Raw genomic sequence first — 60,948 nt, forward strand, 5'->3', positions numbered from 1 at the left:
ATAATAACTACATACAGTAACCCTATAATAACTATATACAGCCTCTTATTATAACTATATACAGCCCTCTATAATAACTATATACAGCTTTCCTATAATAACTATATACAGATCCCCTATAATAACTATATACAGCCCCATAAAATAACTATATACAGCTCCCCTATAATAACTATATACAACCCCCTATAATAACTATATACAACCTCTCAATAATAACTAAATACAGCTCCCCTAAAATAACTATATACAGCTACCCTATAATAAGTATATATAGACCCCCTAAACTATATACAACCATCCTATAATAACTACATAAAGTCCACCTATAATAACTATATACAGGCCACCTTTAATAACTATATACAGCCTTCCCATAATAACTATGTCATGGGTGCGCCTTCGATTCATGTCATGGTTCACGGACATACCCCTGCCCCTCTCCGTGGTGCTTCCCTGGCTACGAACTTACCTCTCCATGCTCCCGCTACCATCCTGCCTAGGCCCTGTGCACGTTCCCGCTCCCGAGGGTGCGTACGCACTGGCAATCGGAGATTTAAAGAGCCAGTGCACAGGTGATTAGCGCTAGCCACTTCCAGGTCTGCTATATAATCTGAAGGCTTCCATCATTCCCCGCCGGATCATCAAGCCATTCCCAGTGAATTGAAGGCCTTCCTGCGTTCCAGTGTTCCTGTGCCCCTGAGTGTTCCCGTGTTCCAGTTCCTGCTCCTGTGTTCCCGCTCCTGTGTGCCACTGATCCTGCTCCAGTATTCCTGTTCCCATGTTCCAGTCTGTTCCTGTGTTCCTGTTCCATGTGCCTGCTCCTGTGTTCCTTATGTGGGTTCCAGTGTTCCTTCCAGCGCTGTTCTCTCACTGTCACCCCGGGCTCAGACTGTTTCCTGCATTACTACCTTGGCTGCCTACGCAGGATAGTCGCACCTGTGGAACGACCGGGTCGCATCCCGCCGCAGCAGGACCATCCCACTTTGAGGCAGGCTCTGGTGAAGACTCCGGTCCCAGGTGTCGGCTAGTACCTTCTCCTGCGGTGGTCCAGCGGGTCCACAGTCCCAGAACCCTTACAAACTATTTACAGTCTTCCTATAATAACTGCATACAGTCCCCCTATAATAACTATATATAGCTTTCATCTCTGTTTAATAAATTGCCCTTTGCTAATAATTTAAATAATAATAATAATATAATATAATAATTTAATAACTAAATACAGCTCCCTCCTGAAACCTCCTGAATACAGCTCCCTGTAAAATAACTATATACAGCTCCCCTATAATAAGTATATATAGACCCACCAAAACTATATACAACCATTCTAAAATAACTAAATACAGTTCACCTATAATAACTATATTCAGGCCACCTATGATAACTATATACAGCCTCTCAGTAATAACTATTTACAATCTCCCTATAATAAGTACATACAGTTCCATTATAGTAACTATATACAACCTCCCATCATACTATATATTCAGCCTCTATAATAAATATATATAGCCTCCCTAAAATAACTATATAGAGCTCCCCTATAATACCTAGGAAGAGGAAGAGATTGGGAAAAAGTGCTCATAGAGTAATATTGAAACATGACTGATGTACACGTGAAAATAAATACTGTAGTCAGCTCTCCTGGTGTAGTTGTGCACAATTTTAGGCACAACTCTAGTATGCGTTTAAATCAAGGGGTTTCATAGGGTGCAGCCTACATCTTGGACTTCGAGTCTAAAGTGCCAGGCCAGCTTGAGTAGAATGGGCAGATTAGAGGGATAGTCAGGCGCACAACAATGAATAGGATTCCATATGGTAGATATAAAGTATTAGCCAAGGGCAATTTATTAAACATAGGTGAAGGGACCACAACACTGGCTCCTGCTTTTGTCCTGCGTGTCTCAGGACAAAAGCAGGAGCCAGAGAAATTACACTTGATAAAGGGGTATTGTCCAATCCCCGAAACGCGTTGTGGTCCCTTCATCTATGTTTAATAAATTGCCCTTGACTAATAATTTATACCTACCATACAGAATATTATTCATTGGTATGCGCCCGACCATACCTCCAATCTGCCTAGAATAACTATATACAGCCCCCTATAATAACTATGTACAGCCCCCCATAATAACTATATAATAACTATATACAGTTCCCCTATAACTATATACAGCCTCCTGATAATAACTATATACAACCTCCCTTAAACTATATACAGCCTCCCTATAAAAACTATATACAGCCCCCATTATAATAACAATATACAGACCCCCTATAATAACTATATACAGACTCCCTATTATAACTTTATAGAGCCTCCCTATAATAACTATGTACAGCCCCCATAATAACTGTATAAAGCTCCCCTATAATAACTATATACAACCCCCCCTATGAAAATTATATACAGCCTCACGATGACTATATACAGCCTCCAAATAATAACTATATACAACCTCTCAAAAACTACATGCAGCCTCCCAATAACTATATGCAGTACACCTATAATAACTATATACAGCCCCCTATAACTACATACAGTCCCCCTATAATTACTATACACAGCCTCCTATGATAACTATATACAGCCCCCTATAATTACTATATGCAGCATCCAATCATAACTATATACAGTCCCCTATAATAACTATATACAGCCTCCCTATATCTGTATACAGACCTCCAATAATAACTATTTACAGCCCACTATAATAACTACATACAGCTCCCCTATGATAACTATACACAGCTCCCCTATAATAACGATATACAGCCCCCTTTAATAACTATATACAGCCCACTAAAATAACTTTATACAGCTCTCCGTGATAACTATATACAGCCTTATTATAATAACTATATACAGCTCTCTATAATAACTATATACACTCACCGGCCACTTTATTAGGTACACCTGTCCAACTGCTCGTTAACACTTAATTTCTAATCAGCCAATCACATGGCGGCAACTCAGTGCATTTAGGCATGTAGACATGGTCAAGACAATCTCTTGCAGTTCAAACCGAGTATCAGTATGGGGAAGAAAGGTGATTTGAGTGCCTTTGAACGTGGCATGGTAGTTGGTGCCAGAAGGGCTGATCTACTAGGATTTTCACGCACAACCATCTCTAGGGTTTACAGAGAATGGTCCAAAAAAGAAAAAACATCCATTGAGCGGCAGTTCTGTGGGCGGAAATGCCTCGTTGATGCCAGAGGTCAGAGGAGAATGGGCAGACTGGTTCGAGCTGATGGAAAGGCAACAGTGACTGAAATCGCCACCCGTTACAACCAAGGTAGGCAGAAGAGCATCTCTGAACGCACAGTACGTTGAACTTTGAGGCAGATGGGCTACAGCAGCAGAAGACCACACCGGGCGCCACTCCTTTCAGCTAAGAACAGGAAACTGAGGCTATAATTTTCACAAGCTCATCGAAATTGGACAGTAGAAGATTGGAAAAACGTTGCTTGGTCTGATGAGTCTCGATTTCTGCTGCGACATTCGGATGGTAGGGACAGAATTCGGCGTCAACAACATGAAAGCATGGATCCATCCTGCCTTGTATCAACGGTTCAGGCTGGTGGTGTCATGGTGTGGGGAATATTTTCTTGGCATTCTTTGGGCCTCTTGGTACCAATTGAGCATCGTTGCAACACCACAGCCTACCTGAGTATTGTTGCTGACCATGTCCATCCCTTTATGACCACAATGTACCCAACATCTGATGGCTACTTTCAGCAGGATAATGCGCCATGTCATAAAGCTGGAATCATCTCAGAATGGTTTCTTGAACATGTCAATGAGTTCACTGTACTCAAATGGCCTCCACAGTCACCAGATCTCAATCCAATAGAGCATCTTTGGGATGTGGTGGAACGGGAGATTCGCATCGTGGATGTGCAGCCAACAAATCTGCGGCAACTGTGTGATGCCATCATGTCAATATGGACCAAAATCTCTGAGGAATGCTTCCAGCACCTTGTTGAATCTATGCCACGAAGAATTGAGGCAGTTCTGAAGGCAAAAGGGGGGGGTCCAACCCGTTACTAGCATGGTGTACCTAATAAAGTGGCCGGTGAGTGTACATCCTCCCTATAAAACTATATACAGACTCCCTATAATAACTACTGTATATACAGTTCCCCAACAATAACTTTATACAGTCCCCTATTATAACTATACACAGCCGCCCTATAATAACTATATACAAACCCCCTAAAATAACTATATACAGCTCCCCTATAATAATGTTAAACTGTCCCCTATAATAGCTTTATACAACATGCTATATCTATATAGAGCCCCAATTATAACTATATACAGCCCTACTATAATAACTATATGAAGCCTCCCTATAAAACCTATATACAGCCTCTCTATAATAACTATATAAAGCTCTCCTATAATAACTATATACAGCCTACTATTATATTAATTTATCCCGCCATAATAACTATATACAGTGCCCCTATATTAACTATAAGCACCCCCATAATAACTATCTATAGTGTCTCTATAATAATTATATATACCGACCAAAATAACTATATGAAGTGCCCCTATAATAACTATATATACACCCCTTATAATAACTTTATACAGTGCCCCTATAGCAACCATATACAGCACTAGGTAAAATAATAAAATTGTACTCACCTTCCTCCATTCCCCCGATGGTACATGTATCGTACATCTCCAATCCTCTATGACAGAGCAGGGAACTTATTGTTCCCTCCCTCTGCCTTAAACTGAAGTCAGGGTAAGAAGTAGCACTTCTATTAGGTACCGCCCTGGGAGCCGGACCCAAATATGCTGTGGGTGATATGGGCGTTCATGCCACCCCCTGAATCACCCACATTTGGTAGGGGGTCCTTTTAGGGCAAAGTGGTGGGGGCTCCGGGGCACGCGCTCCAGACGCCCCCCCCCCCCCTATAATCCATCCCTGGCCATATCTGTGTCACAACTTCATAAAGCCAAGTGCCCCAAGATAAAAAAGGTGCAACTGTTTCACATCCTGAAAAAGACCAGATTATCTAAGAGCGTGCAACACTATTAAATAATGTACCGCAAAGTGCACAGTACTGAGGCAGATTGCACCAGTTTTCATTTATCAGGGCAAATATGTCTAGGATAGAATTATATATTGTGAAGGGTTATGTGGTTAAGCCAGATTTCTCCATGGGAGATTTAGGGATGAGTTTAAAGGAAATCTACCATCAGAAAACTACTTTTTCAAGTAGTTTCCGATTAAGATTTAACATGGGTGTAGCATCCCATTTTTACCCACTCCTGTGATGCAGCTGCTGCCAAAATTAACTTTAATCCATCTTTATGCAAATTATTTTCAAATGCTACTGGGAGCGTGTAGTAGCCTAAGCGAGCTCTGGGGGTGTAGGTGACTCCACGCCCCTAAAAGCCACTTGATACCCAACTCCCATCTCTTCATATTCCTACTGTGCATGTTCATCAGTGAGCGAGTTCTGTGGAAGCGCAGTAGCTCCAGTTCCGGAAATGTGCATGACTCTCCTGAGCTCTGTGCATAGCTTGCTTGATGCCAGTGCACTGCTGGCAGACGAATATGACCTACTGCGCATAGGCAGAGCTCAGGAGAGTCAGGCGCATCTCCGGCAATGGTGCTTGCGCAGAACTTGTTTACTGCTGGAGATGCTCAATAATAATATGAAGGGAGGTGGGAATGGAGGGGCTACTTGGGGACGTTGAGTAGCCTTAACCACCAGAGCTCCTATAGGCTACTAGATGCCTCCAGTTGCCTTGTCGATGTTTGCGTCTGCCATATTTCTTATAGGACAGTGCTGGCGGACCTATGGCATGGGTGCCAGAGGTGGCACTCAGAGCCCTTTCTGTGGGCTCCCAGGCCATCACCTCAGCACACCAGACAAGACTCAAAGAATCATCCTGCAGTTCCAAGCAACTCTAAAGATGAAGCTTTCAGTCATATTTTGATACTTACTTTGCTACTAGGGACTGTACGAAGAGGGAGAATTAGACAGGGTCGAAATATTTTTGGAGGACCTCCTGCTGGCCCCAGAGGGAAACAGGAAAGAAGCTAAAAGGATGAAAATTTTCCATCTTTCTACTGTGATGCTGTCATCAGGAGGCCAATATGATTGAAAGTTGTTGAACAGGAGGCAGTAAGATACTGCTTTAATTTTTGGTTGGCACCAAGCGATAAATAACCAAGGATTTTGGGTTGCAGTTTGGGCACTCAGCCTCTAAAAGGTTTGCCATCACTGTTATAGGAGAAACTATTTGTATGCCAAGATATGGGATAGATGAATTGCCCATGGTACTGCCATTTTCTGATGACCATATTACTTCTGTTCATAGACCTGTGACAAGCGCTCGTTTGTTTCATGTCAAACTATCATATCTGTTGGTACAAACAATGACATCATGGCGCGAGATTGAGAAGAGGATAACTATATTGTCGTTCTAAGCAAAGTCTGTCATATCTGTAGTACTCAAACTAATACTTTCTGCTCAAAAGGTAAACTGATGGGGTGTGTTTTTTTATCAATAAAAACATTATAAACATTTAACTTTTTATTAATAACAAAAATAATCTTTTTTTCAAGAATAACTTTTTATAATATTTTTCTAAACCTATCCTTATTTCTAAACACCAGTATTTTGGTGTACAAAAAGCATGAAAAAAAAAAAGTCTTACAAAAATGAAGAAAAGTCAAGCCTGCTATACGTGATCACTTGACTGTCAAGAAGATTGTACACTTTCTTCATAAAGCATTTGTATTTCTATTTAAGTATATGGCACAACTTCTGTGGGGACCACTAAGGTGCATTATACCTTCTAGGAGCTTGTATTATACTATGTGGGACATTAATACAGGCACTATATAGTAGGAGGCCAAAAGAAGGTATTATATTGTGTGCAACCCAGCCTTGGAGCATTATACTTTGTAGGGACTACTAAGCATGTATTTTACTATGAGGGGCATCCTATTGTCCAACCTCTATAGGGGGGGGGCATAACTAGATCTCTAAACAATAAAAATTCTAAACATACCCTTTATAAAAGTACCCAAACAAGACTCTGCAAACAAGTTCAGGCACTGTACCAAATCTCATAACGCAATACAGCCCTTAGAACACATGCTATATATACTGTACACATAGGCCATATAAAAATAAATACAATACACTACATTTTCACATTGTTTGAAAATGTTTGAAATTGCTATTCCTTTTACACCTGGGATCAATCAGAGCATCTTGCAGAGGCCCCCAGAACTGAAGAAATGATAAGAGATACGGGTAATGATTAAGCCAATGACTGTATTGTGTGTGGGGGTGTATTTAACAGGAAATATCTCCAAGTTTCTTGAGGCAGTTTTAAGGGCCAGTTTTAACAAATCATATGTATACCGGGCATCTTCTATAAAAAGAATCCCTCTTCTTATATAATCTAACAAGAGGACTTGGCTCTCCAAGATAGTGAATCAAGGAACTGAAACATCTTATTTAGGTGAATAGAAGGATCCACTGCCTTGATTTACAATTTTGGAGTGATCTTGTTATTTTTACTACTTTTTCCTTATTTATTTTAATTCATAGTAATTAATGCACAAAACCATAAAGTGATGAAGCAGTTTTATTAAGAACTGGTTACGACATGTTAACAACCAGTAATACAGTTATGGCTCTTAGGCCCAGTTTATCTGTACTTGGACACCAGGACGGAGGACACAGCAGCGAGGAACTTGTCCCAGGCAGCCTGAGCCACAGCATTGAATTCCTTGGGGAAGTGGACGGCCAGAGTCACCTGGATGGAGTGGGACAGCAGCTACAAGAGAAATACATTGTTATTAGTAATCAAGGTGACATCCAATCAATATAAATGTTATACATTTACTTCTTAATTATACCGTAGTAAATATGGGCCTATTCTCTACTATTATACTAAATATTAACTCTGTAAATTACACAATTGTCAGAATCAGACACAACATACTTTTTATTCACTTTGGATGTAGGGGCACATTTAAAAAAAATAGACTAGATAAGTGGAGAAGGTGGTCATATCAACCAAGCCAATTGCAACTTTTAGTCAACTTCTGGAAAAAAGACAGCAGAAACTTCATTCATAGCTATGTGTCACAATGTTTTATATTCTACCTAATTCTGATAAATTGTTCTATATTTTAAATGAATCACTTACTCTAAAGTTTCCAGGGTCAACCCTGAGTTTGTGGGCATGCAGGTCGCTGAGGGCGGACAGGGCATGATCAAGGTCACCCAAGTGATGGGCAGCGTTACCAATAGCATTCACAATCTTTCCACCATGGTTATGGAGATCCTTGGAGTCATGGCTCAGGTCAAAGTGGCTGAAGTAGGTTTTGGTCTGAGGGAAGCTCAGGAACAGCCTGCAGGAAAAACAAATCTATGATGAATTTCTATTATTAGTAAACAGCATATATGGATTGATGGAGGATGCTCGCAGTATAAAGTGTACCTTTCATAACATATAGGGCATTGTAAGTTAATATGGAGGTGCTATACAATGATACAATCATTATAAGTATATAAACAAAGGAAGTAGAAGTTGATGTTACCTTTCCAGAGCCTCTGCTCCAATGTCATCAGCATGGCCAGCAATCTTGGCCGCGATGGAGGTGATGGCAGCCTTCTCAGCTTCGGAGAAAGTCATGGTTGGCTCAGGTTAGTGCAGATGAACTGGACAGTCCCTGCAGCAGAGATTTTGTGGTGCCCTTTTAAAGGGAAATGGGACTTTGGAAACAATAACTAAACCTATTGCCATTGGCTAACTCTGTACTACACCCTTACTCTTATCTGTATGACAAAATACAACAAAAAACAAAAGGTCATGGATCCATACTGACTGATATAGTGACCTATCTCTTTATCTCCCCATACACTAACCACAGTATGCACAATACAACACGTAGCTAGCTATGATGTAGTCTAGTAATACTATATTATACCATATGGTTGGTTCTCTGGATAGAAGGAAATAACCCCCAATTTGCACCATTTTTTTGAGGGGCTTGGCTTTTAAGGCTCTCATTGTGCACTACAAATGAGTCCTTCCATTTAATCTTTTGGTCCCGGGAAAAGCAAATGTATATAGGTTTTACTATGTTTTAATAGATTTTTACATTTTTTTAACCTTTTCTACAAAAAAGTATCTTATTTTTACCAAATTCTGCTGCTTAAACTTTTTCATACTATGGTATATGAACTGACAATTTCATTACTACCTTTTAGGGACTGTAAAAGCTATTGATAATAATAGTAAGCGGTTATATATCTTGATAGATTGGGACTTTTGGGATGTGGTGATACCTAATATTTTCAGGATTATATTTGTTTATGTATTCAGTTCTAGGGAAAGGGAGTGATTTCAACTTAAATTTTTTATTTTCACTTTTTTCACCTTATTTTTTTACTGTTTTTCAGGTCTTTCATCGTATGAGGTCAGATTGCTCGTGCCTTATACTGAAGTATATGGAAGGTTATATCAGTCTGTTGTAGACAACCCATTACAAACAAGCTGTCATAGCAATGGATTATCACTGCCAGAAGATGCCATGGGGGTGGGGGGGGAGCAATTCTTCCTAAGAGGAGCTGGCGGCTCCCCTTGGCAACATGCACAGTGGTGATACTGATAATTTTTTTTACACTTTACTATATGCATTATACTGTGTACCTATTGCCAGTGTATTCAGATTGGTCTTGACCTGGGCCCTAACGTGGGAGGGTTCTCAGCCATCTATATTTTCTGGTGGTTTGGATTTGTATGCATGCATAGTATATGAAGTTGTGCTTTTTAGTATTTTTAATAGATACCAATATTTTTGTATGTATTTTATATTGAGTATTTGGTCATTGGTCTGCTTTATAACACCAGATCTTTTCAGTTTTCTGCTGCTGGTGTTAGGCCTCATGTATGGGTTTATGCTATTATCCTTGCCAAGATAGCACACATACATTTAACAGAACATATACATGCAAGTACCGATCTCAGATGCTATATACAGAAAACATATGGTATGGAGAGGGCTCAGTCCAGGAATCCTCTCCATACTCCATACATTAAGTTTTTAAGGAATTAAAGGGGTTAAATGCTTACATATATTTAACATAATCACAATTCTTTTACTTACCATAAATGCAATATACATAAAGTATTTTGGAAAACTAATGCCCCTCATTGAAATTTAATATTATTGTATTTTGTCAAACTGAATACTTATGCTGAACTTGCATATTTCTATTGCCTTGTAAGGAATGAACTTCATGGTAAATCCATAGCATTAAATGACATAAGGCGGACTAAAATTTGTATTGCCAGTCAATTTTCAGTAAAGATTTTTTGTAGCAAAATGCATTGAAGGTGGAAGGAAAAACAACAGCATATTTGTCTTGTATGGACCCATAATGTGATATTCATATAACATTTTGTTCAATATTTTGCATCAATCGTCCATCCTTTGACTGATTTCACACACAGTTTTATTGCAGTGTGAAAGCATTCTGGAACTTCCTTTTATTGCGAGAGAGCCACAAATGTATCATTTGTTGTTAATATTACATAAAATGGTAAGATAATAGGGTGTCCTCATAGTTTTGTTCAGCTTTAATTCTAAATTTTCAAGCCCAGTCCGAAGTTCTGGTTGAGTAAACTAAAAAACATTCTGTTGAACAGTGGGGTATTGTCAGGGTCGGCTCCAGGTTTCAGTAGGCTCCTGGGTGACACTCAGTAGACCCCTTTGCAGTGAACTCACGTGGCAGCATTAAAAATTCCATTTATACCAAACAGCCTCATCATGGTTATTTTTTATAAGCCCCCCTCACACCCTAGGGATTCATTAGATACAGCCCCCCCATCACCTACATGGATTCATTGTGTACAGCTTTATGTGGGCCAACCAGCAGCTCGGGGCCTCTGCATTTTCCATAATCACACACCTTCTAATGTCCACCAAAGTAGTAACTACTAGACACTGAAAAGAAAAAGAATCCCCTCATATCAATGAAGTTATTAACCAAATGAACACGACTTGTGCGTACGAGAAAACACTGGCTTACCAAAATACAACTTTTGCCAAATTCTCAACAAGTTCATTGGATTAATAGAACATACTTCCACTTATAACCAAAAAGCTAATTCTCTGACAAAGGCTGATCTGCAAGCACCCACAGCTTGCCAACCCTTGCCCCCTTATCCCTGAATGTGAACCCATACCCGTCTGGGTCTTCTGTTTTTACTACTCAATAAGTAACCAGAAACAAAAAAGCAACTAAAACGCTGTTGTACTATTGTATGTATTTAATGCTTTGACAAAATTCAAAAATTGCTTATGTCAGCACAACTTACACTTGTATCAAATGTGATGGACTCTTGGGATATATCTATAACATACGTATTAGTAGTAGACCAAAACTACCTCAACACACAGGATGGAACTTTTACCAACTAGATCCTCTTCATCAGCAATATCTCCCAAGAATGTAGTGAAAAACTCATGTATCAGTGTCAGTAATACTAATAATGGGCTGTCATTGATATTTCTTTGTTAAACTTAATTTTAAAAATGTTAACGTAAGCAAGGCTGCATCACATATATACAAAGCATTGATGGTGAAGAAATCTAAATCTGAATTTTAGGGATAAAGCGTTATATAATTCATCTATCTCAATGTCACTTAGAAAGGTAAATAGATAAAATGATATTAATATGATAAACATTTGGAAATAAAGTGTTTGATAATTCATTCAATTCACTACAGTGTCGCACAGAGAAGTAAATAAGGAGATATAATTCTTTGTAGTAAACAAGTTATACTTTTCAGGGCTAAATCAAATGGGTTTATTTAATGATTCTTGAATTAATAGATGTGAGGAAAAGAGACAAGATTTTGAACATTCTTGGTTGACCCTTGGACAAATTAGACAGATTTGAGTAGTATCTTTGATTGAATTTGTGATAACTGGGAGGATTTTAGTGTCAAGGTTTTGCAAGGAAACTGTAAAAATCCCACTTTACTGAAATCCTGTAATAACAGTGCTGCAAGACCATAACAAACATATAGACACATTGTATACAAGACTATGGTTCACATCATTCTATTTATAGTGAGGAAGATTTAAATGCACCGAAATATGCATCAAATCAATATGCATCATATCATCAGCCATATTGTTATGGTTGTTGATATGATAATTAATAATCTTTAGAAAGAAATTGAAAAGGAATAGAAAGTCTGACATATTTATAATAAATATATAATAAAGTAAATGAACGTAAGGGCAATGCAGAGGAGGCATAAAGAAAAGCCTTCCACCACAACATTCTCCTAGGAATCCTCATGGCAAAAACCATTCCAAATGAATGGTGAATGCAGCAGGTTACCCGAAGCCCTCTGCGCCAGAAATAGTAAGGTAAATATTTTAAATGCCGTGAAAGTTAGAAGACGGTCATGTAATGGATGATATATCAGCCCTATTATATGGAGAAAGTAAGCTGTCATGCTAAAAAAGTTAGAGGAAATGCAGCATTGTACTTTATCAAATACACATTTTTTACACCCATCTTTCTCCTTTCAATTCAAAACAACATTTAGGATATATTCAGTTTAACATAATGCTATGCATAGTCTTGTTATACTTTATTTAAAGGAGTATTCCGGGAATATGAAATAAATTAATATAACAAAACTCAATGTCATTAGTTACAAAATGGTTTAATTTTATGATTCACAAATTTTTATGGCCTCTCTAAAGTAGGTGAAGTTATAACTAAGATGGCCGCCACTGGAAAATACAAGTCCCATTATCCTTTAGTTCAGATGTAACAGACTGTCCTGCTCTGTTACCATAGTAATGATGTGTAACTGCCATCATCTATACAAAGACAAAAGGACCTTATGTGTCGGCAGGGATGCGAAACTCAGTAATATTTACAAATTTGCCACTGGCAAACTAGATTTCCCATATCCAGACAGATTGTGTGTTTAAAATGTAACTTTTATTTTTGTATTTAGTAATAAAGCCAAAATTAATGGCAAATTTAAGGGCTTGGTACTCAAACTACTGTGGTGATTAAAAACACAGTGTCACAGTTGCACACATTCACACATATAACCCTATATAATAGGATCAATAGTTTTAGCTCTGGCTAACTAGAGAGTGGTGCACTGCTAGTTAAAATTGGGGTCTGGGCTCATTATTAGCCCAGACCCCTGATGAAGCCAGTATACCTGGCGAAACATGTCGGGGGGCTAATGTAGCAATTTTAACTAGCAGCGCACCACTCTCCAGTTAGCCAGAACTAAAACAATCGATCCTATTAGGGTTATATGTGTGAATGTGTGCTACTGTGTCAAATGATAATGTGAGCTGTGAGAGTCTGAAAAGTGTGCTAAATCTGAGACTTGGGAGTAGACAGCGCTACTCTGATCTGCCTATTCTAGCACCATCGTGCGAATGATGTGATATTTCGAAAGAGTCTGCAGCTGTGATTCTTAGCACGATAGTAGCACAGCATCATGAGTAGCCCCCAGTGTATACACAATCTATACAATCTGAAACAGAAAACTGAGCCAGCGCAGAGGTCACTTGTTGCAACAAGCCCTACAGTTGCAATATCTCCCACATATGTGTCAGTGAGGCCACCACTTACTATAACCAGATAATAATTTTAGCCACATCAGAAATGTTGGGACTGTGATATTAAATTGGTACCTACACTGACACAGGAGTGAGTGACAATAACCATAAAGGGACACCCTGCATTGACTCATCCAGCACAGCCACAAATATAATAACCATTGACAGCACTCTAACAGACACATTAGTAGTCTATTCAGCCTGGCCATACCTAAGAGTTTGTGTGACACTGTGTTTTTAATCACCACAGTAGCTTGAGTACCAAGCACCTTAATTTGCCATTAATTTTGGCTTTATTAATAAATACAAAAATAAAAGTTACATTTTAAACACACAATAGTGTGTCTGGATATGGGTAATCTAGTTTGCCAGTGGCAAATTTGTAAATATAACTGCCATCATGGCACATCACCAAAACACTGGCCATACTGGATGCCCTGCAACCAACCGACTACAGCCAAACATAGTGAAGATCACATGACCTGCCCAGGCAGGTGCAGGCCATGTGATGTGGACATGTGACAAGCGGCCATCTTTTGTCCTGTGTCTTCTCCAAGTGGAGGAAATTAATGGACTGATTAAAGGGCCAGTAGCATTTTAATTTTTCATTACTGTGTATATAAACAGCATTTTTCTGCTAAGGGTAGCAAAATTTTAAATAGCAACTAATTACATATTAGTTATATATTTTACTGGCTCATTTGTATATGAATTATGCTGATTCCTGGAATACCCCTTTATTTTCAACTTTCAAGTTTGGAAATACAAAGGTTAGCTTAAAAGGGTTTTCCAATCTAAAAAAAAGTATATATTTATTGATTGATATATCAATAAAATAGGTGCACAATATAAGATTGGCAGAGAAAAACACATTAAAATGACCCCAGAAGCTTTTCTATATAGTATAATCACCCAGAGCTATGGCCTCTATACGCAAAGTAATTAACCCCAAAGTCCCGCCACATACTAAAATGTCAAAATAGTATACCCCCCATGGACTCCATACAAGGTATATTGCCAACCCAGTGCCCTAACCACATAGAGTAATCACCAACTCTGGTGGTCAGGCCATTGTCTTTTTGACCCCTTCAATAACGGTGACCTCCTGTGTAAAGTTATGAAGCGTCTTTTGTACCCAAGCAATATTATAATGCCCTATTAATGTGCCCGTAAAATATAGTGACCAATTATTTTATGCTCTAAAAAAATAATGTCACTTATTGTCCCCCCCCCCCCCCCATCCCCACATTGTGTAGTCATACAAGAGGACTTGGCACTTCAAAATAGTGAATCAAGGAACGGAAACATTGCTTTTGGGTGAATAAAAGGATCCACTGCCTTGATTTACAATTTTGAAGAGATCTTATTATTTGTTTTTTTTAATACTTTTCCTTATTTTTATTTATTTTAATTCAAAGCAATCAACACAGAAAACCATAAACTGAGGAAGCAATTTTATTAAGAACTGGTTACAACATGTTTACAACCAGTAATTCAATTATTGCTCTTAGGCCCAGTTTATCTGTACTTGGACACCAGGACGGAGGACACAGCAGCGAGGAACTTGTCCCAGGCAGCCTGAGCCACAGCATTGAATTCCTTAGGGAAGTGGACGGCCAGAGTCACCTGGATGGAGTGGGACAGCAGCTACAAGAGAAATACATTGTAATTAGTAATCAAGTGACATCAAATCATTATAAATTATATACATACTCCTTAATTATAATGAAAACTGGCAAATTTATTACTCTGTACAACTAATATATACATCAGAATTGCCAGAAATAGATACTTGTAGCATTATTAATTATCTATAGTTTCATGATTTTTATGTTTTTATAGTATTAATAATTTTCCTATTATGCTTAATGTTTATTTTGGATTCATGTCTAGAAAATATTATACTTATTTTATTTTTGAAAATAGGGAAACATTAAAAGAAAACTTGAGAAGTTGTCCATATCAACCAAGCCAATTGCAAATTTTATGGAAAAACAGCAGATACTTCATTGATTGCTATGGACAATCACTCAGATTTTTCTCAGGTTTGATACCTTATTCTGTAATTGCATCACTTACTCTAAAGTTTCCAGGGTCAACCCTGAGTTTGTGGGCATGCAGGTCGCTGAGGGCAGACAGGGCATGATCAAGGTCACCCAAGTGATGGGCAGCGTTACCAATGGCTTTTACAATCTTTCCACCATGGTTATGGAGATCCTTGGAGTCATGGCTCAGGTCAAAGTGGCTGAAGTAGGTTTTGGTCTGAGGGAAGCTTAGGAACAGCCTGCAGGAAAAAAAAAGGTATAATCAATATATATTACACTATAAAATATAACTACATACTTTTAGGCATTGTAAGTTAATATGGAGGTGCTATACTATGATGCCTTCGTTATAAGTATATAAATAAAGGAAGTAGAAGTTAACGTTACCTTTCCAGAGCCTCTGCTCCAATGTCATCAGCATGGCCAGCAATTTTGGCCGCGATGGAGGTGATGGCAGCCTTCTCAGCTTCGGAGAAAGTCATGGTTGGCTCAGGTTAGTGCAGATGAACTGGACAGTCCCTGCAGCAGAGATTTTGTGCTGCACTTTTAAAGGGAAATGGAAATTCGGAAACAATAACTAAACCTATTGCCATTGGCTAACTCTGTGCTACACCCTTAGTCTTATCTCTGAAACAAAAAAACAACAAAAAACAAGAGGTCATGGATCCATACTGACTGATATAGTGACCTATCTCTTTATCTCCCCATACACTAACCACAGGATGCACAATACAGCACGTAGCTAGCTATGATGTAGTCTACTAATATTTTACTTTTGCTTCTTTGGATAGAAGGAAATTATATCCTCACTCATATTTAACTTGATCACAATACTTTTACTTAAATATTTACAAACAAATTGGCACTTGGGTACCATATATCCAGAATTATGTATATTTGTACTGAACGTGCATCTAAAATATCTTCTGCATTGCAAGGAATGATTTTTATGGTATTAATCTTAACACACACATAGAGTGGACTGCAGATTTTATATGTTTAGTATACAAAAGACATCGATAGAGGAAAGACTATCATCAGCATATCTGCCTTGCATGGACACACACTTAGCTATCAATTGCTCTAACCATCAGACTGAGTTCCCACACAGTTTTATTGCAGTGTGAAATCATCCGGAGGCTTCCTTTTATTCAGAAAAAGCCACAAATTCATTATGTTTAATAAATATGGCATTAAATGGTAACATGTGCAAGGCTGGGGCACAGATATACAAAGCTTTTACTGTGAAATTGATATTTTCTATGGATTTTATTGAAATGTGCACAAAAGAAATATAAATATAAATTTGGGGATAAAGAGTTGGATAGTTTATTTATCTCACTTGAACATCACAATTCTTTGTACTATACAAATTATATTTTGCAGCCAATGGGCTATACCAAAGGGGTTTACAGGATGATCCTGGAATAATAACAATGTGAGAAAATAGAAGAAGGTTTGGGACATTCTTTGTAGACCCATTGGAGATTAATATCTTTGATTATATAATGAAGAGAAGAAAGACATACTGTAACGTCCGTGCCTGAACGTCGCTCTATCTGCAGTTGGCGGAATAGAGGCGTTATTTGTGTGTGAACTGTGGCTTAATTCTTGTGTTTGGATTAACTGAGCCACACCCTGCTCCTTGCATTTCTGTCCTGCCCAGCAAGGGTTACTATCCTGATGGACAGTTCCCCGAGTGTGCTGCTGGAGGCGTGTCCGGGAACGGCTTTATATACCTGCCCATTCCCATCTTACCTTGCTGGTTATTTTTAGTCTGACCTGTGTATATCTTGCTTGATCTTGACCTGACCTGACCTGACCTGTGTATATCCCGCTTGTACCTGTATCCATCAGTCGTGCTGGTTTATTTGAGTCTTGTCTTACCTGTGTATCTAGTTCAGATTTACCTGTTTCTGTTTGTCTGCCTGTATCTGTACCTGATCTGTATATTACCCGCTTGACCTTGATCTTGACCTTACCTGTGTATAGCCTGTCTGTATCTGTATCTGACCTGTGATTATCTGCCTGAAGACCTGCATATATCTGTCCCTGTCTCAGTCCTCTGTTTGTATTCTGTGCACCAGTGTGAACACTGGTCTATTCCTGTATTCCGGTTTCCTGTTCAGTCCTGCGTTTGTATTCTTTGTACCAGTGTGAACACTGGTCTATTCCTGCATTCCGGTTACCTGTTCAGTCTTGTGTTGGTTTCTGTGCGCCAGTGTGAACACTGGTCTATACCTGTATTTCCGTTACCTGTCCGCTCCACCATCCAGCAGCTGCCAGGGACACTCAGGGACCGTCAGTTAGGTTCCTGATAGTGGGTTCGCCCTTATCAGGGCAGTTTATCTGCTTTAGGCAGGGCCTTAGCCCCCAGGGACGTTGCAGGGTGAGTTCACCACCACTTACGTAGTCTGACCGCTAGCGCCAAACCTGGTTGTGGTTGCGCGTTTGCTGGACGGGTGCTAACACAGGCACTTCCTGATGCAAATAAACGTGGGAGAATAGGTGTTCTCGATAGGTACAATAATGTGCTCACCTTCGATGGTTGTGCATGCAGACACAATGCTGTAAGATGCATATAGGGTGCTGCCAAGTCCTCGCCGGCAGTGAAATCTCCGGTAATTTGAAATGCAGGTTACCCAAGAGGAAGAAGATGGACTCCGTTCTTTCCGGGCAGTAAAAAAGAAAAAGTGGACTTTGCTCTGGCGCAACCCCGTTTAGAGTAAAGGCATTAAAAATTAAATTTTATTACATGTCCTATCTTTCAACGGAATATAGCACCGGGCCCTTTGTTACTCTGTGGAGAGGGGCGGGGGTGAGCAGCGCTCATCCCTTGCTCCTCTCCCCGGGGCCGATGTATGCCCGCCGTACTACGGTACGGCGAGCATACATTGTGGGAATGTAGCCCTAAACGGTGGAAACACTCAGCTTAGCTCAAAGCTGTTTTCCAGGCTAAAAACATTTATAGAAAAGGTCTACAATATCAGACTGGCAGATGCCAACACAATTCCCCCAAGAATCTTCCCTACATGATATAATTACCAAAGGTATTACACCCACACACCCACCCCTTTCCTGTATCAAAACAGTATAAACCCTCCCCTACCATAGATTCCTCACAAGGTATATTGCCACCCCAGTGGCCTACCCAATCTCTTCTAACTGTGCCCTGCTCTGTATAGTGATGAAGTCTCCTTTGTGACCCCAAAGAGTATAATGCCCTGCTTACCCACATAGTGTAATGACCTCTTAGTTTCCCCTATAAAGAATAATGTCCTTTACTGTTCCTCCTTCGCTGTGCCATACTGATATGGTATAATGATCCTAATGCGGCCCACTACATTACATAATGATCCCTGAAGCTTCCCCCATTATATAAACCCCATCCCCTGGCCTTCACATGTGACAAAATGGTCTGTCCAGCCCTGTGGCCTCCCAGGTAGAGTAAAGCCTCCCCTCATGGGCTATGCACATGGTATAATGCAACCCTCAGTGGTCTTCCCACGTTGTATATTGAACTGTCCCCTTCATTGCCTTCCCATAGTATAACATCATATGCCCCCTTACCCAAATGATCTCCTCCATATTATAATGACCCGCTACCCACTTCCTTGTAGCGTCCTCACACAATGTAATATTCAGTATCTGGATACTTCCCACACCATAAAAGTTCATATAGTGTAATGTCCCATCCCCAACAACGCTGTTGAAGACCCACATAGTATAATGTCCCCCCATAGTCTCCTTCTATACAATAGAATAATGTAATGAAGAGAACTGAAGGAAGGATAAGTGTTTAATTAGAAGAAAGAGATATGACAGATCCTCTCTGACTTTGAGAATGTTGGCATGTGCGATTTATTTTAGGTTTTAAAGTTCCTGATTATAACAAATGAAGTATCCAACATAAGCACTTATGGTTTTATAAATTTTATTAAACAACTGGTTATGTCATATGAAGTCCAGTTTATCTGTACTTGGACACCAGGACGGAGGACACAGCAGCCAGGAACTTGTCCCAGGCAGCCTGAGCCACAGCGGTGAAGTCATTAGGGAAGTGGACGGCCAGAGTCACCTGGATGGAGTGGGACAGCAGCTACAAGAGAAATACATTTGTTTAGTATTAATACATATAATATCACATCTCACATCTTACATCCATTTTATTTCTTCACTGAATTGATCATATATGTTTTCAACTTTGAATAAATGTTTTTATTTACGATGAAAATGCCCATTCATATTGCAATTTTTTGATAACTTTAATAATTAAAACAGTTCAAACCTCACCAGTTGCAATAGACAACTACCCTACAACTACCCTACTTTTCCATAATTTTGATCTTGTCCCAGCATAATTGGAATGCATCACTTACTCTGAAGTTTCCAGGGTCAACCCTGAGCTTCTGGGCATGCAGGTCACTGAGGCTAGACAGAGCATGATCAAGGTCATCCACGTGCTGGGCAGCGTTACCAATAGCATTCACAATCTTTCCACCATGGTTATGGAGATCCTTGGAGTTATGGCTGAGGTCGAAGTGGCTGAAGTAGGTTTTGGTCTGAGGGAAGCTCACGAAGAGCCTGCAGGAAAAACAAATCTACAATCAATATATATTGTTAATAAACAGACTAGATGGATAGTGGTTATAGTATGTAAGTTCATTAATCTTTAGACGTTGTTGCAGTTTTCTACTGCTCCCTCGGTAGTCGTGGGGGCAGGACCCGGTCTCCCGGTGTCAGAGACACCGGAGACCCTAGGGCAGTGATGGCGAACCTATGGCACTGGTGCCAGAGGTGGCACCCAGAGCCCTTTCTGTGGGCACACAGGCCATCAGCCCAGGACTGAGTTCACCAAACAGGAACAAATCCATTAAATCTTCCTGCAGTCCTAGGCAACTTATGAGATGCTGCGCACAGCACTATTTTACAGCCACACTTCATTGACTGTTTGGAACTGCTTGAAAAGTGAGAAGGTGTTGAAAGAAGTGCATTATCTTTGGAGATCATCCTGTTGGACCCACCAATCTTCCTAAACAGAGAGACCCTGGAGAGAAGCTACAATGATAATCTGAATTTGCCCACCTTTATTCAATTGTATTGGTGGCTGATACAATTAAAGTGGAAGAACTGAAAGAAATAAGTTACTGTTTAAAATGGCACATTGGCACATCAGGGTAAATAAGTGGATTTTGGTTGTAGTTTGGGCACTCGGTCTCTAAAAGGTTCGCCATCACTGCCCTAGGGAGAAGACAGATGCGGTTTATTACCGCTTCTCCATTCCTCACAGCCCACATACTCTAAAAAATTAATAAATATTCATAAAAACTCATTCATATTTCCCCATATAATAAAAAAAAATCCACGGTTACACTACAAAAGACATCGCCATAGTCGCCCCATTTGCCCAAGACTATACATAATATATAGCAAAATGACCGAAACAAAATAATGAATTCATTAATAATGTTCATTTTGAGTTCATTTGAAAATTATGTACTATAAATTACAAAAAAAAAATTCCCACTTTTAACCCCAAATAAGAATAAAAATGAATTTTTTTTTTAAACTTTTACTACGTTTTAAGTAGCTCTACGTGTCCTGAAAAAAAAAGTTATAGCCCTAAAACTGCCGCTTACGATAATTTGCCAAAAATGCCCGGTCACTAGAGCCTTTTCACGTCACTAAGGGGTTAAAAGTTAATAGTAGATAGAGTCATTCTAAGTATATAAACAAATGTCGAGGTTGCTGTTACCTTTCCAGAGCCTCTGCTCCAATGTCATGAGAATGGCCAGCAATCTTGGCCGCGATGGAGGTGATGGCAGCCTTCTCAGCTTCAGAGAAAGTCATGGTTGGTTCAGGTCAGTGCAGATTATCTACAGTTCCTGAAGCAGAGCTTCTGCCATACATTTTTAAAGAGAAGTTCAGCTGGGCAACAACAGTCCTTGCATCGCCATTGGCCAGCGATGTGATACACCCTTACTCTTATCTATTAAAGAAAAATGAAATGCATCCATGGTCCATACTGATTGATAAAATGACCTCTCTCTATCTCCCCATACAGTAACCACAATATGCATAAAACAGCACATATCATGCTGTGTCATTACTCCATACAGTATGTGTTGGCTTATTTGGACACAAGATTCAGTCTGATAAGGCATTTATTTCCCTATTACATACATGTATTTATATGTTGTGTATATATCTGTATAATTGCACATTCAAAATAGAATTTAGCAATTATTCAAATAACAGATAAGAAGAAAATCTTACATATATAAACAAAGACCTAAACATTCAAATCCACAGTACACATGTTTCTAAAGTAGTTCTTACTCCAATGGTAAGTGAGAACATTGCATTCAGGGGACAAAACATAGGAGCAGATTTTCCAACACTGACCAAGGAGCCTAAAATCTGCTCCAAAAAATCTCTCAAATCTGCCTCTCATTGTTTTTAGTCCAAGTTAATGACCAAAGCTACTTTTATTTTAAGTTTAATGACCAAGTGGTTAAATATCAGCTGATATTTGTAAAAAAGCTAATAATTGTGAAAACTCATAGCTGAAACCTAAGGCTCAGCCTCAGCAGATATTCTGACAGAAACACAATGGGGGTAATTTATCATACGCCAATGCTCGTGTAGCGGCGGCCTCTTGATGTACCCGGCTGCGCAGCGTTTATTTCTATTCTAAGTCTTACCTGGTGTAGACATATTCTGCAGCATGCAAACTTTCACTCCGCCGTCGGGCTTGTCCCCCATCACTCTCCCTTAGCTTTTTTCTGGCGTAGAAGCCCTGATAAATGCCCCCTCAATTGCTCTAATGTATCAGTTATGTAAGCACTAACTTTTTGGTGTACAAGTCATGGAAAAGTTACTGGTGCATGCCATGAAATGGAACTTTCTCACCATTCTGCATCATGGGCATCAATTTTAAAATGAGTTGGCATGGTGGGTATCCTGCACTATACACATAGTGCAGTTTGCACTGTGAATGTACCATATTGGGGCTTATTTTCGTCGGACTTCCCAACGTTTTCGGGATTTGTGCCGCTGGGACAGGTACTTGGCATGGGATTGTGTCGCACGCGATCAGATTTTGGCGCATCTGCACAGACTTTCATGCAACATAAAAAGAGGGGCGGGCAATCGGATGATCCGATTTAACATTCAAATTGTGTCGCAACATCAAGCACTTACATGCAACAGGAAGAAGAAGGTGAACTCTGTTGGACCTGAGCGGGGAAGCGACACATGCAGACTATCGGACGCACAATCTTAGTGAATAGCGGCAGAGTGCTTTTCAGACAATGCACTTCGGGTGAACTCCGTTGCTCGGGTAAGCAAATGTGCCCCACTATGTCCAACAGAGCTCCCCTTTAAAAAAAAAATGTCCAGCAGAGCCCCAGTTTAAAATAAAATGTCCAGCCAAGTCCTGCTTTCAAAAGAAATGTCCAGCAGAACTCCCCTTTAAAGAAATGTCCCACAGAGACCCCTTTTATAAAATCAAATGTTCAGCAGTGTTCCCCTTTACCGAACTGTCCAGCAGTTATTTCTCCATTATCATCTGGCAATTATTCAGTCCACTTCTACACCAGGATAGAAAAGACAATGCAAAATATTTGTCATTTTTAATAGATTTTGGACCTTTTATTTTAAAAATGTTCCCTACAAAATAAATGATAAATGCACTTCACAACAATGTAAGTTTTATAAAAAAGTTTATTAGATTTAAAAAGATAATAACACAGATGCAAATATAGTCTACAAGATCCAATGTTAATGCCATGAATCATGATATTTGTTAGGAATGTGCATGGATTTGCACTGTACCCTATGCTGAGATAGTAAACCCACCTAAACCACACATCTCCACCCATAGTCCTCCACTGCACACTCATCACTTTCACAGAAAACTATTTGATTAAGAAAATAGATTTCTATTCCGCTTTTATTACATTTTAAGCCTCTCTATGAACATACAATTCATTGTTTACTCTAATGTCTGTATACTGTATGTATACATTAATCAGCGGTCAGTCTCGGAAGATGCATATATTGGAGACAAGTGCAGTATTACATACCCACTACACATCTCTAGCACTGAAGAGGTTGGTGGGCACAGATCCAAATAGTCTTTCTGGATCTACAGGGTAAACTGTTCCAGGTGCCCATACATCACTCCTACATCACTATTGCTATTCCTATGCTACTATTGCGAAGCGCTAATATCTTTTACTACCATCTAACTACTGCCATTATGTGTGCACTGGTAGGCCCACATGAGGACAGTATGTAGCTACTAGCATTGGGATCCCATGTGACCTTGAAGGCTGCTACTCTTGTATTAAAGGAACAATGTATATCATGGCTGTATGTGAGTTTCCAAAACATTTCTGTCTGTCTAATCCATTAACTATGTGCATAAGAATATAAATACCAGGGCATTTCACCAGCATGATATGCATTGAATATGAAGTAGAGGGTCCACACTTGGAGTAGTTCAATTTTTTTTAACAACTCCAATTGTTGGTCTCCTACTTCATATTTTGATATTTTGGAAAGCTACCCTTATTTCCTGTCGATGCCAATCCAGTCCTCCTGGCACCCAATTCTAAAATTCACCAGGTACAAAACACACACACACATTGCCTGTAGGGTGGCCATATAACAAGACAAATTGTAAGGCATCAAACTTAGAGCACCTCAGGTAAGCCACCACCTTAACGTTCGGGTAAGGGTGCTCTGATCAAAGCAACATTTTGGGATCTGTATGACCTTTTGATCAATTTTTATTAAAGTTGCAAAATATGTGAAAAAGTGGCGTTTTGGACATTTGGGGGCTGTTTTCTGTTACAAGGTTCATCGCCGGGAATAACCATTATTATATTTTGCTTTATTTGCCAGTAGTCTAGGTACAGGTGCATCTTGCAGACTGGTGATGTTAGTCATTGGAGAGGCCTGGACAGCTGATTGCCTTCCACTATAGAAGAATCCGTAACAGAAGGGAAACAAAAAACATCTTGTAGCAATATCAAAGGAGAGGAAACCACAAAGCTGTAGCTTTGTTTGTTAGGATAAAATACTCTTTAACATGTAATAAGACAACAGTAAGCAAAACAAAACTCTTCATAGTATTCTACATGGACAGCAGTTTTCTGCCTGGGTGTATCTTCTTAATGACCAATGACCACAGATGAGTGTCCATTTCCTTCCTCTATAAAATCCAGTGCAACTGAGACACAGATCAAACCTCTCATATCCTATCCTGCACCTAACTGCAACTAAACACAAGCAAGATGACTTTCTCTGATGCTGAGAAGGCGGCCATTGTGTCCATCTTGGGCAAAGTCTCCGGAAATGTCAACGCTCTTGGTGCTGAAGCTTTGGAAAGGTACAGACTGACTAGTGCAGCTTGCTATGTACTTCTTTGTTTCATTTGAGATAGTTGGGCCAGAGTTTATCCTTTACCTCTCCTGACATCTCTACTTCCACAAGCTTTGTTTACTCCTGCAAGCAAAGCCGACTCTCCTGTTGTTTATACTGATTATGTGTTTATACTATAATGTCTTTTTGTGCATACAATCATACATTGGAATATGTGTTTGTAGCATCACGTTTATTGAGTGAGGTGCTAAAGAGCATTATATTAATCATTATTTTTATTATTATAATGAGAGTTGTACATTAGTTTTATTTTACTTCTTTTTTTTATCTTAGGATGTTACTGGGATTCCCCCAGACCAAGACTTACTTCAACCACTTCAACCTGAGCCATGGCTCCACTGATCTCCAGACACATGGAGGAAAGGTCCTGGGTGCTCTTGTAGAGGCTGGCAAACATCTGGACAACTTGGAGGGATCCCTGTCCAAACTGAGTGACCTGCATGCATACAACCTGAGGGTGGACCCAGGAAACTTCAGTGTAAGACTCATATGTTGTCCATGATGTCATTTTTCAATGCTATAATGTCTATTGACACAGATCTTTTCTGTTTTTAGAAGTTTTATAGTCTTAAGGAAATATTGTATTTCTAGTCTTCCAGACATTATATATTTTAAACATACCTATGTATACATTAGCTGAAGCAAAATGTCTAGTTGATAATTATTGTTTTAGTGTATTGATACTCATTGATTTCCATAATGATGATTGTCCTGACTTTCTATTACAGCTGCTGTCTCACTGCATCCTGGTCACCTTGGCATCTCACCTGCCTGCTGACTTCGATGCCAGCACCCATGCTGCTTTTGACAAGTTCATTGCAGTAGTGTCTCACCATCTCACCTCCAAATACAGATAAATGATTAAATTACTTGCTTCGTTATAATGTCTAAATAAAATATTTTAATTTAAAAACATGTTCTGTATTTGTTTTTAATATTCATTGTATCATATGAACAATCAATGGTATAAAGAATGTCATTCAAAGATTTAATGCATAGGTTTAAACTGGCTAGAATATATATGTCATGTGGGGTTAACACATGGTTCTGTTACTATATATCATTTCTAAATATCAGGATGCCTAGGGGCTTTATATAGCTTCATGGTGGCCATGCACTAGGGGGGAACAGCCATGGCCTACATGTCATATGAACATATATGTTAAACAAACAATTGCAAGAACACAATTAATACGTTCTAAGTGCATATACTTTTTTTTTTTTAATTTTAACATAATTTTAACCTTCCAGTGGGAGGTGGATAATGATGTATAGGTGATTTAGATCAACATGAGGTCCTGACCTGACATGTAAAATGTGGAAATGTCCTTTTTTATACATTGGTGTCCAAAACTGTACACAATATTCCAAATGTGTGATTTGTTAAAGGGCAAAACTACTGCAAATTCATATCATGAGAATATATTACTCTCCTGATGCATCCCATAATTTTATGAGCCTTATAAGCAGCGGTCTGGCTCACTAAAATTAGGTTTTATTAATTACTTTACAGAGCTTAGTGTCTTCTGCAAAAATTGAAACTCTACAGTGTAAAACCTCTATGAGGTAAATAATAAAAATATTCATAGGAGGGGTTCTGATACTTACCCCTATAGCATCCAATTGGTAACTTCAACCAAATCCAAGAATTTGTCATTAATAAGGAACCTCTGTTTTTTATCATTAAGCAAATTTAAAATCCAATTACACAGATTTTCCCCTAGTCCCTGCAGTCTAATTTTATGTACCAACCTTTTATGCAGCACAGTATCAATTGCAGGGTCGGGATAAATTATTTTGGTGCCCTAGGCAGGCAAGCAAAATTGCCCTTCCCCCCTATGAAAAAATGCACATATATAATTATATACCTGCAATGAATGTAGTAAACAGAATAATACCAAAAATGAATTAATATAATACACATATAAATATATCAGAATTAAATTTACTGCACATCTGAGTTGCAGAGATATCACTTATTGTTGCTGCATATACACTGTGACCCCTCAATATATAATAATACATACAATCATATAGTTTCCCTGCATTCACTCATATTTAACACAAGCTAATCCTAATTAATGTAGATAGCACAGCAGCCCAAGTATATAGGTAGTCCCAGCAAATACCTCATGTATATAGGTAGTCCCAGCACTTTTCCCTAGTATATAGGTAGTCTCCAAAAGTGCCCCCCCCCAGTATTTATGTAGTTCCCACGTCTGCCCCCCCCCAATATTTATATAGTCCCCACACATGCCCCAGTATATATTTAGTCCCACTATATGCCACTCAGTATATATGTAGTCTCCACACATGCCCCCTGTATATATTTAGTTCCCATACATACCCCCTAGTATATATTTAGCTCCCATACATGCCCCCAGAACATATTTAGTTCCCATAATGCCCCCCAGTATATATTTAGTCCCCATGCATACCCTTGTATATATTTAGTTCCCACACATACCCCAGTATATATTAAGTCTCCATACATACCCCCAGTATATATTTAGTTCCCATACATGCCCCCCCAGCATAAAGTTAGTTCCCACACATGCCCCAGTATATATTTAGCTCCCGCACATGCCTCTAGTATATATGTAGTCCCCACACATGCCCCTAGTATATATTTAGTTCCCACGCAAACCCATCAGCATATATTTAGTCCCCACACATGCCCCAGTATATATTTAGTCCCCACACATGCCCCGAGTATATATTTAGTCCTCACATATGTCCCAGTATATATTTAGTTCTCACACATGCCCCAGTATATAGTTAGTCCTTAAACATGCCCCAGTATATATTTAGACCCCACACATGCCCCCGCTATATATATAGTCCCCATACATGCCCCCACTACATATTTAGTCACCACACATTCCCCCAGTATACATTTAGTCACCAGACATGTCCTCAGTATATATTAAGTTCTCACACATGTCCCAGTATATATTTAGTCCCCGCTTACCTACTTTTGCTCCCTTTAGCCGCCGCCTCCTTCTCGCTCCCACCCCCATCTTAAATTCCATAGAGAGGAGCGGATGCACTTCCGCTCCTCTCTTTGACCGGCGGCACCTGGGTCTCACAAAGGACACAGGCAGTGGTAACATTGCTGCCTATATCCAGTGATCAGCGCTGTGTGCATCTTAGATTTCAGTCTCTATTTTTTCTGCTTTTAATTGTTTTTGTTTTTTACAGAATTTATGTTTCTCTGTATAATCCTGTAAAGCCTGATAGCTACCTTAGTGTTTTAGCATCTTATCTTTCTCATTTATATATAATCGCCTTATCCTTCTCATTTATTTCTTTCCTTACTGTATTGGTTAGCCACATTTATTTCTTGTACTATGGTTCTTCCATACAGTATTTGTTTTTCAAAAACAAGATCGAGAGAACATTTCCACCTCAACAGACTTTATTCTATACATCTCTCATTCATACACAACCCTGACTTCCAGAACGTTCATACACACTTCTACACATGGAGCAGGGTTATGCAAGGTAGAACATCTGATACATGATACTGAAAAATGTACCCTCAAACTCACAGAGTTGCAAAGGAGATTTCCCGATCTCCTGATTGCACTTCTCCCATAATACAAGTCTCCCACTACGCTGAAAGAGTACTGACGGGCCTAGTTTAAAATTACTAAAAAGATAGGTGTTGCACTTGGCTTAGAAGAGCTAATGGCCAGTACAAATAGATCTCACTGAATTACATTTTACTTCATCTCTCCCAGGGCAATTCTGTCTCTCCCACATAATTGGCCAAATGACAACAAGATGATTCCCCCCCACCTAGGTCCTCCAAATTAATGTTTGTGTTGCTGACCCTAATACAGGGTCGTGTTCGTAATTGAAAATTTTCAATAAATACAGTTTCAAAGAAATATAAAATGTCCAATTTGGGTGATTTTGTTTTTAAAAACATTGTACCAGTTTATACTATTAAGATCTTCAGTTAACAGATGAAATTTTACCCTTCAGAAGATTCAATTGTGTGTCATCACACTACCAAGCATCTTAGTGAAGGAGAATGCAGAATGACTGATGTTGTGGTCACTATAACCCAAGTCTACTGATCGTCTGTACTGTGGATAGTAAACTGTTATACCGAACATTTATGTTTTATATACTATCTATCCTGGTTGGATAACAATAGACACTTCAGGTGCTCTATGTACAAAGATAATGGCCTAGACTGTCTAGGTGTGTTTCTTATTTAAATACATTGCAGGAAGTTTAGAGCATCATCTATTAAAAAAAGCTAAGATGTAGATAATTCTGCTTCTACTATTTTCAACACGTTCACATGTTCCTGTTCTTAATACAATTTTCTAGTCATACCCAAAAGCATCAGGATGAAGTGACCACAAAACTTAAAGAAATATTTCTGGACTTAACCCAATAATTCTTGGATCAGATCTAAAGTGTTTAATTCATAATCTAAATTTTTAAGTGCTACAATTTCATTTGAGTTGTGGTCATGTTAAATCTTTTGAAAAAGATGCAAATTTATAACAATATTTGTCACATTTCCTGTCTGCATCATAGGCCTTTATGCCTCCTCACAGGACTACTGTTCTGTATTGTATCATGTCTGTAGTATGGGTCAATAGTCCAGTGAGGAGGAAGGGACTCCAGGCGTCATATATGATTATTTTGCCAGTGGTCCAGCGACAGACACAGCCGTCTGACCAAGGAATGTGGCCATCATTGCTTTTGCATTTATCAAACTGAACACGACATGTGAAGGGAGGCTAACGGGGGTATACCCTGTATATGGATCTTACAGATTAAATCTAGATTACACTCTCACACCTTCTAATGTGTACTACCGCTCGTATAAGCATTGGTATTTGGCATATTAGCTTTATGATACGCTTGGGAAGCTGGTTGTCATCTATTATAAGGCTGTAACGTTTCTAAGAGAAAGAAAACAAAAAACCACTTGAAGCAACATAACATAATAGGATAACTCAAAGCTGTACTTTTCTTTGTTAGGATAAAATGTTCTTTATCATGTAGTAAGACAACAGTAAGCAACAAAAAACCCTTCATAGTATTCTACATGGACAGCAGTTTTCTGCCTGGGTGTATCTTCTTAATGACCAATGACCACAGACGAGTGTCCATTTCTGCTGACCCTTCCTCTATAAAATCCAGTTCAACTGAGAGACAGAACAAACCTCCCATATCTTCTCCTGCACCTAACTGCAACTAAACACAAGCAAGATGACTTTCTCTGATGCTGAGAAGGCGGCCATTGTGTCCATCTTGGGCAAAGTCTCCGGAAATGTCAACGCTCTTGGTGCTGAAGCTTTGGAAAGGTAATGGTATAGACTCCCTAGTGCAGCTTGATATGTACTTCTTTGTTTCCGCAAAGATAGTTGAACCAGAGTTTAAGAACTTTTACCTCTTGTAATACCCCTACTTCCTAAAACGTTGTACATTCTTGCAGAAAAAGCTGTATCTCCTATTGTTTATATAGATTATGTTGTTACTCCATCATGTCTTTTTTGGATTTAGTAAGCAATCTGCTATATAAATAAAGGATATTATAATAATAATAATTATTGTTATTTTTATTATTATAATGAGAGTTGTACATTAGCTGTTTTATTTTACTTCTTTTTTTATCTTAGGATGTTACTGGGATTCCCCCAGACTAAGACTTACTTCAACCACTTCAACCTGAGCCATGGCTCCACTGATCTCCAGACACATGGAGGAAAGGTCCTGGGTGCTCTTGTAGAGGCTGGCAAACATCTGGACAACTTGGAGGGATCCCTGTCCAAACTGAGTGACCTGCATGCATACAACCTGAGGGTGGACCCAGGAAACTTCAGTGTAAGTTGTCATTTTTAATGCTATAATGTCTATTGGCGAAGTTCTTTTCTGTTTTTAGATATTTTATAGCCCTAAGGAAATATTGTATTCATAGTCTTTCAGACATTATATATTTAAAACATATTTATGTATACATTAGCTGCACCATGTAGTTTGATAATTATTGTTTTAGTGTATTGATACTCATTGATTCCCATAATGATGATTGTCCTGACTTTCTATTACAGCTGCTGTCTCACTGCATCCTGGTCACCCTGGCATCTCACCTACCTGCTGACTTCGATGCCAGCACCCATGCTGCTTTTGACAAGTTCATTGCAGTAGTGTCTCACTATCTCACCTCCAAATACAGATAAATAAATGAATTACTTGCTCTGCTTTGATGTATTAATAAAATATTTGAATTAGATATAAATTCTGTATTTGTTTTTATTATCGCTTTATTACTGTGAACAATAAATGATATAAAGCATGTGATTCAAGGATTCCATGCATAGGTTTAAACTGGTTAGAATAAGAGAGTGATGTGGGGGTAACACTTGATTATGTTACTATCTGATCATTTCTAACAGTGAGTCCTCTGGACCCCAGAGCAAAATTCCTACTGAGACCCCCCTTTGCACCTAACCATGACCACCATACTGATAAATAAACAAATCATTTATATCACTAATAGCACTGCTGTGCCAGGAGCAAATATTACCTCCATAGAGTGCTCAATGCTACAGATACTTGAAACTCCACCATACAAAGGACAATATCAGCAATGATACACTGTACATGGCCCAAATGATACAGCTATATTATTACTCATACTACATAGTGACCGAATACCACAATTCTAAATATTTTGGCTTTATATACAAGCAAAGGGACTACCAAATAATCCTATTTACAGTTGACGTCTTGATGGAGTCCTTCTCCTTTCGAGATCTGCTTTCAGTCAGATCTTTCAGACAACTTCTTCCAGCCACGACTATCTGTGGAGTGTGCAAACCAGACATGTTTGGCATCATTATACCCATCATGCCTTCTAATGCACCCTAAACAGTTCTTTTTAATTTTTTCTAGGCCCAGAAAACATTTAAAAAAAAAAAAAGAACTGGAGGGGTGGGGATTTTATCTTTCAAATTTCAAGGGCCAAGGGTCGATGAATTTCCAACCTGACAATATATATATATATATATACAGGCAGTCCCCGGGTTACATACAAGATAGGGACTGTAGGTTTGTTCTTAAGTTGAATTTGTATGTAAGTCGAAACTGTATATTTTATCATTGTAGTTCCCGACAATTTTTTTTTTTGCCCCAGTGACAATTGGAGTTTCCAATTTTTTTGCTGTAATGGGACCAAGAATTATCAATAAAGCTTCATTACAGACAATTTTAAGCTGATTATTGCAATCTGGGACTATTTTAAAGCATCCAGAGAGCTTCACCAGAGGTCACAGTGGGCAGAGGGGTCCGTCTGTAACTATGGGTTGTCTGTAAGTCGGGTGTCCTTAAGTAGGGGACCGCCTGTATATATATATATATAGGTTAAAGGAATTTATTTGAGTCGTACTAATGTTTTCAGCAATACTTACAGTTGCTGATTTCTATATAAAGAGGATTATCACAAAAAGTTACACATACTCCTCATTCATGATGAAGAAAGCCCTCTAAGAGGTCATTAATAAAAATCATTATATCTCAACAAGAGATGCGTGTATAGGCAAAAACACATAGCAAACTTTCAAAAATTCAGAGGTAACATACAAGAATAAAAGCAACTTAAAAAAGTGCACAAGAACATTCCCAACCATGTGGGACACAATCTAGATCATTGTGTCCACATATAGCCTGAAAGTGCACAAAAGAGGTAAGTGGAGATCACACCCTATACATAAATGTCAAAGTTGCCAGAATAGATACAATGCATGAATAACCTTGAAAAGATAAATAATAGTCACAAGAAATCAGGCATGCTGTCATTTAAAGGGGGGAGAGCCTGTTTACTTGCTTATTCGTGTATGTTATGTCTGAATTTAACAAAGTTTGCTATGCATTTTAAAGTAGAGATGTAGGGGAGACAAGGAGAGACAAAAGAGCGCTCCTATAGTGTGTTACCCTCGTTATATTTGGATCTATTGTGATGTAGTGATACACTCACCTTTTGGAGTTGTGCAGGTAGGGCACAACTCCTATTGATGCTTGGTATGAGACTCAATGCCGCTGCCTCGTTCCGCTGCTGGCTCCCCAAAGGTCCATGTGCAGTAACTTGAAGAATAAACGGATAGCATCAAGGGTGCATTGCTCTCCTATTTGGAACATTTGTAAAGGAATTGGCGCTGGCTTGCTCAAAAAGTTTCTTTTATTTAAGCCAATTATGGCAATAAAATACAAAAGAGTTAAAACAATAAAAGGAATGACGCGTTTCGCACTCGTGCTGAGCGCTTCATCAGATTCATGTGATTGAATCTACTGAATCACATGAATCTACTGCTCAGCATGAGCGCGAAACGTGTCATTCCTTTTATTGTTTTAATTCTTTTATATTTTATTGCCATAATTGGCTTAAATAAAAGAAACTTTTTGAGCAAGCCAGCGCCGATTCCTTTACAAACGTTCCAAATAGGAGAGCAACGCACCCTTCCTGGATGCTATCCGTTTATTCTTCTGCTATGCATTTTGGCCTATACACACACATCACTTGTGATATAACGGTGGGCTTTATTTTGTGTGTTGGCTAAATTGACCCTGTTAAGCTGTGCAGACCTCTATCTTTGCATATGCAGTCATTAATAAATATATTAAAAAGAATAAGACCCAGTACTGACCTCTTTTTCATTCTCTGCCAAATGCCAATATCTAACCTTGTGCTCTATGCACTAGCCTTGTTGATTTATACATTTTAAACAATCTCTGTCTATATACTGTATAGGCTTGAATTATGATAATTATTAAGGGTGTTATAATGTTATGTGAAATGTGACACGCCTGTTGTCACAGCTGCTGGTGAGATATTTATACTTCCCTGGCATGGACTGACGATGTCAAAGGCTTTGAAGAATGCTATCTTGTCCAATATGGGCTTCGCCTGTGCGTGTCTGGAGTATTACATGTAATGCCGCACGTTTTGTTACTAGCATCTCAATGAAGAATTCTAATCCACTTATGTTGAAGCACATTCATTGAAGGCAGCTTGTCGATATACTTGTCTTTTTCTCCTCCAGCTACGGGTTTAAAATAAAGTCCAACATAGCCAATGGTGAGTGCCGCTGCATTTCTTTTTTATACTACATTGGACTTTATATCTTGGCTCTTTCATGAGTCATGTGAATGCCCAATCTATCGAAATATAAAAAATGGTTATTCCCAGCGGTGAACCTTATAACAGCCCCCAAATGTCCCAATCACCAATTTTGCAACACATAAAATTTGTGATCAATAGGTTGTACAGTCCCCATAATGGTAGCAATGAAAACTTCCTCTCATACCGCAAAACATGAAACCTCATACAGCTCTGTACACTGAAGTATGAAAAAGTGATTGGCCTTAGAATATGGCAAAATGAAGAAATTATTTTGTACAAAAGATTAAAATTTTACTAAAACATCATCTTCATCATCTCACATCTCCCTTTTCTATGTGTCAGATACTGGTAGACTGTTTAGAAGCAAAATAAAAGTGTATATAAACCCTGTACCCTAAGCACATTATCAGCACACAGAATTTCACAGCAAAGAGGAATCATGAAGTGCCTGCTTAGAGAGACTCATCCCACATTCTGGAACTTTACAATGACCCACACTGAGTTATAGGATCAAAAACAGCAAAAAAAGTAAATAAAGATAAAATGATCTATTTTTAATTGTGCAAGCATTACTATGGGATTAAAATTTTAGAACTTTATTTCATGGGCAAACCCCTTTAAAGGACATCTACCACAAAGATCAAGATTTGATAACTAAGCACAATGACATACTGGTGTGTGCTCCCTCTAGTAGGATACACTCTTTTTTAAAACCGATAGCTTAATAGGACCTGCCTGTGGGCCCTCTTTAAACTACCCCTCCTCGCAACAGAACATTCAGGAATCTCCAAATACAGGAAGGGGTTGAAGGACATGTAAACCAAGCACACTTACATGCTGGTCTGTGCCCCCTCTGGCAGGATCCACACTTCTTTTAGCTTTTTACCTTCTTCATTATTTTTACAAAAAACGTATAAGACGTGAGGATAGCCCTTTTTAGCCGCTTTATTTTTAAAACTTTAATACCCTAATATGTAAATTTTCTTAAGCAGCTACTGGGTAGTGGACTAACCGGACATAAGGCTACATGTCACGGCTACTCCGCACCCCAGTAGCCTCTTTTCTCCTCCTACCCTGCACGCCCTCGTCCGAGAAGCTGGAGTTTTGCGCATGCGCAATAGTTCCAGTTTCGGAGCAGTGGCTATCCTCATGTCCCATACATCTACCTAACACCCGTTCTACCTTTATAGGTAGAATCGTGGTGGTAGGTTCCCTTTAAACACTCCTCTAGCATTCTAGCTTTTTTCCCCAAAAAAATGCTGCACCCTCCCTATTGAGATGCAGACGATCTCTGCTTTAGAGCCTATAGCTGACAGAAGTCAGTGCAGTTGGCCATGAGCCCAAACCCCTCCTTCATATACCAACTTTTGAGCCACTTCATCATCTACCTGTTCTCCCTCTGCTTTTCTTGCATGGCATGTGGTACAGGCAGTATTTCAGAAAAAATCACCTTTGAGGTCCTTGCCCTGAGCTTATGGCTCAAGTCCATGACATTAATTTTTTTATTGCAAGGATAGTTAACTTTGTGGAACTCTCTCCCATTTTCCTATTGCATCTCATCCACAGTGATATTGGGGTTCTTCTTTACCTCTCTCACCAAGTCTCTTCTCCCACGATTGCTTAGTTTAACTGGATGGCCAGGTCGAGGAAGAGTTGTGGTTGTCCCAAACTTCTTCCATTTAAGGATTATGGAGGCCACTGTGCTCTTAGGAACCTTTAGTGCTTGTCAGCACCTGTTCAGCCAACGCACAACCACAACCAGGCTTGCCGCTAGCTGTCAGACTAGGTAAGCGGTGGCGAGCTCACCCTGCGGGTGAGGTCCATGCCTAAAGCAGATAAACCGCCTTGATAAGGGCAACCCCATTATCAGGAACCTAACTGACAGTCCCTGAGCGACCCTCCAAGATGACAGGGAAGGCTTACTTTGTCTGCCAGCTGCTGGATGGTGGACCGGGCAGGTAACCAGAATACAAGAATAGACCAGTGTTCACACTTGTGCACAGAATACTAACACAGGTCTGAGACTGGGAAAGCAGGATAACACTAGGAGGTAAACGATACTGAGGGATAACAACAGATATATACAGGTCTTCATGCGGGTTATACACAGGTCAGGTCCAGATACAGGTACAGGCGGGATATACACAGGTCAGGTCAAGATCAAGTGGGTATATACAGGTCATGTCAAGAACAAACGGGTTAAATACAGGTCAGGTCCAGAATCGGATACAAAACACAGAATACCATACAAGATAGCAAGAACACTAGATACATAGGTAAGATTTGAAGTAACCAGCCCGGTCTGATGGGAATAGGCAGGTATATGTGGCCGGTCCCGGACATGCCTCCAGCAGCACACTGGGGAAACTGTCCATTAGGCTAGTAACCCTTGCTGGGCCGGGCTGAAATGCAAGGATCAGGGTGTGGCTGCAGGAGATGGCTATCTGACTATCTCCAGTGGAGCCAAGCAGTTAGTGTGTTCTCCTCACAAGCAACCAGACAATTCATTCATTTGTGGGATCCAGTAAATCACCATTTTCGTGATTAGGGGAAGCCCTAGCGGTCAGGTATGCACTGATCAGTTATTCTGTGGATAGCAAAAAATATGAAATAACTGGAATACCTCTGCAACATTTCCATGATGAGTTATGTTTTATATACTATATCCTGGTTGGCTGGTTGGGATAGACACTTCAGGTGCTATTAGATAATCGTCTGATTGTTGCTGCACTTACAAAGATAATGGCCCAGACTAACTAAATGTAGAACTGTTAAATGCCTGGTACATGGTTAATATGTTACTGTTAATGACTACATCGCTTGTATTATTGTAAAAATGGAGCCTGTTTCTGATAAATATGTGTTTTTGCGAACATGTACCACAAATTTCTGTATATGCATGAATGGCTCAAATAAAAATTAATTATTAAAAAAAAAAGTAATTGCTGGAAGTTTGGTGCATCGTTATATAATAAAAGCCAAGGTGCAGAACATTCTTTTTGGAATGTTTTCAGCAATGTTTACTTTATTTTTAATTACAATTTTCCTGTCATAGCCATCAGGACCTCACAGCTTAAATCATTATTTGTAGACTTTCCCAATTATTCTTGGATCACATCCAAAGTGTTTATTTAATAATCTAATGTATAGAATCATATATATGCAGTGGTGTAACTAACGCCGCAGTAGCCGTAGTGGAATGGAGTTAACAGGCCCGGGGACGCACCGTCCCTGTGTACCTGCAGTGCTTTGCCACAGCCCTGTGGTAAGTGGTCCGGGAATGCACTGCCGGGTGCCCATGCGCCCCTTCCTCTGTGTCACTCCTAAACCTGGCCCGTCCACCTCTATCCTGGCCCGGACGGGCTCACGTTTATGTGAATGCAGCCTAAATATGTATACATTTTTTAAGGGGAAGGGGGGCACCATGCAGAAATCTGCTATGCGGCCCAGCCTCTCCTAGTTACGCGCCTGTATATATGATCATATTTCCTGGACTGGGCACTGTCCTCGGACCCAGACTCTGCAACATAGGCATTAAAGACTCCTCGCAGGCTACTGTCCTGTACTGTGTCATGAAGAATATTAAGTAGTGTGACCGGAGCTCTATACAATCTTCCAGTCTTTCAGTTTTATTCCATATTCATACGTGTTACAAATATATCTTCCACTGGAGTCCCTTGACCTTTATTTTCAATTCTACTCACATAAAATCAGATACAATGCGCATAACAAATCCATGAGGACGCCAATTTGTACTGTATCATGTCTTTAGTATGGGATCCAGTGATTATTTTACCAGTCGTACACAGGCAAAGCCATCTGACTAATGAATGTGGCCAACATCCCTTGTATTTAGAAAACTGAACACGCCATGAAAAGGGAAGGTAATTGTGGTATAACTGGTAAATGGATCTTATACATTAATCTAAATTACTTTCTCAAACCTTCTAATGTTTACTACCATTAATATAAGTATTGGTATTTGGCATATTAGCCATTTGAAAAGCTTGGGAAGCTGGTTGTCATCTATTGTAAGGCTGTAACCTTTCGAAGAGAAAGGAAACAAAAAACAACTTGAAGCAGCATAACATAAGAGAATAACTCAAAGCTGTACTTTTCTTTGTTAGGATAAAATGTTCTTTATCATGTAATAAGATAACAGTAAGCAACAAAAAACCCTTCATAGTATTCTACATGAACAGCAGTTTTCCGCCTCGGCGCATTTTCTTCGTGACCAATTTTACAGATGAGTGACCGTCCTTACCCTTCCACTATAAAATCCAGTGCAACTGAGAGACAGATCAAACCTCTCATATCCTATCCTGCACCTAACTGCAACTAAACACAAGCAAGATGACTTTCTCTGATGCTGAGAAGGCGGCCATTGTGTCCATCTTGGGCAAAGTCTCCGGAAATGTCAACGCTCTTGGTGCTGAAGCTTTGGAAAGGTATAATGGTATAGACTGCCTAGTGCAGCTTGATATGTACTTCTTTGTTTCCGCAAAGATAGTTGGACCAGAGTGTAAGAACTTTTACCTCTTCTGACATCTCTACTTCCTGAAAGTTTGTACACTCCTGCAAACAAAGCCGACTCTCCTGTTATTTATACTGATTATGTGGTTACTCTATGGGGCACATTTACTTACCTGTCCCTGCGAGATCCCCGAGGTGCGTTGTCCGACGATCATGCACAGCTGCCACGATTCACAAAGATTGACCACCCGATTTCCTGCATCTGTCGCTTCCCTGCTCAGATCTGCCGGAGTTCACCTTCTTCTTCCCGGTGTATGTAAGTGCATGGCTTGCGACACAATTTTTAAGTTAAATCCCGCAGTTTGTCCGAATCTGTCGGATTGTATGACGGCGCGCCCCCGATTTCTGTCGCATGAAAGCCAGACATTTGCGCCAAAATACGATTGCGTGTGCCAAAATCCCCTTCTAAATGCGTCTCAAAGTAAATGAGCCACTATGCCTTTTTTGTATATATAATTATATGCGTTTGTGTGTGTGTTAATCTTGTGTGTGTGTTGAATTGTTGATCTTTTCTTTCTGTATTGTGTGCATTACATTCAATTGTCTCCATTTTAATGACGTTGTGAGATGGAGAGTGGTCCTGGTCTGTAATATATGTATTTTACTTGTTCTTTATTTATTGTTTTTGACTTAGGATGTTCCTGGGATTCCCTCACACGAAGACTTACTTCAACCACTTGAACCTGAGCCATGGCTCCACTGATCTCCAGACACATGGAGGAAAGGTCCTGGGTGCTCTTGTAGAGGCTGGCAAACATCTGGACAACTTGGAGGAATCCCTGTCCAAACTGAGTGACCTGCATGCATACAACCTGAGGGTGGACCCAGGAAACTTCAAGGTAAGACTCATAACCAAGTTGTCATTTTTTTAAATCCTATCATGTAGAAATGTCTTTAGATGTTTTACGCAGAGGTCAGGCCGGGTCATAATTCACTGATGCGTTCCTCCAGGCCCCCCGCTCTGTGTTTGCGCTTTCCCGAATGCTTGCCCGCCCGTGCCCCAGTCCGTCTGAACTCTGACCGCCCCCCACCACCACCGCCAGAATGAACTGAGGCCGCCCCCCCCCCCCCGCCCGAACTCCAAACGGCCGTCCCCCGTGCAATTATTGTTGTCAATTAAAGTTCTCACAATGATGATTACCTTGATTTTGTGTTACAGCTGCTGTCTCACTGCATCCTGGTCACCCTGGCATCTCACCTGCCTGCTGACTTTGATGCCAGCACCCATGCTGCTTTTGACAAGTTCATTGCAGTAGTGTCTCACCATCTCACCTCCAAATACAGATAAATGGATGAATTATGTGCTTTGCTATGATGTCTAAATTAAATATTTTCTGTGTTTGTACTAAGTATACATGTTATCAATGTGAACAAGTAATGGTGTAAAACGTATGATTCAAGGATTTAATCCTTACAAGTAAATCAGCAACAATAGAAAAGTGATGTGTGTCTGACACATGGTTCTGTTCCTATATGATCATTACTAAAATTTGGATACCTAGGGGTCTTATATACGTAACTTCTTAGTGCCCGTGCAGTAGGGGAGAACAGCTGTGCCCTAAATGTTATATAAACATATATGTGGTTTAATCAATATGAAGAAAACAATTAACAAGTTTTAAATGCCTATTAAAATTTTTAACTTTAAATTATCAATTTATTGATAATCCAAAATAGAATCACATACTGTATATGCATTAACACACTATACAAATATATGCTCAGAGATAAGAAACTAATCCACATGGTCTTATATATACAATGCAATCATCACATTCAGTTCAGGTGCCCAGCAGATCACGACAACCATATTGGCCAAGGAGTAAGCTACGAAAGAAAATAAGGAGGAACACACCAAACCCCATTAAAGTGAAACATAATGGGGCACATTTACTTACCTGGTCGTTGCGCAATCCCCGAGGTGCGTTGTCCACCGGAATCCACATCTGCCGCGATTCATGAAGATCGTGCGCCCGAGTGCATCTGTTGCTTCGCCACTGAGGTCCGCCGGATGCTTCCCGATATGTCTTGTAAGTGCGTATCTTGCAACACAATTTGGATTTTAATTACCGCGCATAGGCCAAATCCGTTGCATGAAACGATTGCGCCCAAATCCGATCGCTCCAAAAACCCCTGTTAAATGCGGCGCTAAACGGAAATTGGCGGGAAACTTAACGAAAATGTGGTCCACAGACCCGTAGTAAATAAGCATATTAAATATGCGTAGTAAATATTGCATATCAGGGCAATGGAGGAGGATAACCAAGCCATACCTTCCTGAATCAATCCCTGTTATCAGTTCTGATGGCAATAAGTCTTTCACACAACATAATATTATTAATTCTCTCAATGACTCTAGAGAACCCCAAGTCTGTTTACGCCACTGGGACGCATTGTGAATATGCGCTGCTAGTAGGACAAATTGGCACAATTTAAACTTAGTGTTAGGGATAGATTCAGGCTTATTGCTCAATAAGCAGAAGGTGGGGTCGCATGGGACAGTGTGACCGGTAAATTGTTGCAAAAGCTGCCCAATCCTGTTTCAAAAGTGGGCTACAATCGGACAAGACCACCAAATATTAAAGGGCTAAACCATTGCGGTGAGACTGTGCATATTTAAATTTTTTAAGTTAATATATTTCTGAGTTCCAAAATCTGTCAGTAGGAAATGCCGTTGCAGGGTATATGCACAGGTAATGGCATGTTCCATAAACTACTGTTATCAAAACATCTGAATTATGTATAAAAAAGTTTGCATTTCTAAGTTACATTCAATTTTGGTACTAAATATATTGTATATACTTGATTATAAGCCTAGTTTTCAGCACAAGGTCTATATAAAAAATGAACTCTGTACTCACCTTTCCGACGTTCCCCGCAGGCCTTCTTTTTGATTGCGATTCTCTGGGTCCTTGTCCCTGTGTGCTGCCATTGCACACACCGTAACGTCAGCTGCTAGCTGACATCATAGTGTGTCCGCACCGATGGCCAATATTGTGTGCGATGGCAGTGCACAGGGACATGGAGCCGAAGCATCATAAGACATAAAAGGACCTTCGGGGGGTTTAAGAAAGATGAGTACAGATGTTTTTTTTTTAAATAGGCTGGGCATACTGGGGGCAAGTGGCTGGCTATATACTGGGGGCAGGAGCTGCTGGCTATGTCCTAGGCGGCATGGGCTGCTTGCCATTTACTGGGGGGCATGGGTTGCTGGCTATTTATTAGGGGGCATGGGCTGCTGGATATATATAAGGGAGGATGGGCTGATGGATATATACTAGGGGGCATAGGCAGGTTGGCAGTATACTGGAGGTATGGGCTGATAGCTATGTACTGGGGTCATAAGCAGGCTGGCTGCATACTGGGGGGCATGTTGTACAAGGTTATAGTGGATGTTCTGGTGTACAAGTTGTGATAAATCTCCCCGAGTATGGTGTCAAAAGTTTTAAAAGAAAAGTTTTAATTTGGCCATAACCATGATATAATCGGCCACATACAGGCTATATACTGGGGGGTATGGGAAAGCTTGCTATATACTGGGGGACACGGGTTGGCTTTCTTTATACTGGATGGCATAGGCTGGTTGACTATATACTAGGGGGGATGGGCTGGCTGGCTATATACTGGGGGTTTAGGGGGATGGCTATATACCAGAGGGAATGAGCTGGCTGGGGGGCATTGGGGTTGGCTATATACTGGGAGCAGGCTGGGGGGTATTGGGGTTGGCTATATACTGGGAGCAGGAGCTGGCTGGCTATACACTGGGGGCAAGGACTGGCTGGCTATATACAGAGGGTATGGGCTGTCTATATACTGGGGGGCAGGAGCTGACTGGCTATATACTGGGGGTTTAGGGGGCTGCCTATATACTAGAGGAAATGAGCTAGCTGGCTATATATTGGGGAGCAGGGAACTGGCTGGCTATATACTAGGGGGTATTCGCTGGCTTTATACTAGGGGCAGTGGCTGGCTATATACTGTGGGTATGGGCTGACTGGCTACATACTAGGGGACATGGGCTGGCTAACTATATACTACAGGGCCTGGGCTGTATGGCTATGTACTGGGGCAGGGTCTGGCTATATACTAGGGGCATGAGCTGGCTGGCTATATACTGGGGCTCAGGGGCTGGCTAGCTATATACTAGAGGGCATGGACTGGATAGCTATATACTGGGGGTAAGGGGCTGGATGTCTATATACAGGGGGAAAGGGGCTGGATGGCTATATACTAGGTAAAGGCTGTGGATTTCCCACCCTAGGCTTATACTAAAGTCAATAGGTTTTCCCATTTGTTGTGACAAAATTAGGCACTTTGGCTTATACTTGGGTCGGTTTATACTCGAGCATATACAGTAAGTCTCTAGTAAGTCTTCCACACTCATATCATATTACACAGGAGCCAATAAGACCCAACAGTTGAATGACCAGTATAAAAAGGTTTATGCTTAATTATACCATTATTCTTATTCTGGTTGGCTCTATGTATAAAAATTTGAGGGCCAGAGATCCTCTGATTGGCGCTGACTTGCAGATATTAGCTAAGATTATTTACAGTCACTGTTGAAGGTTCAGTGCATCATTATTTAAAAATAAAAGATGCAGATCATTATTTTTATACTGTTTTTGGCAATGTTCACATGTTCTTTTGCATCCAGATTATGTGACCACACAGCTGAAAGCAATATTTGTAGACTTTCCCAATGATTCTTGGATAAGGTCGATAGTGTTTAATTCATAATCTAAATTGTTATTTGCTACATTTTAATTTAAATTATTGTTATGTTAAAAGAGCAAAAACATTTTCACCTTTTACCAATATACAATGGGGGGAAATTTGATGGCACCATATGATGAAAACAATATCCCTGGCACGCTGGATATATAAGTAGGCTCTGGATGTATTTATAGTAATAGTAATTAAATCAAAATGGAGGTGAAATTTAGAATGGTCAAATTTGATTGCTAATACGTTCATTTAGTCCAAAAATTTACACATTTCAAAAAGATAAAAAGAGAAAACACATGTTACAATTTGTTATGCTATTTCTCCCAAGTGCAGAGACCCCATTACTTGTTTTATGGGCACACAGCGAGTCGTTCTTGGGCCCATATGAAGGCATTTCTTTTGCGGGATGAGATGCTTGTCCAGTGTTACCATTTTGGGGTCGGTATCCCCTATTGTTGAAAATGTTTTAACTTTTTTTAAGTCAGGAGTAGAAAAGCATTAATTATGATGTCCCCAATTATGGGGATACCAGACTTAGATATTTTTTCCTATGTTTTACTATATTTGCTAAATAAAACCCTAATATGGGGAAAATCTATCATTTGTGCATCGCCATCTTCCAAATGCCATAACATTTTTTCGCTAAAGAGCTGGTTGATGGCTTGTTTTTTGCGGGACATGCTGTACTTTGCAAGAGTATCATTCTGGAGTACATATGTTTTTTGATCACTTTTTATTCCATTTTTATGGGATTAAATAGGTAAAAATCATAATTTTTGGTGGTTTTTTAACAGGTTTTTGTTCATGAAAATACCCTGCAATACTGATGTATTGTAGGGTATTAGCTGTCTCAGCCTATGCACCTGCCTATGCACATAGGCTGACACTGTGCCTTTAAGATCGCAGACGGGATCTTACACTGCCTGAGGACAGCCCTGGCGTCCTGATCGGATGAAATGTTGTTATGAAAATCCTGATTTGTTTTATAAGCTGGACTTCATCTGTTTTTGCATCAATGTATTTTCAGCTGGCCATAACTCTGAGATTTTCTTCTAATTTGATTAGCATTGGAATCTCTTCCAAAAAATCTAAGATTTCAGGCCCAAATGTTATTTTACATAGGAGTATTCCCACAAAATATGCAACTTATTGTTCCTTTTGCCATCTGTATCACATTTCAAAAAGTGAGTAAAGTGGGGTGCAGTATAGCTGAGGCTTTGTGTGGCTACCTAAAATATACTATGATTTATTTCAGAGAAGAGGTATGTGATTCATGATAAATTATTAATATGTGACATTATGGCCAGGACCACTTAAAGAGAACCTGTCATGCAAATTAACACACACAAAATTAAAGCAAATTAACCCACACAAAATAAAGGCAAAATAAAAATGATAATTAAAAAAAACTTGTTAACGTAAATGCAACTCACCTGAGTCACACATATTAAAATTTACTTGCATTGCACCGATTGTTTCTGATTGAATGGCAATTGCATTGCCCATTGCATTGTTCCTGATTGACATGATATGATAGTCTGCTGTATGAAGAGTTCTGTTGCATTATTGGGCATTGAAGTCATGTGACCAGGATGACATCTTTAAGGGCCTGTTACATCTGCAATGTCCAACCCATGTATGTATCTGACCACATGAAATGACAGCATGGAGGATGGGGAGAATTAAAATTCCATTAAGGATTTCATGTGATCAGATATATATGTGGTGTACAGTTTGCTAATGTTAAGAGGCTAAAGGACCTGTGATGATGTCTGGTCACATGACATGCCGAGAAGAGACATGGGACATGGAGAGGAGTAGAAAGGAGTGGCTGGTGGAATAGAACAAGCCTTCTCTGATGTAAGGGAATATAATATAAAATAGATTTATGGAGATGTAAGGGAAACTATTTTTAGCTAAGGAGTAGGGTCAGGTAGTTGAAATGGCTCTATAGGAACCTGTCACTAATTGTATATGTGAAAATGTGGCAACAGGTTCCCTTTTAATATGATGGACCAAAGAAACTTCATTGTAAGATTCATAAACTCAGTTCATTTTCAGCAATTCATTCTGCTGCTTTTTACACTTTCTATTTAATATGTCATATTATCAACACCTAATGATAGATTAACTGTACAAATGCTTGGCTGACAATGTCAATTGAGGTCAACATGCACTGATCTGCACATTTTTATAACAGCTTTACACATGAGCTGCTTCTCCTTGCTGGTTTATCAGATCAGAAGGTCATTTGCATGTTATCAAGAGTGAGCATTCTTATGAACGCTGTTCCCAATATTGAAATAATAATTTGACTGTGTAAAGGAGCGTTTATATGGTTATTTTTTGTATAATAATGTAATAGAGTTTAAGAGTATAATGATACTCTTGGTGTTCCAGCTGCTGTCTCATACTGGTCTTCCTGGCATGTCATGTCCCAGCTGACTTTGATGCCAGTACCCATGCTGCTTTTGTCAAGTTCCTTGCAGTAGTATCTCACTTTCTCACCTCTAAATAAAGATATAGTGAATAAAAATGTTTCAATAAAATGTTTGAATTATTATATTTTATGTTTGCACTTTATATTTTATGTTTGCACTTTATGTTATCAGTTTAAAATACATTTATTATTAAAAACCTAAAGAAAAAAAAACAGAGGTCTAATGGAGTTTTCATTACGCCCTATTTCTTTGTGAGACTTTTTTTATGTGAACATAGATACATGACAAGTAACCTGTGACAAATGTGCAACAATTTATCTATAACCCTCTGGAAAACAATGCTAAAAGACGGTCTTTTTGGTTTACTCTGACCATAAACAATTTTACTGAACAAGAAATCCTTTTAGAGCGCTATATATTCAGAAACAATGAAATATATCGGGACTTATTTACTAAGGGTCCCGCAGTCGCATATTCGTCAGGTTTCCCGACTTTTCAGGGATCACGCAGGGGATTGTGTTGCACAAATCAGGGGGCTGACCATCAGACGATCCGTCCGATTCGGATTAAGCAGATTTAACATTCAAATTTGTGTCGCAAGCTAAGCACTTACATGCACCGGGAAGAAGAAGGTGAACTCCGCCAGACCTAAGCAGGGAGCGACACATGCAGGATATCAGGTGCAGGAACGATGTGGATCGCAGCATGGTGCATCATTGTCGGGGAACGCACCTTGGGGATTGCAACTCGGACAGGTAAGTAAATGTGCCCCATTGTGTGTATCCGTTTTTACTACTGAAGTCAGAGGTCAAGAGATACATCTAATTTTCCTGTTACATTGTAATAATGCTGTAATAAGGCTTCTATTGAAGGTTTATGTAGGAAAATCCATCTTTTATATTTTGTCACTGAAAGGCTTAAACAACATCTGATGTCTACTTGGTAGCCCACTTCAAACTTCACTTCAAACTAGTGAACTAATTTGCAGACCTTTGTCTGGTAATTCTAAAAACAACCATTTCAAGCTAAAGTCATGAAAAAGCGTAGTAAAAATTGTTACATACAGATGTTCCAAATATATCATTTAATGAAGAGCAAATTATATAATTGAACCTGACAATTACGTACCAATTTGTCACAAAAGGCTTATAATACCTTTACTATATAATTAATTATATTTTACATGCTCTAATTCTGCCAAACCTTTTAAGAATCAGAAATTTATGTGTAAAAATGTATATGGATGTATATGTACCTACCTTAAAAATAAAGAAAAGGTGGCCTTTGGTGCACATAGTGAAATGTGTAAAAACAGAGCCCATAAGAGAAGGCTGTGAATTAGTTCTTATTTGGCAATTTCATTGCATTTAGAATTTTGTTTTATAATTTCCCAGTACATGGCATAGAATATTAAAATGTGAACTAGGAAGTACAATTTATAAAAGTTAGGACTTTTGAAAGTATAATGTTAGGGTTGGGTAACACAGAAGACAGGGGATAGTGTTCCCTGAGCTTGCCCCAACCTCTGTCCCTTCCTATAGCCCTCGCACGCTAAACCGTGGGGCGACTACTTGAAGACTCGGAATACACTGGATAAGTGTGGGAAGGGAAACACAAACAGACTGACAAACATAAAACACCAAAGAATAGTAAACTAGCCAGGGTCACAACGAGAGGGTATGTCAAGAGCAAAATCAGTAAGCAAAAGGGTCAACGTCAAAAACTAGCCGAGATCACAATTCAGAACACAGAGTGAGTCAAACCTAAGCAGAGAGCAAGCCATGAAATGGATTTCAAACACTGGCACAGGTGACTAGTGAAGCTGCAATATATGCAGCCACCTCCAGGACCTGATAGGAGCTGGACAACTTCTGGGAATTAACCCCTCATGGTGCAGAAACACAAAGCACAATTGCAGACACCATGCAGAGGTACCACAACTCCCAGCAGTCCAGAACACAACCGCTAAACAGCTCAAGGTCTTAGAAGCCGGGTGCATTCTGTATTTCAATTGCACACCCCAATATTACACAACAATATTACATTTCTCTCAATAGGTTTACAAAATCTAGCAGGGCCTGGCTAAACAGCAACATGTTGCTTCACATGCGCTTTATTAGGAGGCATAAACAATGACCCTGTTGCTTGTTCCAAAATGCATTTATTCATTTTTAGTCATCGGGTGCGGGCACACGTGGCGATTGCATTGTACAAACATCGAGGGCATGGGGTTTGGTCCAATCATGGAAACATATGCAATCTGCATTTAAAAAATGAAAAACACAGGTTGCTGGTTACCAATCACATACGAATGGGCTGAGTCCTGCTCCCGGCGTTTGCATTCTTTTGGAAACGCAATTAAAAACGCCACGTGTGGCCTCACCTTTAGACTTTGGTTTTAGTGGACTGAATATGAAGAGTGCAGCATTGTGAAGGTGCCTTACTGAACTGTCCTAGATACTTTCTTGTGACTATTTTCAATAATTGAAATGTACCAGAAAGACAATACCACCTTATAATGGAATCAACTGAGTTCCGCTGAGGTCCATCATTGTAACTGGACGCTGTATGTGGATGATGCTCCTCATGAACTATTCAACACAGATGTGTACGTGGCATAATGGCCATAGAGTGTAAAGTAAATGTAAGCATCTCAATTTACAGAATTTGAGGTTTCTAATCCACAAATTGCTCTACTAAGATAAGAAATGTATGGCAGGAAAGATCAAAAGATCATCAACCCAGTTAAACTGCCTCCCCCTCCTCACCTTATCAACCCCCTGGGTGTGCATCACATAAGCGCTACATAAGGGCGAATAGATTAAGCAAGGAAAAAGTATCCAGATAAAGAACTTCACATGTGTTTTTTGCATTTATACTACTTTACTTCAATAAAGAAAAATTATAAAATAAAATAATTCACATGAAGTGGGAATATTGGCTGTAAAGGTGTTGCTTTTTTTTTAATTCTAATTTTAATCCCAGTGTTCATGTTCTTGCTGCAACAATAGGAGCCATCAGAAAATTCAAGCTGTCCTGCGTAAAAAGCTACAAAATAAGAAAGCTCTCCTCGTGTGATATTGTAAAAGCTGCTTGCAAAAGGTCTAAAAGAACAGTTTAAAAGTGCTCACCTTGTAGCACAAACACATGTGCATGTAGAATAAAATAAAGGATTCCTGGCGCCGTTCTCCGTTCTCCGCCCAGGGGTAGATTGATCGGTAGTGGTATGAATTCAGCGATAGATTCTGAGCCCCAAGCAGTGGAGCAGGATGAAGTGGCGTTCAATGCGGAATCAATATCCAAGGACAGTGTTGCTGGTCCAATGCTGGTTTATTTAAACGAGGCGCCTCGTTTTCATACCTTTTATCTATATAAACAACTTTGTTTGTAATGAATTTTATGCCTGACGAAGGTCCGGGTGTTGGACCAGCAACACTGTCCTTGGATATTGATTCCGCGTTGAACGCCATTTCATCCTGCTCCACTGCTTGGGGCTCAGAATCTATTGCTGAATTGTTTTTATAAAATGAACTGTATTTGATCCCTAATTGTAATATACAGCTCCATGAAATTAGCAATGCTCTATAATAAATAATAATAGAGTATCCTCATTGTGAAAAAAAAACAAGCAGCTATTGTTTTCAACTATAGTGTAATATGGGGTAAATTCCAAAGTCTTTGTACACTTCTTGCCCAAAGGATTTTTAACATGTGGCACCAATGCTCCAAGTTTCCAAAGAGATCTATTCATCTAATACTATGTGATAACTTCTTAGTTTTTATTTACACAGGGAGGGAAATTCCCACCACTACAATGCATAAGGAAATACACATTTATTTGCAAATGATTTACAGTGGTCATAGTGAAAATAACATCCTGTGATAGCAAAAAATAAATCTATTTGTATATATAGATTTGGTTGGGTTCTCTTTCCAACCTTAACCTGTACTCCTTAATGCACTTTTGGGGATATATGTATATAAGTGCTAACTTCCTGCCTACTCATCATATGCATCAGATTAGATTACATACTGGGGCTTATTTACTAAGGGTCGCGAATCACACTTTCGTCGGACTGTTCACGGTTTTGCGCCGCTTTGACAAGTATTTAACAGGGGTTTGCGCTGGCATTGTGTTGTAGCTGCGCTGGCTAACAGAAATTGGGGGTGGGCCAGAAATCGGAGGATCTGATGGATTCGGACTGAGCACGGGATTTAACTTTCAATTTGTATCGCAGACAATGCATCTACATGCACCAGGAAGAAGAAGGTGAACTCCGGCGGACCTGAGCGGGGAAGCAACACATTCAGGATATCGGGCGCACGATCTTAGTGAATCGCGGCAGAGTGCATTATCGTTGGAGAATGCACTTTAGGTGAACTCCTTTGGACAGGTAAGTAAATGTGCCCCACTATATTAACTTATTAGTTAGTGCCCTGCAACTGTAGCTTATACATATAAATTTATCCTGAAATTGTTCACTTGATTTCAATAAAGACAAAAGTCAGACTACATCCTCACCAATATAAAGGTCTTACCACAGCACATAGTTATACACAGGCAGCACAATTTCCCAATCTACATGTTTGTGTTTATCTCCAAAATGACCAATGGTCCTAGACAATTGTCCATTTCTGCTGATCCTTCCTCTATAAATACTAAGTGAACTGAGCCACAGCACAAACCTTTCATATCTTAACTTTCAGTTCACTACAACTAAACACAAGCAAGATGACTTTCTCTGATGCTGAGAAGGCGGCCATTGTTTCCATCTTGGGCAAAGTCTCCGGAAATGTCAATGCTCTTGGTGCTGAAGCCATGGAAAGGTAAGGATTAAATCTATGGTACAACAATTACACATGACACAAATACAAACTAACATAGAATATTTGTACAAAGAGTCAGGCTTCTTCGGCTTTTTAAGATTCTTCTATTATAAATTAACTTTTAGTTACCATATTCTTACCACATGCTGTCAATATACATCAGAATGTATTACAAATTCAGATGTAAGAATTAGTATCTATGGGCTCATTCACACAGCCATAATGGGGGCCAATACTGGGCCAAACTATTTGCAGGTGGTTATTGGCCCTTATTGACTACTCACGGTGATTGTGCCCAGAGAAATATAGGACATGTACTATATTTTGCCATAGAGCAGGGAGGAGTTAGCAGCACTCATTCCTCTTCCTCTCCAACGCGCTGACGTGTGCATGTGAAGTGTAAATTTTAGTAATATATTTTTTCATATTTTCTTTTAGAATGTTCCTGGGATTCCCCCAGACTAAGACTTACTTCAACCACTTTGACCTGAGCCATGGCTCAACAGATCTCCATACACATGGAGGAAAGATCTTGAGTGCTCTTGTAGAAGCTGGCAAACATGTGGACAATTTGGAGGGATCTCTGTCCAAACTGAGTGACCTGCATGCATACAACCTGAGGGTGGACCCAGGAAACTTCAAGGTAAGACTACTACATACTCTTGTATTAGTACCTTAGGCCATTTGTAGCAGTTCTAGTTATTAAGGATGTGGTGTCTGTACTGCCTTTACAATCATAATGCAAACTCCCAGGGGCAGGGCTTGGCCCGATTGCATTTGTGTGTCCGTAGAAACTTCAAGACAAAAGATGCTGGTTACCGATCACATCCATGGAAAAGTATGTGATTGGGCCTCACCTCTGGGTGTTTGCATTGCGTTTGTTAATGCAATACAAAACGCCATGTTTGGCCACACCCTGATAGATGAGATAATTTATAATATGACACAATATAAGTTCTCGAACTTTCTCAATCCATGATGGATCTCTTTGTACTTCATGGAGCACATTAAAATCATTTTATAGTTTACAAGGTTAAGAACCAGAAGAACAACTGATTACAGGGCTGGTGCCCTACCCTTATATGGGAAATACTGAGACATTACATTAAAATGTGCATGTCCTTTAATCCATGCTGTTCTTACTCTAAATGATCTTTTATGAATGTCTGCAGGAAGGGCATGTTATTTAATCACTTAAGATTTTAAAATGTTTTTTTTCTGTTGCAGCTGCTGTCTCACTGCATCCTGGTCACCCTGGCATCTCACCTACCTGCTGACTTCGATGCCAGCACCCATGCAGCTTTTGACAAGTTTATTGCAGCAGTGTCTCACTATCTCACCTCCAAATACAGATAAATCTTTTTTTCATTGTAATATTGTGCCTTAATTAAAATAAAAAATCATTTTTATTTAAACTCTGGACTAATTTGCTTTACTAATAGTAAATCTATAAAGTCTGTTTGACTAATGTAAATTTGAATATACTGTACATACAATAGTAGCATCGGCTGTAGTATAAATATATTCCATATACACATAGTCTAGCCACTGATGGGCCCCAATATAGGACAGCGGGGCCTGGAGGATAAGGACAGAAGGGGAACAGAGGGGCCTGGAGGTGGGGGACAGAGGGTCAACAATAGCTTGCCAAATTAGAGCACTTTTGCAGGGAAGTAAGTCCAAGCAATGGACACAAATTGAGTATGTTATGTTTCCTAATATGTTCCCTAGGAACTGGTTGTGGAAAGCCATGGTAGATCAGAGCCCATGCCTTACAAATCTCCCTACTCTCCAGGACATCCATATCTTTGTGGCAAAGTTTGCTACAATCTTCTAAATTACTTCCCTTAAGACATGGAGATGTCCCTCTTGCCACCATTCACCACATTATCCCTGATTCAGATTTCTCCTCTTGGATAAATAAGGGTTTGTTAACTATAAGAGCTCTTCATGACAGGCCCTCGTTCCCTTTAGTGAACGCTCTTCCAAGTATAACATCTCAAATAAAGAATTCTTCAAATACCTTCAAGTCAGACATTTCTCTTTAGGGTTTGACTAAAAGGGGTTTTCCCGTCTGGGCACTCACATTCAGTTTCATTAATCTGCCATATGTAAACATTTCTTCAATTAGATGCTATTAAAAAAAATGTTCCTGTGTGAAGATAATTTCTCATAAATGTAGTCATATGGTCCCTTACAAACGAGATAGCTTCCTCGGATACGGCCACCTCTGCTGGAGGGATTGCACAAAGAAACAAAAGGTTATTGTATATAAAGTTTCCTGGAGTTACTGCAGGTCCTAGAGCCGTCCTGTGGTAATGATTGCAGAATCCTGGTGGTCCGGCAGGGCTCTATAGCGCAAGTCTGGCCACCGCTGCCAGAGTGTGACGTGGTCGTATCCGAGGAAGCCATCTCGTTTCTAAGGGACAACATGGCAACATTCATGAGAAATTATCTTCACGCGGGAATTTTTTTTTTTTTAACATCCATTTGAAGAAATGTTTACATAAGGCAAATGTATTTAATTAAAGGGAACCTACCACCACGAATCTACCTATAAAGGTAGATTGGGTGGTAGGTGGATCAATAGGACGTGAGGATAGCCCTTTTAGGGGCTAATCCTCACGTCCCCGCGCTGTTTTGTGAACTTATATTATAGATTTATGCTAATTTTGTTATGCGGCTACTGGGGTGTGGAGTAGCCGCAGCTGTGGCTACAGGGCGCGGCTACTCCACGCCCCAGTAGCCACTTTACCCCTCCTACCCACAATCTTCGGGGCGCAGCTCCTTGCAGCTGCGCTCCCTCGTCCGACGAACCTGCCGTCTGCGCATGCAGATGGGAAAAAGAACTTCAGAGCCAATTTTCACCTCAACAATGGAGGGTGGTGTTCCTTATGAGTTCTAAATCATCTCACTGCATTAATCATTTAGAGATATCCAGGAAATTATTACATAGGTGGTACTTGACCCCATTCCCTCTTTCCAAATTGTACTCCTTCGCATCTGCCACATGTTGGAGATAGCAAAGAGACACTGGAACACTTCTACATGTATTGTGGTTACTGCTGTATTAACCCACCTCTGGTATGTAAACTTCACACCTTTCTTTCTCCATTTCTCTCCCACCCCTTTCTCTTCCCTGTTCCCTTTATATACTGCAGTGGCATGCTAAACCATGCCAATATTACAGTATATCCTGTGGCTTGAATAGGCACCACCACTCATTTCATACCATATTTCTCCAAACTTCCATGACATTTTGGATTAGACATGATTTATAGGCAGGAATGTGTAGACCGACATGGACAGCAAACAAGACCTGATTCAAAGACCAACCACCTAGTAATCAGATACTATTCTATTTTTAACAAAACGTGGTCTTCTTGGCTGAACCAGATCACTATGACCTCGGTAAGTAATACTCTCTGATAGGCTATGAAGTGCCTAAAGCCAACACCACCTTGTGACCACAGTTGGGAAAGTGTTCTCTTTGCTAACCAAGGTGTCTTACATTACCAGTCATATCTCACCATCATTGGTTGCTACGATTTAATGAAACCGCAGGGGAAAATTAGGGAAACCTATATAAAACTTTTGGCAGCGCACTCATTTTAATTATGTTGATTCTGGCTATCAATGACAAAAGTCCATTGTTATATCTTGAAAGATCTGACTTTATTATTTGTTTCAGTTCTTCTACATTTATCATCATTTTGGCATCAAGACTTGGCCCAAGTTGATTTCCGGAGTCCAATAACTCATGTGTAGCTAAAGTGTTTTTTTCCTGATGTCTATTAGTCAACTTGATCGCAAGTATTTCATATTTATTCTCAATAAGTTTATATAACAAAGCTTGAGTATAGCTTTCTATAGTGTGCCAGAGAGCAAAGAGGGTCAGTGCATGTGATGATAATCTCATACGTGTACATGATCACAGTCATCTGCGCACATGTGTCTTTCCCTTATGATAATTCCAAGAATATTCAGATTTTTTTCTGAGGTTCAATTAATGGCTAAAAAATAAGGGGAAAGTAGGAGCCACTTGGTTATGTTAAGTCATGTTAACTTCTTAAAACCTGCATAAACTACTCTTACCAATGGTAATATACATATAATACCAGAATTGCCAACCCATGGGACCCATATACGGTAGATCCAGTATCATTCTCATACCTCTTTTTCAGCTTCTAGTTACAGAAATACACTGGGGGAGGAGTGTGAGCTGACAATTTTAACTAATCTATTATTTTCCTTGTTGCACCCCTGGTTTGTCTGTCTCAGATAAATAATAGGTGCTGAGAGGAAACAAGTGTGGTCATGAATGGGTGAAGACTTGATGCCAAAATTTCTGCAAATATTTTACATCACTATTTAAAAGTGTTGTGGGCCTAAAACTAGAGATGAACTGACCCGAACTTTAGGTTCTGTGTCCTCCGTTCCGCAGCTAGGCCTAACCCGGATATTTTGCTTGATGGGCTGCAGAGTAGCCCATCAGGCAGCATTATGCCCTTAGCAACTAGGCATGGCTGTGATTTGGCAACATGTCCTGATTAGGCAGAGCTGCTGAATGGAGGACACCGAACCTAAAGTTCGGCTCCACTCATCTTTAACTATAACCTTTTTGCCTGGGTTAACACTTTTGAGATTATGTCAAGTCTTCCAACATTTCCAGAGGATTCCCCTTCAAATATTTTATTAACAACTGTCAACAGGTGAGGGGTTAAGATTATATTTAGGATTTCAGAACCATCAGATCACTGGGTTTGATTTGTCTTTAGTTTAGAAATTGCCTTCACAACATCCTATACCATAAATGGATGATTTCAAAGCTCTCTTTGCTCTTGGAAAACCTGGAATTTGAGAAATAAATCTATATCATCCTTGTTTGGGGCAGACATATGATGTAAATTGTATTGTTTGGAATAGTATTTTGCAAAGGTGTCAGTTATTTCTGAAGCGAAATAGAGAATGTGAATAAGGTTTTCTCAACCATATCTTGCTTTACTTGATAACGGAAGACTTACTAGGAGTTTATTATAATGGCTGTTATGTATCATTTTAAAACAAAGTATTTTAGCTATAGGGCACCCAAAATCCCCCCCCCCCCCAAAGGCCAAGCTTTACATGGCATGGTGTATTTTATCTATAGATCTTCCAATACTTTCTGTTCGGACATCTATTGGTATGAAAGATACAAAGATGATGTGCCTGTTACATGACACAGATCCATGGAGACTCCAGGCTACCAATGGAATGGATCGACGCTACTCGATGACATCAGGGGGAGTGACGATCCCAATCATATTCTAGCCGTAAATGGCATGAAAGGCTTTCTTAAGAAAGCTTATCTTTGCAATGTGTCTGTGGCCATTTATACATACTCGGAGAGTCTGAATAGTACGACCGACTGAAGGCCACAGACACAGTTTACAAAGTAAACAACTTAATCCAAGGCACATGATAATTTTGCCCTATTGGTAGATTTCCTTAATTTGCTACAAGATACTATATTCTTGATCGATGGTGGTAACAAAACTGAGGGCATAGGTGGCTTTAGCCTGATTTTGTCTAGTATTTTTAGGGCATTAAATTAATTTTATTAGCATCTTCCACCAGCCTTTTCGGGTATTTTTTTCTCCAGGAATCTATTGTGTAGTATTACTGACTGCTCCCTATATTGTTTTACTTCAGTACATTTTTTTCTGTGGAATTGACTGAATGTGAGTTAAATTGACTTAAATTGGGTTTTAGTCACAATTTGGTTATTCCCATTGTGTGAGAGCTCTAAATCTAAAAAGACTACTTGCTACTTGCATCCAAATTCATAGTGAACTTTAAAGGGGTTGGCCACTTTACTTCATGTTTTTTTGTAATGTGTATGTACATGGGGGGGGGGGGCAGGATTTTAGGTGATTTACCAATATACTTCTATTAAAAGTTCTGCTCTGCTCTTGCTATTTAAAGTGAAGCCTCCTTTCTTTTACCTCATCAGTTGGACATTCCTGTCCATAAAATGGCCGTAGATGGAGGGTCATGTGATCTCTAATTGGCGATTGCTCATGGACAGTTAGAGATCACATGACCCTCCATCTGCAGCCATTTTATGGACAGGAATGTCTGGCTGAGGTAAAAGACAGGTGGCTTTATTTCACATATTAAGAAAGCAGAGAAGAACTCTGTATATTGGTAAATTACCTAATATCCTTCCCCCTACACTTACACACACATTACAAAAAACATGAGGTAAAATGGCCAACCCCTTAAAGCCCCAATCATTATTGTTAAAAAAAATATTGGACAAACTCATCAGCTGCTTGTTTCTCTCGTTGGCATATAAAGAACAAGTCATCTATGCATTTTATGTAATATTTTATATTCTGAGACCATTATGGCGTAAGCCGACACCTGGGACCGGAGTCTAAGTGGCACCCGGTTTTCACGAGAGCCCGCTACAAAGCCGGTTGGACTTGCAGCGGCGTGGTGCCACCAGGTCATTCCACAGGCGCGACTTTGTTCACGGTGGCGGCCAAGGCATAGTACAGAACCGTCAGTCAAAGTCGTGGTCGGGGACAGGCGGAAGGTCGAGAAAGGCAGCACAGGAGCGAGGTTAGGAACCGAATCAAGGTCACAACGGGAAATCAGGATAATCACACAGGGCATCAGGAAAGCTTTCTCTAAGGCTGTGAGGCACAAAGATCTGACAGGGTGTGCAGAGAGAGGGAGGTTTATATAGCAGTCTGGGAAATTAATTGGCCCTGGCCCTTTAAACTTTCTGAAGCCGGCACGCGCCACACTAAGCAGCGCAAGCGTAATTTATAGTACATATTTTATTATTTTTCAAATTAAATCAAAATGAACATTATTCATGAATTCCCAATTTTGATATATAATATGTATAATATGTCTCGACCAAACGGGGCAACTATGGCAATGATTTTTGTAGTGTAGCAGGGATTTTTTTTATATGGGGAAATGCAAATATATTTTTTAGGAATATTTATTCATATTTTGTGTGTTTTTACTTTATATGTCCACCATGAGGTCACAAGACATTTTCAGTTTTTTTCTTTTACAAGTTTTCCCCTGTGACTGGAACATCTATAAGAGCCTCAGTTACAGCGTTAACGGCCACCTGTGACTTATGAAGTTTATCAGAGCTGTACTGGGTCTGATTAGACCCAGCAGCTCTGGTTAACCCCTTTAGACCCAATGGTCATGTGACTGCTGAGTCTATAGAGCCCATGGCAGCGCTGTCTCCACTCCTCTATGCATCCAGCTACTTCAGTAATTAACCGCATCTCCCTTCTGCTCCCGTGCATAGTCTAAAAGACGTTGCTGCAGACTCCGGAACTGCGCATACCGATGTATAAATTCTGCGGATGGTCCGAGTTGTTTTGATATGTTGTTGTTGTATTGATATGTTGTTTTTGATATGTATAGTTTCGGGCAAACGGGCGACTATGGCAGTGTTTTTTGTAGTGTAGCAGGGTATTTTTTTTATTATGGGGAAATGTGAATGTATTTTTATGAATATGTGTTAATTTTTTTGTGTGTGTGTTTTTACTTTACATGTCCCTTATGAGGTCATAAAAGACCCCTTGGGGTCATTTTTACAGTTGTTTTTAAAAATTTACATTAAGATCCCCAGTTACAGAGGAAAACCACTTGGTATGCTGATCAGAGCTGTACTGGGTCTAATTAGACCTAGCAGCTCTGATTAACCCCTTTAGACCCGGCGGTTACATGCTGGCTCTGCTCCTTTATGCATTGTGCTACTTCAGCATGATGCTGTGAGGATCAGAAAAGGAAGAAACAGTAATAAACCTTCTCCCTAACGTCTCTGGGTGTCTCTGACACCTAGGACCATGCCCTGCTCCCGCGCTTGCTGGTAGAAAACTGCAGCGTCATCTAAAGTCGGCGAGCAACTTTACAAAACTTTTACAAAACAATGTTATAAATCTGTGCAGCATTATTCCATCACCCTTTAACAGGTTCAGCTACAGTGTCCGTACTCCCTTCCCTTTTACGTGACTCCACCAGTTTAGTTTTAGATCTCCATGGTATGATTGTTACTCTTGACATTTCAGTGTTATATTCTAACATGAAGCAGACTTTGGGTCTGTAGGCTGTGGAATGGTAGCTATTGAATCACTCAATGCTCCCGCACCAACTACTTTAGAATGCAATGTGTTCAGTTTTGAGGGAAAATTAAACCATCAAAAAAGGGGCACTGCAATGGGGACTCAGGCCGCACCCAGTTATGCCAAATTATTCATGGGGCGGTTTGAGTCCCTATTTATATATGCTCCTACGTAATCCTCGGTGGTCCAGAGGATCCACTACCACTGATCCTGACTTCAATAACTACAAAAGCCACAAATAAGAAGAAACAAGAAGAAAGAACACTGAGGGTAGGATTGAAAATGCGGAGGAGGGCAGGACATGGTGAAGTGCACTTCACCAAAGTTTACCACAGCGGTCCATGCAGTGGTACTGTAATTAAAACTTAGGTTAAAAAAATGGACTGCAAATAGATGACATTAGTGTGTTATTAGTTTTTTTCGTGGACTCAATTACTTAAATGGTCTTCAGATGAGAAAGTAATGCACGCTACAATTTGTTTCTTACAATCCACAAGTCTGATAATCACCCAGCTTTCACAGGGTGTAAAATGTCCCTTTTTTAGTAAAAAAAATGTGCTTTCAGCAGCCAACCTACTGCAATATATATGTATATATATTATTTTTTAATATATGTATTTTAATAATTCACATTAGTATAAGTATCACATCTCCATATGTAACCCAGTCCCCCACAGAACTTGCTGACAAGGGATGCTACAACTGTATAGATACACATCTCCACCCTTATACAATTGCAAGCTCATCAGCATATGGCACATTATCTTATCAGTAGTAAGGTACACATTTCTTGAATTGACCTCAGCATATATACAATACACAACATTTTGACATGTACTTTATATACTCAATATAGCCATTCTTGCTAAGTTTGCATTTTCACATTAAAAATTAATAGTCTTGTTATTTCTTTAACCAATAAAATGCTTTATTTTCAGAAAACAAATTACACAATTTCAACACAATTATTTTCTTAAAAAAACCTAAAAAATTCTGAACATATATTAATAGATTAAACCTTTATGATAGAGGCACTCTTTATGACAGTAAAAAATATTCTGCAATGTAAAATAGCCCAAGATGCAATTTGTATTTACTGTATATATCAATTTTCAATAATTTATTCAACCTAATGTCCACAATTGATGCAGAAAATCTCAATGATAGCAAAGCTATTAAATAAGCCTAAAAAGAATAAAAATTGTCTAAAACTGTCCAAAATTAAAGTACCGTATTTTCCGGGCCATTAGGCGCACCGGAATATAAGGCGCAACAGTCCGATGCGCCTTATATATGTAATAATTCCATATATAAGGCGCATCGGACTATAAGGCGCAGGGTCGGGGACGTGGCGGAGGTCCGGGGGCGGAGCAGAGACCCGACGGGACGAGACGCGACGCGACGCCGAGACGAGACGCGGAACGCGGGGAAGGTGAGCGGGGAAGGTGAGGGGGAGGTAAAGAATAGCATACTTACATAGGTCCCCGCTACCGGAGACAGCAGATCTCCAGCGGGAACTGCAGACCACGTGGCAGAAGTTGTTCGTGCCGCGTGGTCTGCAGTTCCCGCTGGAGATCTGCTGTCTCCGGTAGCGGGGACCTATGTAAGTAGGGTCCGCTGCCCTCATATAGGGCGCACCGGACTATAAGGCGCACTTTGGATTTCCAAGGAAATCCAAGGCTTTTAAGTGCGCCTTATAGTCCGGAAAATACGGTAAATAACTATAAGCCACTGGACTGCCACATCAGTATGTAGTAATTAAATCTCTTAATCTCCTGGTCCTCCAATATGATGTTGTCAGAAGATTAAATATAGAGTACAAACAAGTGGAATTTGTTCATTAAGTGGATATAGGATGTTCTTCTGCCATGTAAATGTTATGACAGAAATGAATGTACTCCTTAATGTAAAATAAGGTAAATGCACCAGTAAGTATATAACAATGTACCTGCAGATCATTTT

The 60,948-nt window shown here is 39.7% G+C and overlaps 7 protein-coding genes across 7 annotated transcripts; 4 read left to right on the top strand and 3 right to left on the bottom strand.

Moving 5' to 3' along the window:
* Positions 1–7,616: 7,616 nt before the first annotated feature.
* Positions 7,617–8,754, bottom strand: LOC140076220 (hemoglobin subunit alpha-5-like). The gene is made up of 3 exons (XM_072122732.1): positions 8,596–8,754; positions 8,202–8,406; positions 7,617–7,826 (listed from the first exon to the last, which is right to left on the bottom strand). The coding sequence occupies exons 1-3, from the start codon at positions 8,688–8,690 to the stop codon at positions 7,698–7,700; spliced, it is 429 nt and encodes a 142-aa protein (XP_071978833.1). The 5' UTR covers positions 8,691–8,754; the 3' UTR covers positions 7,617–7,697.
* A 6,358-nt stretch (positions 8,755–15,112) lies between these two features.
* LOC140076221 (hemoglobin subunit alpha-5-like) lies at positions 15,113–16,263 on the bottom strand. The gene is made up of 3 exons (XM_072122733.1): positions 16,106–16,263; positions 15,753–15,957; positions 15,113–15,320 (listed from the first exon to the last, which is right to left on the bottom strand). Exons 1-3 carry the CDS (start codon positions 16,198–16,200, stop codon positions 15,192–15,194), a joined length of 429 nt encoding a protein of 142 aa, XP_071978834.1. The 5' UTR covers positions 16,201–16,263; the 3' UTR covers positions 15,113–15,191.
* A 3,372-nt stretch (positions 16,264–19,635) lies between these two features.
* On the bottom strand, positions 19,636–21,633 carry LOC140076222 (hemoglobin subunit alpha-5-like). Its single transcript, XM_072122735.1, has 3 exons — positions 21,474–21,633; positions 20,098–20,302; positions 19,636–19,817 (listed from the first exon to the last, which is right to left on the bottom strand). Exons 1-3 carry the CDS (start codon positions 21,566–21,568, stop codon positions 19,689–19,691), a joined length of 429 nt encoding a protein of 142 aa, XP_071978836.1. The 5' UTR covers positions 21,569–21,633; the 3' UTR covers positions 19,636–19,688.
* Positions 21,634–24,986: 3,353 nt separating this feature from the next.
* Positions 24,987–26,025, top strand: LOC140076223 (hemoglobin subunit alpha-3-like). Its single transcript, XM_072122736.1, has 3 exons — positions 24,987–25,115; positions 25,442–25,646; positions 25,897–26,025. The coding sequence occupies exons 1-3, from the start codon at positions 25,021–25,023 to the stop codon at positions 26,023–26,025; spliced, it is 429 nt and encodes a 142-aa protein (XP_071978837.1). The 5' UTR covers positions 24,987–25,020.
* Positions 26,026–30,406: 4,381 nt separating this feature from the next.
* Positions 30,407–31,377, top strand: LOC140076224 (hemoglobin subunit alpha-3-like). Its single transcript, XM_072122737.1, has 3 exons — positions 30,407–30,501; positions 30,817–31,021; positions 31,249–31,377. The coding sequence occupies exons 1-3, from the start codon at positions 30,407–30,409 to the stop codon at positions 31,375–31,377; spliced, it is 429 nt and encodes a 142-aa protein (XP_071978838.1).
* A 7,253-nt stretch (positions 31,378–38,630) lies between these two features.
* On the top strand, positions 38,631–40,137 carry LOC140076225 (hemoglobin subunit alpha-3-like). Its single transcript, XM_072122738.1, has 3 exons — positions 38,631–38,764; positions 39,484–39,688; positions 40,009–40,137. Exons 1-3 carry the CDS (start codon positions 38,670–38,672, stop codon positions 40,135–40,137), a joined length of 429 nt encoding a protein of 142 aa, XP_071978839.1. The 5' UTR covers positions 38,631–38,669.
* Positions 40,138–50,750: 10,613 nt separating this feature from the next.
* LOC140076226 (hemoglobin subunit alpha-3-like) lies at positions 50,751–52,201 on the top strand. Its single transcript, XM_072122739.1, has 3 exons — positions 50,751–50,845; positions 51,284–51,488; positions 52,073–52,201. The coding sequence occupies exons 1-3, from the start codon at positions 50,751–50,753 to the stop codon at positions 52,199–52,201; spliced, it is 429 nt and encodes a 142-aa protein (XP_071978840.1).
* Positions 52,202–60,948: the final 8,747 nt, after the last annotated feature.

Source organism: Engystomops pustulosus, chromosome 8 (genome assembly GCF_040894005.1).
Source record: "Engystomops pustulosus chromosome 8, aEngPut4.maternal, whole genome shotgun sequence".
Classification (NCBI taxonomy): Eukaryota; Metazoa; Chordata; class Amphibia; order Anura; family Leptodactylidae; genus Engystomops; species Engystomops pustulosus.

Excerpts from the sequence above, each read along its gene's own strand:
- LOC140076220 (XM_072122732.1), bottom strand. The coding sequence starts at position 8,690 with ATGACTTTCTCCGAAGCTGAGAAGGCTGCCATCACCTCCATCGCGGCC. Across the intron at positions 8,407-8,595 it reads GGAGCAGAGGCTCTGGAAAG|GCTGTTCCTGAGCTTCCCTC; the intron begins GTAACATCAACT and ends TTTTTCCTGCAG. Across the intron at positions 7,827-8,201 it reads TTGACCCTGGAAACTTTAGA|CTGCTGTCCCACTCCATCCA; the intron begins GTAAGTGATTCA and ends TTTCTCTTGTAG.
- LOC140076221 (XM_072122733.1), bottom strand. The coding sequence starts at position 16,200 with ATGACTTTCTCCGAAGCTGAGAAGGCTGCCATCACCTCCATCGCGGCC. Across the intron at positions 15,958-16,105 it reads GGAGCAGAGGCTCTGGAAAG|GCTGTTCCTAAGCTTCCCTC; the intron begins GTAACGTTAACT and ends TTTTTCCTGCAG. Across the intron at positions 15,321-15,752 it reads TTGACCCTGGAAACTTTAGA|CTGCTGTCCCACTCCATCCA; the intron begins GTAAGTGATGCA and ends TTTCTCTTGTAG.
- LOC140076222 (XM_072122735.1), bottom strand. The coding sequence starts at position 21,568 with ATGACTTTCTCTGAAGCTGAGAAGGCTGCCATCACCTCCATCGCGGCC. Across the intron at positions 20,303-21,473 it reads GGAGCAGAGGCTCTGGAAAG|GCTCTTCGTGAGCTTCCCTC; the intron begins GTAACAGCAACC and ends TTTTTCCTGCAG. Across the intron at positions 19,818-20,097 it reads TTGACCCTGGAAACTTCAGA|CTGCTGTCCCACTCCATCCA; the intron begins GTAAGTGATGCA and ends TTTCTCTTGTAG.
- LOC140076223 (XM_072122736.1), top strand. The coding sequence starts at position 25,021 with ATGACTTTCTCTGATGCTGAGAAGGCGGCCATTGTGTCCATCTTGGGC. Across the intron at positions 25,116-25,441 it reads GGTGCTGAAGCTTTGGAAAG|GATGTTACTGGGATTCCCCC; the intron begins GTACAGACTGAC and ends TTTTTATCTTAG. Across the intron at positions 25,647-25,896 it reads TGGACCCAGGAAACTTCAGT|CTGCTGTCTCACTGCATCCT; the intron begins GTAAGACTCATA and ends TTTCTATTACAG.
- LOC140076224 (XM_072122737.1), top strand. The coding sequence starts at position 30,407 with ATGACTTTCTCTGATGCTGAGAAGGCGGCCATTGTGTCCATCTTGGGC. Across the intron at positions 30,502-30,816 it reads GGTGCTGAAGCTTTGGAAAG|GATGTTACTGGGATTCCCCC; the intron begins GTAATGGTATAG and ends TTTTTATCTTAG. Across the intron at positions 31,022-31,248 it reads TGGACCCAGGAAACTTCAGT|CTGCTGTCTCACTGCATCCT; the intron begins GTAAGTTGTCAT and ends TTTCTATTACAG.
- LOC140076225 (XM_072122738.1), top strand. The coding sequence starts at position 38,670 with ATGACTTTCTCTGATGCTGAGAAGGCGGCCATTGTGTCCATCTTGGGC. Across the intron at positions 38,765-39,483 it reads GGTGCTGAAGCTTTGGAAAG|GATGTTCCTGGGATTCCCTC; the intron begins GTATAATGGTAT and ends TTTTTGACTTAG. Across the intron at positions 39,689-40,008 it reads TGGACCCAGGAAACTTCAAG|CTGCTGTCTCACTGCATCCT; the intron begins GTAAGACTCATA and ends TTTGTGTTACAG.
- LOC140076226 (XM_072122739.1), top strand. The coding sequence starts at position 50,751 with ATGACTTTCTCTGATGCTGAGAAGGCGGCCATTGTTTCCATCTTGGGC. Across the intron at positions 50,846-51,283 it reads GGTGCTGAAGCCATGGAAAG|AATGTTCCTGGGATTCCCCC; the intron begins GTAAGGATTAAA and ends ATTTTCTTTTAG. Across the intron at positions 51,489-52,072 it reads TGGACCCAGGAAACTTCAAG|CTGCTGTCTCACTGCATCCT; the intron begins GTAAGACTACTA and ends TTTCTGTTGCAG.